We start from the raw sequence: 72,089 nt of genomic DNA on the forward strand, positions 1-72,089 counted from the left end.
ATGCTGTCTTAAGGAATTGTTCTGTTGTGTATATTGTATTGTATTGACCCCCTACTTTTGACACCTACTGCACGCCCAACCTACCTGGAAAGGGGTCTCTCTTTGAACTGCCTTTCCGAGGTTTCTTCCATTTTCCCTACAAGGTTTTATTGGGTGTTTTTCCTTGTCTTCTCAGAGAGTCAAGGCTGGGGGGCTGTCAAAAGGCAGGGCCTGTTAAAGCCCATTGCGGCACTTCCTGTGTGATTTTGGGCTATACAAAAATAAACTGTATTGTATTGTAACTGTATTGTAAGGTTGAAATGTGTGTTATTTTTTGAGTCTCTTCTTTTATTCCCAAATTCAGCAAATGAGTGTTTCAAAGTATAGAAAAAAATGAAATTTCTGACAAAATCTAAACAAATTGCATTTTCACAGCTAAAAAGGAATCATAAAAATACCCTTCTGCTAAATTAGTTTTTGAGCCTAAATTTTTTTTACAGTTTTTTCTTCTTATTCCCCAACTGATGCAGATCAGCGTTCAAAGTCATGAAAAGTGGAACCACTGACAAACTGTAATGTAAGAGAGAAACATATTTCCAAAGTTAAATGGGAATAGTGAAAATATGATCTCTACTCCAAATTAGATTTTAAAGTTTTAAATGGGTTTATTGTTCACAGTTTAATTTGATTGCTGTTTACTTTGTAGATAAATAAATAATTGATAACTGAGTTGTAGGAAAAATGCTGGTAAAGATCACTGCATTTCGTACTTAAAAATGCTTTAAGGTTCAATGGAGTAGGCTTTCATGATACAGTTTTTCAGGCATTGTGCTTCTTTTCAGCTCAATTGCTTCCCCAGGAGACTGCAGCGTAGAATAACACAATAGCTGCTACGGACTGATAGAACATTTCCAGCAGGCTGCTGAATACATCAAAAGACCTGAGTCTCCTTAGGAAGTAAAGTCTGCTCTGGCCCTTCTTGTTGTCCGACCAGTCCAGTTTGTTGTTTATGTAAACCTCCAGGTACTTGTTGCTCTGCACCACTTCCACTTTCTTCCCTGGAAAAGTAACTGACACAGGAAGCTAGTTCAGTGCATTAGTTTTGTTCTTGTTCCTTTCCTCAGCATGTTTTATAGCCTGCTTGTTGCCAGTGATGGTCTTCATCTTGTTCTACACTTCCTTCATGTTGTTTTGTTATAACTTGTGCTCAAGTCTATATCTGTAGTTGCCTTCCCCTCACAGAGCTGCTTCTTCAGTTCTTACTGCACCCACTTGATTTCATCCTTATCTTCAGACTGGAAGGCTCTCTTCTTCATTTTCAGTAGGACTTTCAAGTATTTAGTGATTCATGGCTTGTTGTTGGGAAAAATGCCCTGTCTTTATGGGGACTTGATGTAGTCTGTGATACAGTCTGTCAGTGTCATTGCAATGTGACTCACAAAGCATATCCCAGTCAATGTTCTAAAAGGCATCCTTCAGAGCCACTTCAGCCTCTGATGTCCATTCCTGCATGGTCCTGGTGGTGGCTGATAGCCGCTGGACAATGGATTCATATGCGGATATGAGCTGTAGAGAATTACGGTGCGATCAGCCAAAAGGAGGCAAAGCAATAGGGTATATATTGTTATGTCCCTTCAAATAAACACACACAGGAGCCGCTTATCCAGAGGAGTCTTTCAAATGCCAACTAGCTTTTAATTGAATATGCCGTGATATAAATTCTGACGTACCTGCACATTGTCTGGGTCATGGGGACACCTCCAAAATAACAAAGATAATTCATCTTCGTTCTGTCTCTTTAACTGTTCACTCCCTTCACCACTTGATGCTGTCTTCCTTTCGCTCCAGCAACAACTACCACTTCTGACCACCACCTCCCATTTTTCTTCACGCACTGTTCATTATTTGGACCCCTGTCACTCAACTCTCTCTCTCTCTCTCTCTCTCTCTAGGGAGGTGCTCCAAGCCCTTACAAAAAGTATTCCCCCAAGACTCCACCCCAACACTGTTTCCACTCCCTACAGCCCATGCAATAGCAAGACGCGTCACATTATTGTAAATTAAACAAAGAACAAATATATAAGTTTGGGGCGCCCTCAGGCATACCTCATATATTACAAAATAATAAATGTGATTTAACGTGTAATGTGGGAGACATCTTCACAGTTGTGTGTCTATCCTTTAGCTGAAGAAAGATGGCCGTGGTGCTGGTTAATAAGTTGGTGAGGCGGAAGGGGTGGGTTCATGAGCCCCAGAATCAGAATGGCATGTGATGTCAAAAAGCGGCTTACAATATCTGCAATATGAAGGAGAGAGGAGGCATTACAAGGCTGATTCATATTAAGACTTTGACCAATTCAGAGTTCAAACAGCCTCCTGAAATAAATTAAGTTCTAAGTATGAGGCACCACTGTATATACAGTGGTGTGAAAAACTATTTGCCCCCTTCCTAATTTCTTATTCTTTTGCATGTTTGTCACACAAAATGTTTCTGATCATCAAACACATTTAACCATTAGTCAAATATAACACAAGTAAACACAAAATGCAGTTTTTAAATGATGGTTTTATTATTTAGGGAGAAAAAAATCCAAACCTACATGGCCCTGTGTGAAAAAGTAATTGCCCCCTGAACCTAATAACTGGTTGGGCCACGCTTAGCAGCAATAACTGCAATCAAGCGTTTCCAATAACTTGCAATGAGTCTTTTACAGCACTCTGGAGAAATTTTGGCCCACTCATCTTTGCAGAATTGTTGTAATTCAGCTTTATTTGAGGGTTTTCTAGCATGAACCGCCTTTTTAAGGTCATGCCATAGCATCTCAAATGGATTCAGGTCAGGACTTTGACTAGGCCACTCCAAAGTCTTCATTTTGTTTTTCTTCAGCCTTTCAGAGGTGGATTTGCTGGTGTGTTTTGGGTCATTGTCCTGTTGCAGCACCCAAGATCGCTTCAGCTTGAGTTGACGAACAGATGGCCGGACATTTTCCTTCAGGATTTTTTGGTAGACAGTAGAATTCATGGTTCCATCTATCACAGCAAGTCTTCCAGGTTCTGAAGCAGCAAAACAACCCCAGACCTTCACACTACCACCACCATATTTTACTGTTGGTATGATGTTCTTTTTCTGAAATGCTGTGTTCCTTTTACGCCAGATGTAACGGGACATTTGCCTTCCAAAAAGTTCAACTTTTGTCTCATCAGTCCACAAGGTATTTTCCCAAAAGTCTTGGCAATCATTGAGATGTTTCTTAGCAAAATTGAGACGAGCCCTAATGTTCTTTTTGCTTAACAGTGGTTTGCGTCTTGGAAATCTGCCATGCAGGCCGTTTTTGCCCAGTATCTTTCTTACGGTGGAGTCGTGAACACTGACCTTAATTGAGGCAAGTGAGGCCTGCAGTTCTTTAGACGTTGTCCTGGGGTCTTTTGTGACCTCTCGGATGAGTCGTCTCTGCGCTCTTGGGGTAATTTTGGTCGGTCGGTCGGCCACTCCTGGTAAGGTTCACCACTGTTCCATGTTTTTGCCATTTGTGGATAATGGCTCTCACTGTGGTTCGCTGGAGTCCCAAAGCTTTAGAAATGGCTTTATAACCTTTACTAGACTGATAGATCTCAATTACTTCTGTTCTCATTTGTTCCTGAATTTCTTTGGATCTTGGCATGATGTCTAGCTTTTAAGGTACTTTTGGTCTGTATATACCTGTATATACTAACAAAATACCCGCGCTTCACAGCGGAGAAGTAGTGTGTTAAAGAAGTTATGAAAAAGAAAAGGAAACATTTTAAAATAACATAACATGATTGTCAATGTAATTGTTTTGTGATTGTTATGAGTGTGGCTGTCATCAAGGATTTGATTATCATTATTTCTTTCAATCAGGTTCGTATTTGAAGGATGTGTTGTGTTCAACTTACATTCGGTGTTTGTCAACCTTTGTAAAGATTACAGGTTTCATTCATCGAAGTATTCACTACCCAAATCGGTACTCATGAATCTAAAATAATTAACAGGCATTACCGGTATTAAGTTGTGGATTTGCCTGCGAATATTTAGCGGCAGCGTGTCTATGAACTTAATTTAAACTTAAGCTTTACACCTTGCTTTCCAATTGATATGTCTACAAAGGCTTGTTCAGAGGGTTGTTCCTTTCTTACTACATCAATAAACAGCTCGTCTTCCTCTTTATCTGAGACATCACACACTGCATGCACGGGTTTACCTTTCCCAGTTCTGCAAACTTTAGCGAAGTGGTTCAATTTACCACATTTTTTACAATGTCTTCCTTTCCTTTGCATCCAAGGTGCTTGTGCTATCTCGTGCGATCTTGCGATGTCCGGCTTTAAGTGGTTCAATTTACCACATTTTTTACACTGTCTTCCTTTAGCTGGACATTGACTTTTTCCACCGTGTGCTTTGTTTCCGCAGTACCTGCACTTATGAATATGCTTTTATGCGTCACACGCTTCATATTCTTTTGGTGCCTTCTCAATTGTGTAATGCATTTTTTGTTCAGTGCTCTTTGGAGCTCTTGCTTATTGTCTGCGTACTGCATTAACAGTCAGTTCACGTGAGCCGCTCGGAGTACATGCATCGAAGGTTATCAGCTGTGCTTGTGCTATCTCGTGCGATCTTGCAATGTCCACGGCTTTATTTAATGTTAGCTCAGACCCGGCACTTAAAAGTTTCTCTGCACTTTTGCTGAGTTTGTGCCAAACACTATTCTATCCCTGACCATCTCATCCTCGTTTGCATAAGCACAGTCCTTCACCAGAAATTTTAACTCCGTTACAAAGTGATCAAAAGTCTTGTTTATACCTTGCATCTTCTCACTAAACTTGTATCTCGTAGCGGCAGCGTGTCTATTGGATTGCTGCTGACGGACAGCCTTATATGGGCAGGCACTTGATTACATGGGATGCGTGGGTATGGGGGACACAATATAGGCAGGCAGCCAGCTACGTGGAAGGCGTGGTGATGGGGGACGCAACTCCGCCTCACATGGTGACCGAGCTGCAGGCTATGGCCGTATATATGTACGTAAGTAGGATTCAGTTATGACCGTTACGTGTAGAATTTCTAAATGAAACCTGCTTAACTTTCATAAGTAAGCTGTAAGGAATGAGCCTGCCAAATTTCAGCCTTCTACCTACACGGGAAGTTGGAGAATTAGTGATGAGTGAGTGAGTTAGTATAGATATATATATATATTTACAGTCATATGAAAAAGTTTGGGAACCCCTCTCAGCCTGCATAATAATTTACTCTACTTTCAACAAAAAAGATAATAGTGGTCTTTCATTTCTTAGGAACATCTGAGTACTGGGGTGTTTTCTGAACAAAGATTTTTAGTGAAGCAGTATTTAGTTGTATGAGTGAGGGCTTTGCCTTTTATTAGTATATATATATATATATATATATATATATATATATATATATATATATATATATATATATATATATATGTATATAAATATATATGTGTATATATATATATATATATATATATATATATATATATATATATATAGTAATAAATAGTCTTTCAAAATAGAAAAATATTTGGGGATTGTCCCCATATATTGTCATCCAGACAAAATGAAATAAAGGTTGATTCAAAGTGACTTTCCAGTACAGAATGAATGAATTTCTGCAACAAAATGGCATTTAAATAACAGATTGTATGATGGGAGAGGAAATGGTTGGCAGGAAGTGATGATTGGAAGCGGGACCACGGAACCAACATCATCATGAGTAGACTGAAGTAGTTGAGTGTGGAACCAGAAGTGACGTCATCGGAGTGGAACCGGAAGTGACGTCATCGTGACCATTTTGGAACTGAAAATGGATGGATTTATTTTTCTTGCAGTTTTCTGTAGGTAGAAAGAGATTCAGGTAAGTACCACATGATAAACCCTTGTCTCGCAAGATTTCACTCACCTTTAGGCTCTTTGATTGCCTCCAACTCGCACGTGTGTGACATGACCCCCAACCCAGACCCATCAGGTCGGGCGACCTGCACCGAGAGGTCGTGAACAGGGGAGAGAGCATCTGCGTTGGCCTGCAAGGAACCCCTACGATAAGTAACGCTAAAACGATATAGTTGAAGATCCAAAAACCACCTAGTGACGCGAGGATTCAACTCCCGATGAAGGGACATCCACTGTAAAGCAGCATGGTCCGTCACCAGAGTAAATTCCCGCCCCAATAGGTAGTACCTCAATGATGTGATAGCCCACTTAATCTCCAAGGCCTCTCGCTCCACCGCAGCATACTTCGTCTCACGGTCCAGCAGTTTCCGGCTCAGATTACATAACGGGGTGTTCAGCACCTTTGACACATTGGCTCAACACGGCACCCAGTCCTGTGGCTGATGCATCGGTCTGGAGAATAAAATGAAGAGAAAAGTCAGGGGACTTCAATAAAGGTGCTGACGTAAGGGCCAATTTTAAGTCACGAAATGCTTTATCTACTGTCTCATCCCATACCACTTTTATAGGTACCCGTTTCTTTGTCAAATTAGATAAGGGTGTATTCTTTTATTTCTGAGAAAATGTGGTGCAAAATGACGATAGTAACCAGCTAATCCCAAAAATGCTTGTACTTGCCGCTTATTTATCGGATGGGGCCAATTTATGATGGCATCAATTTTAAGAAATTGTGGTTTCACGACACCCCCACCCACTAGGTAGCCCAAATATTTGGCTTCTCTCAATCCAAAGAAACATTTCTTTGGATTAATACGAAGCCCTGCTGCTGCCAGTGTGGAGAGCACCATTTTCTTCTGCCATACATGATCCTTCCATGTGCTGGAATAGATGACAAAGTCATCTAGGTAGTCAGCACAATAGGAATTGTGGGGCCATAGCAGTGTCTCTACCAGATGTTGGAAAGTAGCTGGGGCCCCGTGCAAACCAAAAGGAAGGACCCCGTATTGCCAATGTTCGCTGGGAGTGCTAAATGCGTTTTTTTCTTTTGCAGAATCCGTTAAGGGAATTTGCCAATACCCTTTCGTCATGTCAAGGGTAGTTAGGAATTGAACGCTTCCTAGTCGATCGAGTAGATCATCCACTCGCGGCATCAGATACGCATCAAATTTGGAGACCTGATTGAGTCGTCGGAAGTCATTACAGAACCTCCATGACCCATCGGGTTTAGAAACTAGAACAACTGGACCAGACCAAGGGCTATAGCTTTTTTCAATAACCCCTAAATCCAGCATTCGCCTAATTTCTAACTCCACTTCCGCTTTCTTTGCCTCCGGGAGTCTGTATGGTCTCTCCCTGACAATCAATCCAGGGTCCGTAATAATATCATGCACAATCAACGCAGTACGTCCAGGTAATTCATCCACAACCTCAGGTACAGACAAGATAGCTATTTCAAGATCTTGTCGCTGTTCTGGTGTCAAATCGGAACCAAAATTAAGTTTAGCACAGGACATAAAAAGTGAACTGGGCTGTCCGGAGGAGGGATCAGGTTCCCTTTCCTTCCACGGTTTCAGCAAGTTGATATAATATACTCTTTTGCTCAGTTGACGATTAGGTTGTTTAACTAAAGAGTCGACGAGACCTTTTCTTTCTTTAATTTCATAAGGTCCTTGCCAATGAGCTAACAATTTAGAATGGGAGGTTGGGACTAATACCATAACACGATCACCCGGGACAAATTCCCGAATGGTGGTGTTTCTATTATAATAACGTGACTGTGCTGCTTGGGCTTTTTCTAAATTCTCTTTTAGGACAGGTCTAATTTTCTCTAGTCTATCGCGTAATTGCGCGATATATTCAAGAATATTTGAAGTAGGGAGTACCTCCTCCTTCCATCCTTCTTTTAACATGTCCAAAAGCAACCTGGGTTGCCTTCCATATAATAATTCAAAAGGAGAAAACCCTGTTGAGGTTTGAGGAACTTCCTGATAGGCAAACAAAACGAGAGGAAGCAACTGATCCCAGTTTCTTCCGTCCTCGTTAACTACCTTGCGTAACATCTGTTTTAATGTCTGATTAAAACGTTCAACCAGCCCATCAGTTTGGGGATGATAAACCGATGTTTTTAGATGTTTTATCCTGAGTTATTTGGCCACTTCCCTGAACGTTTCTGAAGTGAAAGGAGTCCCTTGATCTGTTAAGACCTCCTTGGGGATCCCAACATGCGCGAATATCACTACCAATTCCCGTGCGATATTTTTTGAATTAGCTGAGCACAACGGAACAGCTTTTGGAAAGCGAGTGGCATAATCTACTAGAACTAAAATATATTTAAAACCTTTTAACGAGGGTTCTAATGGACTAACGAGATCGATACCAACTCATTCAAACGGGATGTCAATAAGGGGAAGGGGAACAAGAGGAGCTTTAGACCTTCTGGGTATCTGGCGAAGTTGACACTCCGGGCATGAAGTGCAAAATCGCCTGACCTCCTCATTAACTCCCGGCCAATAAAATCTAAGTTTTATTCTCTCCAAAGTTTTTTCTGAGCCTAAATGGGCTCCTAGAAGGTGGGCATGCGCTAACTCACATACCTTTCGCCGAAAAGTACGTGGGATTAACAACAAAGCCCACACTTCACCCCCGTGTTCTGCCACTCTATATAATAAATCATTTTGAATTACAAAGAACGGCATCGGTGGCATGGGATCTAGGGTTATATAACCCTCGGTAGATACTACTGCAATTCTAGCATTTTTTAAAGAATCATCATTCCATTGTTCTCTTTTGAATGATGATGGAGTTAATAGGAATTGTGCCGTTAAGTTTTGAATAGGATCTCTTTCGAGTTCAATGGGAGGGGCTATTGTCTCTACGTTTTCTGCGTCGACTGTATCAGCTCCCGCAGAGCATGATGAAACATCAAAACTTTCGCATTGGGTACCCGTGTGGATCCGTGCTACTGAGGGACACGGCGTGGAGGCAGTCGGAGCATTATTCTCCATCACTAAGCCCAAATTCTTAGATGCAGTTACGTTACTACCGCTGTTAATTTTATTCCAATCTTTTCCTAATATGACTGGAAAAGGGGGATCGGGTAATACAGCCAGGGCCATACTGGTTATTTTATGATCTACCGAGACCACACATCTGGCTGTGTTGTAATATTTGATGTCCCCATGTATACACTTTAGACTAGTTTTCCCTTTAGTCCACTGTTGCGGTAATACGTAACAAGTAGCAACAAAGCAAATGTTACTCCCGGAGTCAAACATTGCCCTTACCTTTCTGCCATTTATAATAACTGCACCTGTATATGGAAGAGACAGAGGGTTAGTCACGGTGGCACAATACCTTTCTCCCCTTACTATTGAGCAATCCATAGGCTCGTAGGCACAGTTCGGGGACAGATGTCCGATCTCCCCACACTTGTAACAGCGAGGAAGACCGGCTAGTCTGTCCCTTCTACGAATGGCAGGTTCGGGAGTTTGTCGGGGGGGTCAGGGACTGCCCCACGTATCTGTTGGGTTCGGCGAGAGGTCCGTTGCGACCGCCCCGATTTACAGGCTGCCCAATGACGCTCTGCTATTTTAATCAAGGTGTCCATGTCCTCAAAATTATGCTTACGGACTTGCTGGGCGATGTGGTCAGGGATGGCATGTACGAACGTTTCACACACAAGGAGCTCAGCCATTTTGTGGGAGGAGTTGATGTCGGGCTGCAGCCAGCAACACACCTTTCCCCAGGCTTCAAAGCCCTGAGTTCTCAAAGGCCTTTCAGGATCAAATTTCCACTCCCTCCACTCTCTCGCCTGTTGTTCCGGTGAAACGCTGTAGCGCTTGAACACCTCCAATTTAAGAGCATCATAATCGGCTGCGTGCTTCTCAGTTAAATCGTAATAAGCCCTCTGCGCCGTTCCCTTCAAATAGTGTGCCAGTAGGTACGCCCACTCCGACCTTGGCCAAGCGTTCCGCTTAGTGGTACGTTCAAATATCAAAAAGTAAGTCTCGATGTCATCTGTTTCAGTCAAGGTGGTTAACTGAATCGGCTGTGACCGAGCCACCTCCGTCCCTACAACAGCATGGGAACGAGCCTCGGTTTCTGGTAATTGGGTCCTGGTTTCCCCCAACTGGATCTTCAGAATTTGGAGATCGCCCATGATGGTATTCAATACGGTATTGAGGTCCTGTTCTTCTGTCATGATGAACAAAGATCCTGCCGACTACGCCAATTGTAATAAATAAAGAGTCTTTAAAAATAGAAAAATATTTGGGGATTGTCCCCATATATTGTCATCCAGACAAAATGAAATAAAGGTTGATTCAAAGTGACTTTCCAGTACAGAATGAATGAATTATTGCAACAAAATGGCTTTTAAATAACAGATTGTATGATGGAAGAGGAAATAGTTGGCAGGAAGTGACGATTGGAGGTGGGACCACGAAACCAACATCATCTTGAGTAGACTGAAGTAGTTGAGTGTGGAACCGGAAGTGACGTCATCGGAGTGGAACCGGAAGTGACGCCATCGTGGCCATTTTGGAACTGAAAATGGATGGATTTATTTTTCTTCCAGTTTTCTGTAGGTAGAAAGAGATTCAGGTAAGTACCACGTGATAAACCCTTGTCTCGTGAGATTTCACTCACCTTTAGGCTCTTTGCCTCCAACTTGCACGTGTGTCACAATATATATATATATATATATATAGTGCAAACGGAAAGTATTCACAGCGCATCACTTTTTCCACATTTTGTTATGTTACAGAATTATTCCAAAATGAATTAAATTCATTTTTTTCCTCAGAATTCTACACACAACACCCCATAATGACAATTTGAAAAAAGTTTACTTGAGGCTTTTGCAAATTTATTAAAAATAATAAAAAACTGAGAAAACTCATATACATAAGTATTTACAGCCTTTGCTCAATACTTTGTCGATGCACCTTTGGCAACAATTACAGCCTCAAGTCTTTTTGAATATGATGCCACAAGCTTGGTACACCTATCCTTGGCCAGTTTCGCCCATTCCTCTTTGCAGCACCTCTCAAGCGCCATGAACTGTCGCCCCAGTCTGAGGTCAAGAGCGCTCTGGAGCAGATTTTCATCCAGGATGTCTCTGTACAGTGCTGCAGTCATCTTTCCCTTTATCTTGACTAGTCTCCCAGTTCCTGCCGCTGAAAAACATCCCCACAGCATGATGCTGCCACCACCATGCTTCACTGTAGGGATGGTATTGGCCTGGTGATGAGCAGTGCCTGGTTTCCTGCAAATGTGATGCCTGGCATTCACACCAAAGACTTCAATCTTTGTCTCATCAGACCAGAGAATTTTCTTTCTCATGGTCTGAGAGTCCTTCAGGTGCCTTTTGGCACACTCCAGGCGGGCTGCCATGTGCCTTTTTTTAAGGAGTGGCTTCCGTCTGGCCACTCTACCATACAGGCCTGATTGGTAGATTGCTGCAGAGATGGTTGTCCTTCTGGAAGGTTCTCCATTCTCCACAAAGGACCTCTGGAGCTCTGACAGAGTGACCATCGGGTTCTTGGTCACCTCCCTGACTAAGGCCTTTCTTCCCTGATCGCTCAGTTTAGATGGCCGGCCAGCTCTAGGAAGAGTCCTGGTGGTTTCGAACTTCTTCCACTTATGGATGATGGAGGCCACTGTGCTCATTGGGACCTTCAAAGCAGCAGAAATTTTTCTGTGACCTTCCCCAGATTTGTGCCTTAAGACAATCCTGTCTCGGAGGTCTACAGACAATTCCTTTGACTTCATGCTTGGTTTGTGCTCTGACATGAACTGTCAACTGTGGGACCTTATATAGACAGGTGTGTGCCTTTCCAAATCATGTCCAATCAACTGAATTTACCACAGGTGGACTCCAATTAAGCTGCAGAAACATCTCAAGGATGATCAGGGCAAACAGGATGCACCTGAGCTCAATTATGAGCTTCATAGCAAAGGCTGTGAATACTTATGTACATGTGATTTCTCTTGTTCTTTATTTTTAATAAATTTGCAAAAACCTCAAGTAACCTTTTTTCACGTTATCGTTATGGGGTGTTGTATGTAGAATTCTTAGGAAAAAAATGAATTTAATCCATTTTGGAATAAGGCTGTAACATAACAAAATGTGGAAAAAGTGATGCGCTGTGAATACTTTCCGGATGCACTGTATATATATGCACACACACACATATATATATATATTAATATGAGACAAAGATAAAGTTTTGGGGGCACCTGAAGGCTATCCCCATATAATCAAATAAAATCAAATAAAATGAAGGTTTATAAATGTGTTGAAAAAAACAAATAAATGATGTAGACATGAGTCTCAGAAACAGACTGCGTCAAGCTGGTGGAGCTTCCGGAAATATGGACTCCTGTTAGGAAGAGGTGAGTCCAGGCAGGCAGGCAGGCACCAGAAGTGACATCAGAGATGGTAAGGTTGTCAATCTTATGGTCTGCAGAGACAGGTGTAGAGAAGGTACCAGTTAACAGCACCCTCATATACATAATATGTGCGTATAAATAATGCTTTTTTTTCTTGTAATCACCTAAAATGTTCATGTTTTAGATAGAAATTGTCTCTTTTTATTAATGTACCATTAAATAGAATTAAAAATATATCCAAGACATTACTAATGATGAAAATGACTATTTGAAATGAACTCATATGTGATTTATTATTGAAATATGACTGCAAAGTTTAAAACGTCAACAATTGTTATATTGTATATAAATGTGTTGATTACTGAAAGTAAAACAACATTTGTAATTGCATAGTATGGTTAAAACATTAATGAACACTGAGTGCTTCAGTCAAATTGTTAATGGTGCCTGAGTGTGATTTAAAACAAATTATTTGCAATATTATTACAAATTTCAGTTTTTATAAAAATAAAATGCATATTGTGCAGGCCAGTGTTTTGATACCGAGTTGTGGCAGAAAAGTAATGAGACTGATTTTTTATTTACCAAAGTTTTTATTTTTTTCAAACTTCAATGTTATCCCCTTCAAAGTAGTTCCCTTGGGCAGCTACACACCGATGGAGACGTTGTTCCCACTGGTGGTAGCAGCGCTGGAAGTCTTCAACCGGTATGGTCTTCAGCATGTCCGTTACACTCTTTTGGATGTTTTCTAAAGTCCCAAAATGACGTCCTTTGAGGACATTTTTCAGTTTAGGAAAAAGGAAAAAGTCACACGGACTGAGGTCAGGTGAATAAGGGGACTGGGGAACCACAGGAATGCCTTTTGAGGTCAAAAATTCTGTTATAGAGAGGGCAGTGTGACATGGGGTGTTGTCATGATGGAGCATCCATTTGTCTGTAATGTCTGGTCTCACGCGAATGACCCTTTTTCTGAGCCTTTCAAGGACGTCTTTATAAATATTCTTCAAGCTTAACACAAAATTTAATGGCACAACGTTGCTCCAAATTCCGCTGTTCCATTTTGCGTGACGCACACCAAAAACACAACTTCGCTAATAGCAGTCACAAAAATCACGTAGTTAACGGAAGGAGTTGAAACTCGCACTGAGCTATGGGAGGGTACTGATACACGTGCTCTATCAAGGACATCAGCGCAGCGTTGCCAGATTGCTTGCAGTGTTGCCAGTCTCATTACTTTGATGCCACACCTCGTATTACATGAATATTATGTATTAATGTTTACAACAAAGTAAATGTCAGATGCAAATATAAAATGATTTCACAACACATGTTGTTTTCCAAACATTTTACTATATAAACAGATGAGTGTATTTGGAATTTAGTACAGTTGAATGTGTAATTTAATTCTGTGTATTCTGAGTGAAAATATTTTAGAGACTGCTGTACATGTTTGTACTTTAATATTTGTTTGTTAAGTTAAAAAGCAATAATTTAAATTGACGGGTCATATTTAAGTTTGTTTACCGAATGGTAATAAATGCAATATTATTAAATCCACTGTGAATGGGAGATTGAGATATTCAGAGACATGACAAGGCACATAACAAAAATAGTTAATTAAGATTCACTTTTATGTCAGCTTAACTTGTCAATGGGTTCAATTTTAATTTGCTTTCAAAATGAGTGTACATTTCAGGGTTACAAAAGCCACCCTAAAAAACAATGATTTCTCCAACTGATTGGATTCTTACTTTTTATCCCTCATACTCCCCCCACACTGTTTAAGTCTTATAGGTAACTTTGAGTGTTAATGCAGTTTAAAATGTACATTGCACCAACATCTTTACAGAAATAGTGAGTAGTACCCTCTGTTATCTAATTCAGTAATCCAGTGCAATCTGGGAATCTCTTAGATTCTATCTGTATTGGGTTTAAATTACATAATATTTTAACACAAATATTTGGATGTGTAATTATGGTAGTAGTAGCTGCAATAGTAGTCATAGTATGTGTACAGAGTACAGTGGAATTCTTACTTTGATGTGCTAATCAACAATGCAACAATATGGCCTCATCATTAGTAAGCAAAACTACCACACCACAAGACATGTCTTCTTTACCTGAAAAAAAATCTCAGAAAAAATGGAAGAAAGAATCTACTTGGTTTACATAATTACTAATGTAAAAACAGATGTTATTGCAGGCTGTCTTCATTCAGAAAAAAAAAAGAGATTCTTCTGAAGGTCAGTTGTTTTTTTATTTTCACATAAAATTAGATATGAAATATTGAAATAGTCATCTAATTTTAAAACTAATATCTCTGTGTGAATTTGCCTTATTTCAAAAGGATCTATTTGTGACCTAATTCAAAATTATATCCACACTGTAGCATAATATATTTATGTTTATTAATGACTGAATGATGAATGATTCCAAGGTGAACATGCTATCTCAAACAAGGGGTGCAATGTCCTGTGGAACCTTCATAATACATTATTCTAAAAGAGTACATTGCTACTTTATCACTCATCATCCTCATGTTGTTTTTTATTTTCTAGGTAAAGGATTTAGTGCTTTAGAAAATATGGCAAACATTTTTATGAAATAGATTTGATTTTATTTTTCTTCTTATTTTTGAATGTAAAATGCAGTTTTACATTTTATACTCTTCATCCATCCATCCATTATCCAACCCACTATATCCTAACTACAAGGTCATAGGAGTCTGCTGGAGCCAATCCCAGACCACATAGGGCACATTGCAGGAAACAAACCCTGGGCGGGGCGCCAGCCCAACACAGGGCGCACACACACACACACAAACACCCCCAACCCCCCACCACCCACACACACCAAGCACACTCTACGGACAATTTAGGATTGCCAATGCACCTAACCTACATGTCTTTGGACTGTGGGAGGAAACCGGAGCACCTGAAGGAAACCCGTGCAGACACGGGGATATACTCTACATTTTGCATTTAATTTTGCTTTTGCTGTGTAGAGTATACAATGCTTGAGAAGGAGAATATTATGTTTGTAAACTCATAGGACAAAATTCGTAAAATCAGACAGAAGATGACCAGAACAATCATGGATGAGTCAGGTGGGTATACCAAAGAGAATATTGGCATTAAATTTACTATTTAAGCTAATGCTATGCATTATGTGCATTCATTTTTTATTTAATAGTGTTCCTGAATAATTTAGTATAATAATAAAGACTGAAGAGGGTCATGCAGTGATGGTCACAACATGTAGTCCAGGAGTGTGACTTCTGTTGTGTTTTTCCAATTCTGAGAAGCCATAAGTCTTTACTGTATTACAGAGGCTGCTGGGGTATACTCTCACAGTATGATGATAATAAAGAAAGATATTTTGAAATTTTTAGTTACTTTCTGGTTACAAAAATTAAACCATCCTAGGGTGAAGATAACAATTATGAATTTCCCTTGTATAAGTACAAAAGACCGTAGAAGCAAATGCAATGGAAGGCTATCCACATTACATTATTTCTGTATGTTCAGGTGTTTTCCTATTTATCAAATTGAAAAGTAAACAATGTTATGGTTTGTGTCCTTAATCTAATAACACATATGTATCAAAGGGGCATTGTCATCTGTCGCGATTATCAGCAGTCTATCCTTAATGGATACTTTTTCTAATTTATTTTAAGAAAAAAGATGCTGATATACAATAATTGTTAAACTTCATTAGTTTTCATAAGATTAAACCAGAATTCAAAATATTCACAAAGATCTGGACAATTTTCAAAACTGGACCAATACTTGAAAAATGCAGTTTAATTTTGACAAATGGAAAGTACTACACGTAGTCGAAAGGAACATCAGCTACAGAATGAGTTACGCAGTTGAAATGTAAACAGCAACGTCTAATAAAGGATACAGCAATTCATGTTGATTCTACATTCTCCTCATCCAGTCGTTAAGCAGAAGCAATCAAAAAGGCGATTTGTTGTATAGATTATGTTGTAAAAGTTGATAGATACACATCAAGGAATATTATAGTCGTACTTTATAAGGCATTAGTGAGACCATATCCAAATTCCTGTTTTCATTTCTGGTCATTATGCTACAAAATAGACATGGAGAGGGAGGCTAATAAAAGCTGAATACAAATAAACAACCAAGAAGATTAAAACCATAACATGTAAATGAAATTGAACCTCTTTAGTCTTGAGCAAGGAATGCTAAATTGGAACTTAATCCAAGTCTACAAAATTCTGAAAGTTATCGATAAATTTGATCCAGAAGATAAGCAGTGTTTTTAAAAAAAAACCCCAGGAAGCACATTTTAATGCAGAGGGTTACAGAAATCTGTAACAAATGAGTAAGCTACACTTTTGTAGTTGAAACTGTGACAAGTTTTGAAATTTATCTGGATTAATTTTGGGATAACCTGTCTATTAGCTAAACAATGACACTATTTTACTGAATGTTCCCTTCTCATTTGTCAAACTTCTTACATATTCTTGTTTTCAGTATTTCAGGGCTAAATATAGTGTTTATAAAAGTAACAAACTAAATGCTTGTTTTCTAACTTGATGCCAGCTAAGAGCACATTTTATAAAAAATTATTGAGTAAGCAATTGCACAGCTCCATGTTAACTTTAATATCTTAACTAGACATTACTCATGAAACATTAGGAGAAACAGAAATTGAGCTTGTTCCTAGTAGCCAATTTCTCATGAATACATTTATGGCTAATAACCTTTAAAAATGTTTTATAGTTAAACTGTGTGTGATTCACAACACACGTTTAAGAAAGAAAATTGAACCTGTGACAAATATCAGTTAATACCTGTTACGAAATGGTCATCTGTTGCATACTTGTCATGATATGTTTATAGTTTGCTTGAATATAGCAGAAACCTTCAGTGTAACAACTACTTTTTTAACATTATATAAATTATATTGTCTTACTTATTTAAATCAAGGTTGCAGCTATTAGAATTTTATTTCCAAGGCACTGGACAATGAATTTTACAATAAATGTGTTTGAATATCTTTATCTTCTCAGATTGCACATAACGATTGCATAATATGGTTTTGAGTGAATTACCTTGACAAGAAGCAGCAGATACAGGCATCTGGATGTGTTGGCCGGGGTAAGCTGTCGGCCATCTCTCACAACATGTAATTCGTACTAATAATAATTCACCAATGATTACATTTATTTCAGTTCTAAGTAAAATTGCAAGATTTCCCTAGTTTTTTATTGAAATTCTTTTCACTTTTTCCATTTGACAGGGTGCATGTTTTACTTTAAATTTTACATGCACACCAATACACACACACTCACACACACATGCACAATTATCTTCTTTTTTCAGTTGTTCTCATTTAGGGGTTGCCACAGTGGATTGTCTGTCTTCAACTCTCCCTGTCTTTTACATCATTTTATCCCTCACCACATCCATACACCTCCTCTTTGGCCTTCCTCTTTTCCTTTTGCCTGGCAGTTTCATCCTCAACATTCTTTTCCCAATGTGCCCTTCATTTCTCCTCTGCACATCCCCAAACCATCTCAATATAGCCGGTCTCACTTGGTTACCAAGCTGTCATTCCTGTGTTGTCCCCTCTAATATACTCATTCCTAATCCTATCTACCCTCATTACTCTGAATGAAAATCGTAGCATCTTCAACTCTGACACTTCTAGCTCTGCCTCCTGTCTTCCATCAGTTACACCATCTCAAAAACACACAACATTGCTGGTATCACTACGTTTTATAGACCTTCCCTTTCGCTCTTGCAAGTATTATTCTATCACAAATCACTCCTGCCACTCTTCTTCATTTCTCTGCCATACACTCTTTTGCTTTGGACTGTTGAACCCAAGCATTACAGCCACAGCATTTCACCTTACTCCTACTGAATTTCATTCCTCTTTTCTCCAGTGCATACCTCCACCTCCCCTGGTTTGTCTCAACCTCCTGTCTACTCTCACTACATATCACAGTGTCATTCGCAAACATCTCAGTCCACGGAGACTCCTGTTTGACCTTATCTGTCAACCTGCCCATGACCATTGCAAACTGGAAAGGGCTCATAGGCGATCCGTGATGTAATCCCACTCTCACCTTGAACCAGGCTACCTTTTCTACCACACACCTCAACACAATCACACTGTCCTCATACATATCCTGCACCACTCTCACATACTTTTCTTCTACTCCCGACTTCATCATACATACCATAACTATTCTCTTGGCACCCTGTCATATATTTTGTCTAAGTCCACAAATACAAAATGCAATTCCTTGTGGCCCTCTCTGTACTTCTCCATCCACACTTTTAAAGCAACATCACATCTGTATTACTCTTTGCTGGCATGAAACGATATTGCTGCTCACAGGTCTCTCCTCTCCTCTCAGCCTAGCATCCAGGACTCTTTCCCATATCTTCATAGCGTGCCTGATCAACTTTATACTGCTGTAGTTACTGCAGTTATGCACATCTCTCATTTTCTTTAAAACGGGTACTAATATACTTCTTCTCCACTCCTCAGGCATCTTCTCACTTTTAAAGATTTTGTTAATCAATCTAGTTAGAAACTCTACTGACACCTCACCTAAGCATCTCCAATGCTATATTGTCCGGCCCAAATGCTTTTCCACTTTTCATCCTACTCATAGCTTCCCTCATTTCAGCCGTGCTGATCCCTGATATTTGTAATTTACTATCTCCACTTCATCCAGCCTACACTCTCTCTTATTTTTTCCATTCATAAGCTGTTCAAAGTAGTTCTTCCATCTTTTCAACACACTCTCCTCACTTGTCAGCGACTTTCCATTTGCATCCTTTATCACCCAGACTGTGGCACATCCTTCCCCACTCTGTCTCTCTGACTGGCCTGTCGGTACAAGTGCTTTTCTCCTTTTGTGTCCAGGTTCTCATATAGCTTAACATATACATTTTCCTTAGCCTTTGTCACCTCTCTCTTCACCTTGTACTGTATCTCTTTGTACTGTACATCTGTCTGTTTTCGGCATCTCAATGGTTATCCCAATTCTTTTTCACTAACCTCTTCCTGTTTTAGATTTCCTGTACTTTCTCATTCCACTACCAAGTTTCTTTGGCTTCCTTCCTCTGTCCAGATGTCACACTAAGTACCATCCTTGCTCTCTCCCTTACCACTTCAGCTGTGGTGTTCAAATAATCTATTGTGTCTTCACCTGCACCCTGTGCCTGCCTCACTTTTTCTCTGAATTTCTTACAATAGTCTTCCTCTTTCAGTTTGCACCACCTTATCTTTGGTTCAATTCTCACTCTCCTCCTCTTTCTCACCTTGAAATTCATCCTGCATACCACAAATCAATTCTCTCTAGCGACACTCTCCCCTGCCACCACCTTACAGTCTCTAATCTCTTTCATGTTACATTTCCTACATAGGATTTTATCCACCTGTGTGCACCCTCCTCTGCTCTTATATGTCACCTTGTGTTCCTCCTTCTTTTTAAAATATGTATTCACCACTGCCATTCCATCTTGTTTGCAAAGACAACCACCATCTGCCCTTCAGCATTTCTCTCCTTAACACCATACTTGCCCATCACCTCCTCATCACCACTGTTCCTTACGTCAACATGTCCACTACGATCACCACTGTTTTGTCTTTGGGTATATTCTCCACCATTTCACCTAATTCATTCCAGAAATCTTCTTTCTCCACCATATCACATCCCACTTGCACATTATCCCTTCAATTTCCAACTTTATCACATTGTCAGACATTCTCTGCACTTTCAAAACTCTTCTAACCATACTCTTCCCTTCACAATTACTACCACCCTGTTTCTCTTCCCATCCACTCCATGGTAGAAAAGTGCACCCACCTCTGATGCTTCTGGTCTTGCTGTCTTTCCACTAGGTCTACTGTACACATAGTACATCTACCTTTCTCTGCTCTATCATATCTGCCAGCTCTTTCCTTTTACCAGCATTCAAAGCTCTGACGCTGAATTTCACACTCTTTCCCTTCCTCCTTTCTCATTGTTGTTGACCTGCTTTCCCCCTCTTGTTCTTCTTTGCCCCAGCAGTAATATAGATTCCGCCAATACTCTGATGGACTGAACCAACGGTGGTGGTCGATTTTATCCTGGGCCTCGACTGATGCAGTATGGACATTCTGTTTTTCATCCACATGTTTGATTTGGCATAGGTTTAATGTCGGATGTCCTTCCTGTCATAACCCTCCCCAATTTATCTGGGCTTCTGACAGACATTAGGACAGCACTGCCTTTTCCGACCCCGGTGTCTGGGCTACACATACACTACTATTATATATTGTAATAGGAGGGTGTCTCAATGGCAGCCTTAAAAACTCATAGTACCACCTCTTGGCAAAAGGTACAAAAATAAAGTCCTTTATTAAGGGAGAATATTCAAAGGAAGGGTGTATCAAAAGTAGAGCACAATAATTAAAGATTAAAACAAAACCCTGAGTCTAACTGGAGTAGTGTGCAACCACACTACCACATAAAACCACAAAACTCCAGGCACCTATAGCTCTTCCTCCAGCCAGATGACTGTTCACTTTACTCTTCTCTTGACACTTCGTACAGATAATCTCTGACGAAATATTAAGCTGTAAACCCTATCCTAACTATACTTCCTCTTACAGTGGCCTGAATGACATTCTATTTGCCTCAAAGACAGCAGGTGAGACCTCTGTGTAGCAACTTAGATATTGCCTCGAGCCGCCTGCTGAGCTTAGACAGTGACATCTTCAGACAGGTCCCCAGCTGCCTGCACCCTGGTGGACAGGGTAGTCTCACATATTCCCATTTGACATTCCTTGCTTGGCATCTCTCTTACTCTCTCACTCTCTTTTGCACCTGCTGGACAGCATGACCTATTTCCCAGCGTGGCCCCTGCATTTCCACACTGCCACACACAGTACCTCCACTTTCTGCCAATATGGCTATCTTTTTACCCTGGAGGCTGTTCATAGGAATAAGCCAATGTGATGTCCTTGTTCCTAGCAACTTCTAATTAACTAGGCACCAGCTGAATTTAAATTATACATGATTATAGATGTTTTGGAATAAACTTAAATCTGAAAGGATGATTCATACTAAGCTATGAAAATAAACTTGTTTAAAACTTTAAAAAGCTGCTGATTCTGCTTTACAAATTACTATTCAACTGTGAAAATTGGACTTTTCCTTACATTTGCCAACATTTTCATTCTTTGTGCTTGTAAATAGTCGTCTGTTTTATCTGGCGGGTAAGAAACAGAGAAAATCAGAAGAAACAGAAATTCTGATTTGGAGATGATTGTATTTTTACGACAAAAAACAAAAAACTTTTTTTTAATATAAAAATGTGTAAACTGTGCAACCCTCAATAGTTGTGATATTAGGATTCCTCTTTATATTCTGTCAGAAGTTTACATTTTTATGCTCATAAACACTTGCACTGGTTTAGTTCATTAAAGTAAGTCAAATAAACTGTGAAAATAAATGTATTTAAAGTTTAAAAACATTTTATAAATTTTTATGTTTCTACGTTATCTGTTTTATTTGGGTGGATGATGGAAATAGAGACTGAAAAACAAACCCATTTAATTTTTTTTAAATCTGACTGGGGGATTGTTTTAACAGGATACACCTGCAGTCAAGACATTTCCATTCCCTTTAACATTTTTTTTCAGTAATTCCAGTTTTTATTGCTTGAAAATGGTGACCTTCCTCTTTGGAGGACAAATTAAACAATTTTAAAAATGAAAAGTATGGTTGAGTAGACATATTATTTAGTTTGAGATTTCAGGTTGCACTAATCTATGTCATCTACTTGTGCCCATTAGCTAATCATTTTCTTAATTCTTACAGGTTCCTGTTGGATAAATTGCTGAATGATACACTTGGGATAACAACATATCAGGATAACAGTGTGATCTACAAAAGAGAAGCGTTTACAGTTCAGCTTCAAGACTACAGACTATGGGATCAGCAACAACCCCAAATGAAGATAAAGAAGATCTGATCATTCAGCTGTGCTGTGCTGTGTTTATTATATCTTCAGCATTTTATTTCACTACCGAAACTGTCATTTTCTTTAAAGTGTAATGGCATTCTTATAGTTTAATGCTTTCAGGAATAGTATTGAATATGATCAGAATCAGAGCAACACTGCAAACTTTTATCCGAAAACTGGACAGTACTGAAATGAATGCAGTTTGGACAGCTGAATTTGCCGCGGTTGAAGATTTTTTTCTCACTCTAACACATCCAGAACGCATTAATACTTTTGAAACACGTTCTTACAATGTTCAAGAGAATCTCATTTTCGGAGTGAGTGTGCTATTAATTATATAATTAGCGACATATTTGCATCTACTGTCCCGCTCCTATCCATCTACTTAATTCGCAGATCTTATGCGAGCCAGTTATATTTACAGGAAGATGCCAAAAGGCATACACCGATAACTGTCATCGACATCGATCAATGATTCAAAAAAACAAATTAATTAAATTCATTGGCACACTGATTTTTAGAGTGTTGTCCAAAGGGGAATATTTTTCGGTTCCCAAAAGAATCATATACATGATGGATCTAGAAATAACCTTTATTTATTTAGATCTGTAACACGTTCTATGCATAACCATGAATAGATAACAACAAATTTGTTAAATATCACTCCCGATTTTAAAAGGGCCCTTGCTACATACATAACCTAATAACCCATGCTAAGTTCAGGTTTTCTTGATCTGCTCTTTTGGTAGACAACATCAAATATTTCTGTTTTGTCACCTTTTCAGAGTTAAACGGTTCTTCAACAAGCATCTATGAGAACCCCCACAGTATTAATGCCATTTAACAAAGTTATTTTTAATAGTGTGGGACTAACTATGCTGACAGATTTGTTTCTTCAACTATACAACTGTCATCTGCCCATCCATACGTAGTTACACTAGTCAAATTTAATGGAAAACCTGGAGATCTCACAAAGTTTGGACTTTTTCACCTCTCCAGAGCTAATTCCTATGGGACCTTGAACTTAATGTGATGAAGTTGATGGTGAAACGAAGCTTAAGTTTTCCCATTGTGCGAATTCTAAGGTTACTTAACGGAACTCCGTTTAAAAAATGCGGCTTGATTGACAATATATGTCCACCACAAAAAAAGAGTGCTTAAGTGGCGGAGTTTGCCAGAGAACATTGTATTTCTCAAATCAGCACTTCACGTTTTCGATCCAATATGTAAAGATTACCTTTTAATATTTGGCAAATGGTCACATGTGTAAAAGTAAAACAGACAGAAAGAATGTTTGAGAATGTATTGTCAATGTATAAACGAATACGCAGGGAGATTCATTCAAACTTCACACTGAGAGTAGATAAACGTTTTTACCAAGCGACGTTGCTTGGAGACCGCTGTCAACACACGTGACGCGTAGTGTCAGGATTCTGCGCTTTAACTCATCACTACAAAGGAGGGACGCACTGAGCACAACTTGATCATTTAATTCAGTGTTAGAAATTTTATTTAACATGGGAACCGGTGCTAGCAGCCGAGTACAAGAGATTCGTCTACAACAGGAAGTCCGTCCACAAGTACCAGATGATTCACCTCTGAGGAGGGCCAGGTGGGTTTTGCTGTCTGGGTGATTTGTAGTTGGTATACGTAGGGTGCTTTGGGGGTAAAGCCTAAATGTTTACGCCTTTCATAATAAGTACAATTAATTATAAATACTGTACCAAACATAGCAGCATTTCTGTATAGGAGTTTTTAGTTATGCGCTTGATAATTTTTTTAAAATATTGTTTTCTAAATGCTTAATATATAATAGTTTAATGTTTTTCTTTGTATCCATATGTTTGTGTCGCGCTTTACATTATAGGCGACAGAATGCAAAACTGTCAACCTGTAAACACCAACGCTTTTCAATAAATCGACATATTGCAACATTGTGTACACCGTTTGGCTTTATGCGTTCTTTATCTGCACTTCTGGGATACGAAAAATCAAGCGACAAGTGTCAAACTACTATTGAACAACATGGTCAACTTTACCTAAAGTATAAACTGTATATCATCTTAAAGGCAAAACGTTTGGGAATTTGAAAACTAGTGGGACGCAAATACATTTTGAAAGTCCACACTACCAAAAATGATTACATGTTGCCAAATGAATGAAAGAAAGAAAGAAAGAAAGACTTTCTTATATCGATTTCAGCCCAACATTACACGATGAAACAAAATTAGCGACCATATGGATGCTTAGAAACAAAGCCGCACTGCGGAGGAGAGAAACCTTCGGGAATTACAAAGTAATAAAGCTTGTTCAATGCGTTATAAATCATACAGTACTAGTAAACGACAGATTGTGTGTATAAATAAACAAAAGACTGCATGCAAAACAAATACTGGGGACACTATATAATGAAAAAAGACTCAAGACAATATTGTGCCTAAAGCATCTTATAGAAATAATATGTCATATAAATCGATTTTTTGGGGGGAAAAATACAAGGAATTGTTTACTGAAATCCTGCAAGAAGAGCTGATTTTATTTGGTGAATGGATTTAACCACAATTACAAATATCCTTATAAATTTGACCCACAGTGCTGCCAAGACTTTTTTTTAAACATAATTCCTTATTTCACTAAATTATAAGATCTTATTAAAAATGGAAAAAAGGTCTTGTGTGACATGGTTTGACATGATTTTAGCCTTCATGTGTATCTACAAAAGTTCAAATTTTAGTAAAGGTGCATACAGTTTTTATATCCACAGTGCTTCTAAAAATCATTTAATTTACAGTAAGCATATACATAATTAACATAATGATAGTCTAGATCAGTCATTCTCAAACTATGTTGGACTGATGACCTCTTTGTTGTAGTCAAATAGTGGATCACCTATGGTCAACAGCCACTCATTACCATAAATTCCATGTTACAATTATCACATTGGTTTTTCTTCACGTACACATGTGAACAATACTGTAATGACCTGAGGTGAAAAGAAGAAGAGTTGGCACAAAGACTTAACACTGTGTTAGCTGGCAGTTTTTGTTTTTGAGAGAATCTCTTTTCAGTTAAGCGCTTATACTGCTCCACGGTTATGCCTGCCTTTGGAAGATGCCCAAAGGAAGACAACAAAATCCAGAACAAAAAGATCTTTGCCAAACTTGTACTGCTTTTCAGTCTCTTCAGAGTTGTAAGATAATTCTCATACTTATGCTCAATGAGCTATCCTGCTGACCTCTTTTTGTTGGTTTTACCCATTGGGCTCTTCTTACCTGATCATTTCTGTCACTGTCCTTTTTTTAATCTCTTGCCTAACAGGTTCACAGTCTTGCAACCCTGGAAGGTGATTCTGTATTACAAGACTAATATTGAAACCTTGCTGGGTTTACATTTCAGAGTTGCTAGATTTTAACCAATAAACCATGGTAAACACTTAAAGGTGGAATTAAGGAACTGCTGTTTGCCAGTAGTTAGCTCTTGAGGTGGACGTCACAGGAAGATTAAAAAAAAAATGTGTCCCGTGAAGGAGTTAGGTTGGGATAGGAAAGAGAGAGAGAGAGTTAGAAGGAAACTGTAAGTTTGAAAACATGTTGAAAGAGAAATAGAGAAGGAGTAAGCCATACAGGATCAGAACAGGAACAAGTGGTGTAGAAGTAAAAGACATTATTGTCTGCAAGAAAGTCTGGCAGGGCACTCTGTTGTAAGAGTCTTAGAGACCAATGTTCCATGGACCACATGTTGAGAACCACTGCTCTAGATGATGATACTATGTCTGAAAAAAATATACAGCACATAAAATATCAACAAATCCAAATAGTGTTTTTATTAAATATATTGTCTCTTAAAAATTGTATAAAGTTAGGGTGGATAAGAGTTTGTCAAATGAGTTACAATTTTTCATTATATAAATATCACATGGTGGTGCAATGGTAGTGCTGCTTCCTCGCAGTAAGGAGACCTAGGTTCGCTTCCTGGGTCCTCCCTGCATGGAGTTTGCATGTTCTCCACCTGTCTCCATGGGTTTCCTCCGGGTGCTCTGGTTTCCTCCCACAGTACAAAGACATACAGGTTAGGTGTATTTGCGATCCTAAATCGTGTACTTGGTGTGTGTGTGTGTGTGCCCTGCGGTGGGCTGGCACCCTGCCCGGGGTTTGTTTGCGCCCTGTGCTGGCTGGGATTGTATAGCAGGTTGGATGATGGATGGATGGATGGATGGATGAATAAATATCACAGTATAGTCTTATTCTGTAATGTATTGGTTAACATCACAATTGGAAGTTACCAATAAAAGCGTAGACAGAGCTAAACAGGTCAAGTGCCAGAGATTTTGGGGGTTTTACAGAGGGAAAGACAAATGTACCCAAAGTCAAAATGGAGATCAAGGGAGATCAGTACATGCAAAGTTGCAAACAACGCCAAAGTCATCACCAGAGCTGTATTTCAAGAGAAGTACCATTTTTCCATGCCATTCCTTTATTTCCAACAAAGTTCAGGCAAGTTTTAAATACTGTGGCTATATTTTAAAACTCAGCCTCTATGATAATTGCATGTCATATAATACATGCACCATACACTTAGCAACATATAGCATCACAACAACTAAATTATCCAAAATAACAGTTTTGAAGAAGAGCAAATGTACATAATGGTGATGATCATGATGCCATCAAAGGAATAGTAAACGTTTAAAAAATTAAAACAGAGCAATTTTTTGCAAAATCTGGACAACTTGCATATAATATATCCTCATCGTGTAAAGGTGGTTATTCCTAAAATCATCATCCAAGCTATCTAAGAGGGGATAACTTTCTCTGAAACAACATCTAAATCTTTAGATGAAAAATAAAGTGACACAAATAACTGTATGATTGAATAACTGTATAACTGTGAACTTTCTTTATTTGTTTAATTAGGTTATTTTCATCATGAAATGTTTATGACATAATATCTGTAAGCCATAATCCGTTTACACACTTCAGACTTTCCATTGAAAAGTAAAGTAGGAACCTCCACTAAACAGCCATCATCAAAACTTTTTTTTTCTTATTTTTTTAAAAATGAGGTTTTGGTACTCATTTTGGGTCAAGCAGGTAGTGTAGTTAGTAACCTTATTTTAAAAACTATGTAAATACAAAGGGCACTTACGCAACAAAAAATACTTTGAATGGTCTTATTATGTGAAGATGTAAGTGCATGTTGTAGAGCTGAAGTGTTCAGTCATTTCTAAACTTACCAGTAGTAGCTGAAAGTAAGAAAAATAGGTGTGTCTAATTTTACAACCAAAAAAATCAATACTTATTTTTCTGTTGGTACCATTCTTAATATAAATATAAATAAGAAATTTAAATAGCAGCAGGCATTACTCATACCTTCTTCATAGGACAGCTTGAAAGGATATGTTTTTAACAGGGTGAGTTATAGATAAATATCTGAAATATTTTTTGTGTGTCCTGGGTCATTGTGTTGCAGAGTACTCATCTGAGTTTCTTCTGGGCCCTGAAATGGCTCCCTGACATGGTCACTTAAACCTTGAAAAATTCAAAAATTGTCAATAAGGCCTTGACTTCTGAATTAGTTTCAAACATGTTCAAGCTGTATTTGTCAAGGCCTTTAGAAATAACTAACTTTTACTTCTTTCCTTTTTCTCTTTTTTAAAAGTGATATAAATGGATTTGGAATAAAACATCCATCTTTTCCTTTATATGTCACAAGCACCTAATTCATCTACTGTATGTTCTGAACCTGAATAATCTACCGTTAGTATAACTGGAGTAACAATCTGTCACTGACAGACCTATGGTCATTGCAAAAAGCACACCTGCTCAAATTAAATTAAAATAAAGGTGTTCAGGTTTGGGACTTTTCTTGTTACTGACTTTAACTTTTACTTTGTTCTGTTTAGTTTGCCTGATAGTTTTTATTCCTTCCTGTTTAACACGTCTGTCTTCTACTGTTGCAATTGCAAACATTTGCCAATTGATTTAGTCATATATATAAAAAAAATAATTTATTTTTAAAAAAATGTATTTCCTGTTTATTTTAGACAGCTGTCATCTTTCAAAGTTATCGTGGCAGTAAAATACACAATTTAAGAGTAGTCTTCTTGCTTTCAATTATACTTTCCATAATGCCTGCCACTGATACAGCAGGAAAACCACAAAATAAATGCAAATATGTAGAGTGAAAGTCCTTCAAATATACAGGCACTCAATTTCAAAGCTGTAATTACCAAAGTCTCACATATGTATAATTAAACAAATGCAGTAAGTAGAAGGATATGTTTATGGTATAGATGGATGACAGTGCCACTACAAAGACTCATATTAAGTAAAGGGACAGCAGTTTAATAGTTGACACCAGTATAAATTATACCACTAATTAATCACTTAAATAATTTAGTATTACAACTTGCCTGCTGAAGGAGCCTGAGCTACCAAGAAAGCTTTCATACTGTAATCTGTTCAGTTAGCCAATAAAAAGTGTAATTTTGCTTGACTTCACATTACATTCTTAATGGCTAACACAGTACAACATCCTACTATCACTAATTAAAAAAATAGCATCTATTCAATTTTACATTTATTTAGATACCTGGTGGTTGTGAAGTAAAGACAAAATATATTACATTTTATACAGATTTATATATGTTCATAGGGTCATTTTTTCCCCATGTACAATGAAATTCTTACATGTGCTCATCAACATGCAATATGTTGTCACTCTTGGGTGCCACCTTACCCTCAGAATATGACTTTCTTATTTGATAAATTGTTATCCTTTAGGTATATAACTTTTTTTTTAATGCCAATTCAACTATTTATGGATACATTTCTGGGCTTCTTTTACTGCTTTTAAAACTCACCAATTTCTTATTGTGTAACACTGAGAAATAGCTTTATTATAGTATCGGTACAGTATGTCTCCTACATATTGGCTCTAAAAATTATTACTGTTCATTTAAAAAACTCGATATTTTAATTTTCTTTTGAATTAATTCAATTTATGTTTTTTTTTTCTTTGTATATTCAGTATTGCTTCTGATAGCTACATATTGGAAACACCAAGAAGAATAAAAGATATGGTAAGATTACTTGTACATTAACCATGGGCAAAAGCATCGCTTCTTGACATTAATAGTGATATTGTGATCTGTGTGTGAGTGTGTGTGTTTTTTATTTATTTTTGAAATAATATATACAATATTTATTTTAACTTTTACGTAACAAAAATATATTACTGAATGCAAATATTATAAATATAAAACCTGATTTAAAAGTCTGCATATCATTTATCAAAATAAAATTTGCCATACTGATGTAGATAATTGACTTGGGGGGAAAAAAGTAACTTTTTTTTGTAAGATATGTATTTATTTTGTTCATGTTTAATATGTTAATATGATATTTAAAATAAACAGATATGGTAATATCTGGGGGCACCCTCATAATGTATCTTCATTACAAATCAAGCACTTAGTGAGGGATACACGAAAGTGGAGCACAAAGTACAAATAAAGAGAGCTTAAACAAAACTGTTGAGCCACTGTCCAGACAGCCGAGAATTTCATTCACCTGTCTATGTCTCATGTGAAGCAAAATCATCCCCCTCTTTAACATCCTATCTCTTCCCATTTAGCAACCATAGACAGTTGTTCTCACTAACGCTTTCCACTGTATCTAACCACCAAAATGTAGACTAACTACATTCTTTGTAATTCAAAATTGCATTAAATCCTCCCCTGGAATTACTTTCATTTATTTCTTGAAACCATTGTTGGGTTCACTATTTTTGCCAATATATACTGTACCACAGTCCAGAAGTACCACTAGCATCTCCAGGAGTCCATGCACCTCTTAGCCTCCAGTGGCCCTAAAATACACAGGTTTCCCAGTAAGCATGTCAACCTAAATTTTCCTTATAGTGGCATACATTTGCTACTTGATGGTGAGTGCCAGCGTCCTGTCCTGTTTCACCCTTGAATGAGCAAGCTTGTGAACATGTGCTGGCATCTGCCAGCAAGGATATCTTGCGGTCACTTCCCAGGTCACCATGATCTCACTTGTCGCTTTCTCTTTCTCCCTCTGTCTATAGAGGGTCAGACATTCTTTACAACAACTGATTTGCCAGACCTCTAGCAGCTCGAGAAAACAGTACATTATTTTCCCCAGAATGTAACTCTCTCTCTCTCTCTCACTGTCTCTCACTCTTTCTGTCTTTTGTTCTGGTGAATCTAATGGACATACTATACATTTCCATATATATTCAATTTAGACTTATTTTCTTGCTATATTACTTGAGCATCAGATGAACATATTTGTCACAGATGACAGTATTTTGTAAATGTTTCCATTTTCAGTCCTCACATATGCCTTTGGTAGCTATATTTTGCTTCATGGTGTGGTTTGTTCATCTTGGCTAGATTATTGGAGCTGTTGCAGTATAGTTGGGTTATAAGCCAAATATCCTTTGATATCTTAAACCTGGATTTAGTGAATTTGGGGTCAGCTAAGGCAAATAAGGGTGCTCATTTATGAAAATAATGAATTCATAACCATACATTTATGTGAGGGAGCTTTGCATCAGGAAACTGTGGTTATGTATGTACTGCTTACAAGTTTCCACACCTTCTGGGTAGCTAACTGTACTTTAATTATTCTTTAAATAAAAATGAAATATTACTAGATATATTACAAAGAAATCTGGTTTACTTCCATATTTTCATCCATCCATCCATTATCTAACCCACTATATCCTAACTACAGGGTCACAAGGGTCTGCTGGAGCCAATCCCAGCCAACACAGAGCACAAGCCAGGAAACAAACCTTGGGCAGGGCACCAGCCCACCATAGGGCACACACACACACACCAAGCACACACTAGGGACAACTTAGAATCGCCAATGCACCTAACCTGCATGTCTTTGGACTGTGGGAGGAAACCGGAGTACTCGGAGGAAACCCACACAGACACGGGGAGTACATGCAAACTTCACGCAGGGAGGCCCCGGGAAGCGAACTCGATTCTCCTTACTGCGAGGCAGCAGCGCTACCCACTGCACCAGCATGCCGCCCCCGTATTTTCATGATGCCTGTAATTTTTTAGTCCCAGCTTTATGACAGCAGTATTGAGCAGTATCAGTTGAATCTTGATTAAGCATTTTCTATCTAAAAGCTGATACATTCTTATTTTGTTTTAGAAGTGAAAACTGTGATAATTTTCTCTTTTACAGTAACTACCAGAGCATGGAAGGTACTGGTAGTTTAATTAAAGTGGATGCTTGAGTATACAACCCACACCTGTTTGTATGTGTTACTTTGATTTTTAATAATAATAATAATAATAATAATTTATTGTTCAAAATGGTAATTTTGGAAGTGACAGAATAGAAAAGGTGCTAAATATGTACTGATTTACTCTTATAATAGCACTACACAGAAGGTTGATATTATGTTTAAAACATGTAAAATTAAAAAAAAATGTTACATTTCAATGATTTTAAAAACCAGAAACACTTTTTGCCAGATCAGCTCATTTTGTGGTCCTTTTTCCAACACATACTTTTTGTAATATATTTTACAAGATCTTACTTCTACATATATATCTGTTTGATGAATAGGTTACTCAGAAAAGAAAGATTATGCTTTAACTAAAATTAGAATTTACACTTGATGTACCTTTACAAGAGTCAAATGTTTTCTGAATCTGCACATTACATTTCGGAGTCATATAGAGTTTTTCCATTATTCTTAGTAAAAACTTTTTGGCATGCATATTAGCAAGTATTGAACGATAATAAAATCTAGTTATTCCAGAAAATGTACATTTTAGGTTAAGTGGCCTGTTATGAGTGAATGTGGCAGTATAAGAGCCCTACACTGGACAGACACACCATCCAAGTTCATTCCTGCTTTCTACTCAGCACTGTCTGAATAGGCTGGGCTTCACTGCTATTCTTTAGTAGAAAAACTCAGTTCTGAAAAGTAATGGATTAACATAACCAAAGGACTAGATTAGCAAACAGTTTAGTGAATGCTTAGAAACTTCAGCTTTGTTTTCAGTTACGAGATGAGCTTCTAAAATGCCAGATTGCTTTATTAAATTTTTCTATTTATTTTTAAACATTCAAAAGAATATTCTGATTTGCAGGTGAATCATGCAGAGCACAAACAGAGGACTTATATTAAAGAAATAGAAGATCTAAAACACAAGTTGAGAGAATCAGAAGACTGCAGAAAACTGCTGGAGCAGCAGGTAAAGGCTTGTCTTTTCAAACATTCATATTCTTGTTTTTTTTTATAATTATATGTTTATTTTTCATATTAGCATTCTTCAATAAACATGAGTAAACAGATACTTTGATATTTACTCCTAAAAGGCTGACCTAGAAAGAAATAACAACTGATTCACTAATTATTTGTAATTTCCATGTGCTGTGTAGTAAACAAGAAGCTTCACAGTGTTCTTTACTACTTGCATAAAGCATTAACCTGCCAAATGGCGTGAGAGGAAATTGTTAATATGTATTAAGTAATAATGCAAACTACAAAAAAACAGGAAGAGAAAATGTTTAGATTTAAGCACAGTTTTTAAATATCATGGTTTGTTTTTCGCACTTCAACATGAAATTAAAACAATAAAATACTGAAAAGCAGGCATAACTACAATGGTGACAACCGAATTTTCATCCCTTCATCAATCTGTTTTTGATTCCACTTAATTCAGATGAATGCTACACAGGAACCAACCACAAAAGGTAAATTCATGTAAACATTCACCCTCTTTTTCACTAAATCAATTTAGATCTGACAATCAAGTTGTTGTGTTATGTTGGATTATGCACAAAAACTGGCACAAATGAAGAAAAAATACCCAAATCAGAAAACAAAATGTCCTCTAAGCATTGGAAGAGAGGATTTAATATGTTACAAAGAAGAAATGCAATAAATATAGCATTCATTGTTTGGGACAACTTGCTATCTGATGTCATTTTAGATGACAATAGTGAAAGATTCCATCCTCTTAAAGATTTTAAAAAGGGTTTAAAAAACTGGGGTGCATATTTCAGGAATGAATGCCGGAGAGGAGTCAGATACAGTATTGGTATCAAAATAGGCATTTTATTTCTATGTGGAAAATTTGGGATATAGCTTGTATGTACTCTGCTTCACCCACAGTAGCTTCAAAATGTTTCATTTAATGATTTATTTATTAACTCATTTATTTTTGCTGCAAACAATGCTTTGTACATATTCTGATTTTGTAGGTCATTACCAGTAACACCCTCATTATATTATGGGGATATACTGACAAAACTTACAAAACCTTGGATTTGAAGACTCCAGATCTTCATTTGTTATTGGAGGAAGACTACAGTAGATTGTCTTCAAGGTTCCCTGTGGCTCATCTCCTCTGAAGGGTAATAGTAGATATAAATATGTTTGGAAAGAGTGCCTCCATTGGGTAGATAAAGGAGAGAGGAAAACACATTTATTAATGCAGAGGGAACAGAGGCACAGGCAAGGCTGATCAAGACCCTTGGAGAACCCAAGCCAGCATTTTCATGCGGTAGCTCTTAACTCCCTAGCACCCTAGAAGAGGAAGGGAAAGTTACCTTCTTCTACTACTTTTATATCCAACACAGAATCCCCTGAGCAGCTAATCACAGGTCATCGACAACATCATCTTTGACATAAGCAAAAAGGCCAGATAATTGTCAGCTCTTAATTTTCAATTGCATCTCCTTAACAAACTCCTGAATTAATATCTCCAATCTGGTGGGAACTGACATGGAAAGCATTTATTTGCATGCAAGAGTTGCCCCATATCACCTCAAATCTGACCATGGGTCCTCTCTTTGATGTATCTCAGCTAAACATCCTTATAATAGATTTATTTATTGCATACAGTAAAAAAGAGTTGAGAAAAGTGAATAGGCTAAAGAGATTTATTTAACAGAAAGACTGTTCTCCCTTAACCCATCTCTATTTGACAAGCACAGTTTACAAAACACATTAACATAAAAGGGTCTTGCTCCCCAATTCTAATAACTGGTTACATCTGAAGATTTTTGAGTGATTTGTTGTCTTTACTCTTCAAAGAGAAATAATACATTTTTTCATCCCAGTAATCCCAATATCATTACTTATCTCTGGTGTTCCTATGACTTTTGTGTCTGGCTACCTGACTTAGTGTAGTTTAAAATAGGGAGATAGGTTTTCAATGCACACACCTTCAGAGTTTGAGGAAAGTGATACAAAGCCTTAGAACTAGCAGACTGGGGTGGTGGCACCCATTTTTAATAGAAAAGAATATTGTATAGCTAGAAAGTGTCAAGTATTTAGGTCATCCACTACTGAAATAGCAGAGGTATAATGTGGACTACTGTGTATGGAAAGAAGTAGAAATGAATAATAATATGATGATGATTGCAGGGCAGAGATGAAAGGGATAAACCAAGTGTGGATCACAAAGCTATGCAGAACGACCAGAACTACATAAAGAGAGTACACAGCAAACAGGAATCAGACAATATAAACTGTCCTTATAAAAAAGAGAGATTGTAAAAAGAATGTACAAGAGACAAAACAACAGTTTGAAGAAGAAGGAGATAGTGATTTATACATAAGAAAGAAGAGAGAAATATTGAAACTAAGATCCATATGTAAAAGAAAAAGACTAGGGAGCTTTTCACTTACAGTGATTAGACAATGGAGAGGTGTGTAAGGTATTTTCATGGACTCTTTAAAAGCAAGATTATGAACATTGAAGAAGATGAATTAGAAGAGACTCCTGCCAAGGCAGAAATGGAGGAGGAGTAATGTACAATATTATCAAGCATATAGGAAAGACAGTTGAGTAAATATTATTGTGGGAATTTTAGCATTGCATGTAATATAAGCTATTTACAATGGTTTTTTGCAAGAATATTGAAGGTTCACTCAAAACTACTGCTAGGAGACTGCCATTTTTCCTTTCATTGAAGAAGGTATTTCATAGACTGGATATTCCCTGAAAGGATTATCATGGAAAAGTACTATGAGTAAAGCACTGATAGCCTAATCATCAGCTACTGTATGTATCAGATACTAGCAGGGCTATAACAGGGCTTTTATAAAAATGCTGATTGCAATGATGGAAGCTGAATAAGCTGACTGTAATGAATCTGCCTCATTCACAATTTGCTTCCAAATTAAGACTAGCTTATGACTAAAAGACTTACTCTTAATAACCTTTTTGTACCTATTCCTTGAAAAGGTTGTCCACAATGCCAGGGGACACAGAAAAGTATATATTTACAACAATGGCTAGCCTACATCAATGATGTAGATTTGATATGCACATTTCAGAGATAGTTAGAAGAGGTGTGCGTAAATTGAATGTTGTTTCAGAACGGATAGGATAGGATAAAATTCATGAAATTACAACCAAATACATGGGGATTATTTGAAGTAATGCAGAATGAGGACAAGGTCAGGACTTATAGCTCAGCAGGTACAAATTTGGAAGGTGAATAATTTGAAATGCCTTAGAACCACAATAACTTATACAAATTAAAATCACTGCAGGTAACTGATTCTAGTTTGGCTTAAAAAGCCGACATTCATGAGAACTATCCAAGAAATTTAAAATGTAATTCATAAGACTCTCATTAAACCAGTAGTAATGTGCATGTTGGAGACTTGAACCTAACAAAGCTGCTGAAAAGATATTGATGGCCTGTAAGAAAAATATATTTAACAATATTTTTATGCTGCTGAGAGAGGAAGAGATGTAGAGTGAGCACCAACAGAGTAAGGGATATCATGATGGATATAAAGAAAGTAAGAATCAGATGGCTAGAGCACTTGGAATGCAGGCAGGTTAACAGGGCAGTAAAGAAATGTTATTGGTAATTCCCTAGTAGGAAGAGACAACAAAATACATCCAAGGAAAAGATGAGTTGATGATATGCAAAACTATCTGAGAAAAATGGGAGTCAGTAATTACAAGCATAGATAGTGTGATGGACAGCCACAGCCACTATCTGGCTGGGATGAAAGCAGGGTGGAAGGACCAGGGGAAAGGGCTTTAATGAGGCAATACCTCCCCTGGCACACTAGAGGGCAGCCCTCCCGGGCAGTTGTGGCACCACGGATTTCTGCAGGGCATGTCGGGAATTGGAGTTTGGTGAAGCCCTGTTGGGTTATGTGGGGGCCGCAGAGCCCTGTAGAGGACCGTCAGCGCACCTGGGAGTGATTCCAGGTAATAGTGATGAGCCACCTGGAACACTCCCAGGACCTGAATAAGAGGAGCAGCCTCACTCCATTGACGGGCCAGAGTCAGGAAAAAGGAGACAAAGCCTGAGGAGGAGTGGAGGTGGATGGACTGGCGGCAAGGAAGGGAATGGACTGTATATTGTGGTGTTGGTAATGTGCATAAACTGTAAATAAACTTGGGTGTTGAGTGAACCTGTGTCCTGCCTGTCTGTGTCTGGGAGTTAGGGTAGCAGTACGCCCCTTAGTGGCTTACGATAGATAGATAGATAGATAGATAGATAGATAGATAGATAGATAGATAGATAGATAGATAGATAGATAGATAGATAGATAGATAGATAATGATGATTCAAGTTCTTCAATCCTTCCTTTTTTTCTTTTAGCTCATATCCCGCAGACCTGCAAATAGTCTGGTCTATGTAGTAGTATGCTTGGGTAGCAGCAGCCTTATTACAACTCATTGCACACAACTTAATAAATAGATAAGCAAGGTTTATTAGGGATTCAGTCCAGACTTTCCAGAGTACGTAGGACAAGCATGATGATTAGTCTCTTTGCTGGACTCTCTCCAGGACTGTCATATGTTAACACAAAAAATATATGAATATTGGTTACTTCAAAGCAGTGATGTAAGTTAGAGGTGCAAATACAGTAAACAAGTAATCTAAGAGACCCGCCTCCTACAACAGAGAAAGGTTAGGTAAATAAAGTAGGAGCCTTACCTAATTATTTATAATAAATTACTGGCATTGCCAAAGTTATTTAGCAATCTCTTCCAATTCCCGCAATGCAAACAAACAAGATGGTGTTTATATGATTCTATACATACACAGTGAACAATAAATGTGAATTCAGAAAAGACGTCATGACGAGTGATAAAACTGATGAAGCAACAAATGATCTCTTCTATCACATTTAGTTTATTCTGCATTGCAGGATTGTATTGTTTGTCAGACTGCTAGAAGCACATTTATTGCAGTGACGATGAGCAGCATACATTAAGGATCATTTGAAGTCTTTTTGAACAATTTCTGCATATACAATAGTTGTTTTACAAATCAATCAGTGACTCAGTGTACACTATTGCTTAAATCTGGCATTAATCTTTATCTTGAGTTAACACACAAATTAGACTAAATGATTGAATACCCTAGAAAACAAATACATAAATGTTTGTAAAATATAGCAATTAATCTAAGATATTCAGGTTCATTTGTTAAAAGCAATCTTGGTTGAAAAATATTAACAGTAGTCAGCCACAAACTTTTTGTATAAATTTGAGAAAGTATTTGCTTAAACCAAGAAATATACATAAGTGAAATGAGTTTCCTAGTGTTACATACCTGAGTACCTTCACATATCAACTTGAAATCATAGGCATATTAAGCAAGCCACAATCAATGAGCTACGTAAGTCTGAATGAATTTGTGAAAACCTTTCTTATAATCTTAATTAAGAAATTAAAGCAAAAAACACCTCAGTATAGAAAGACTTCTGTGACTACAGTACATTTAAATATCCAGTAATATTCATGATATGTTTCATTAATTAATTTGTTTATTCATTCATTTTTAACTGTACATAATCCAATTAAATATGTAATATTTTCTTTTATATTTTTTTATTGTGTAGTTAGCAGAAGCTGAAATCGCAGCTATGGACATTTCAGATCAGAAAACATTGTTGGAGGACCAAATTAATATTTTCAAAATGAAAAATCCACCAGTTATTTCTTTTGAAGAGACCATTAATGCCAAAGATTTGGTATGTACTAACTTGGTTTTGATGGTTCTTTGTTTCATTGGAAATTTAATTGAATATTTTTTCTGACAGTCTGAAACTCTGCTTTGTTAATTTTCATTACATGCTAACTTCTCTTGGTAACTAAACATACTATGATCTTTAGAACCTCAATATAATGAGTTTATTAATGTTCACATAACCTTGTATTTATGGAGTCACGACTACCAATCTTTTGTTAACACTGCGGACTTGTGTGACCACCATGGTGTTCTTAAAATTACAGATGTTGTGATTTTTCTTCCTTGTCTCTGAATTATTGCCGAAGCAGACATGTAGTACAAGGAAAACAAAAACAGCTGCTTGAAACTGTCTGCTGGTTAATCTAAGCATGACATGACTTCATTTGTACCAGAACATTTTAGATTAAAAAATGAGATCATATATAACATTTAAGTTTGTGCTTTGTTCTGTGAGTTTACTTTGAGTCTTATTTTTTATACCTAGGACTTTTAACAAATTTAACTAGTTTGGGACTTTACAAAATACTTAATTTAAAGGTGTGTTTCTGGAGTATGTTATTTATCAAAATCTGATTGGCAAAAATTTAAATATATTGAAATTAGCTATGTAAATTAACCCAAGTGATAAAACAAAGCTTTCTGTTAGATTTATTTTGTCTGCTATTATGCTTTGAAGAAGGTATATGAGGGCTCCACCTATTGGTGCAAATAAAAAATGGCCATGTTTCTAATTTCATATATAATTAAAACTCAAGACTCTTCTTCATTTAGCATTTTCTGCAACAGTCCCTACATGCATTTTTAATCCACAAATTTGTGCTTGTAATATAGAATATTATACAATAATTGATTCAAATGACAGTTATAAGGTTACAAAGATATCATTATGATTGATAAGTATGATTCTTTCAGGTTAATTATGAAATACATTTGTAGACACAGGTGGAAACTATAGCGGTATTCAAAAGTGATAACAGGATGTATTTCACACTCAGAGCAGTTAGAATATGAATTGAGACAATTTACCCAGTAGCTAACCACTTATACTGTTACCTCACATCTGCAGAATATCTGTTGATCTGCTGCTCATATCCAAAGTGGTTCTAACATTCTGCTGTTGATAATATTAAACTACTATTGCTGGTCAGATGTGGGGTTATTTACAGCATGAAAACATAATCCATAGCAAATCTTAAAAGCCTAAACTTAGTTAATTGATTTATATCCAGTTTATTTGTCTATTGTTTAATTAAAGTCATTTGTCATTGTTGTGTCAGCTATTTCTAGTCCTTTCATCTAAATGAAGCTAGAGTGAGGGAAATTTGACTTTTCCATAGTCACTACATGTGCTTAATAAATTGTATACATTTCAGCTATGTTTTCTATAATAAAATGTTGAAATGATTAATATTTTCTCATAAATAAAGCTTATTTATAGGTTAGAGGAGGACGTTAAGGAACTTCAAAAACATATTTCTACCTTGGTAAGTAATTTATAATATGGGTACGTAGATTTTAAAACAAATAACTATTAAAGAAATATTAAAGAAATACTAATATTAGATTTAACATTTACAAAGAATGCATAGCTATTGGATAGCAGCTGTCTCATGGATACATTATCCTAGGTTCTAATCATACACCCAGCCTTTATCAGTGTGAGGTATGCATGTTCTACATGTGTCTTCATGGTTTTTCCTTTCCATTCCCAAGATGTGTCTATGACGAAAACTGATTGCACGTGGGTGCATTTGTGTGCATGTGAGTGTGCCTGTGTGTGAGTGGGCCCTGAAATTTATTGCCCTACTTTGCACCTGATGCTGCTGGTGTAGACTCCAGCTTCCTGTGACCCTGAACGGGATTATACTGATTAGAGATTGTTATGTTATGAATAGCTATTGATATCTGAAAAGAGAAATGGTACTCTATTATAATAGAAATGTAATGTAATATTTGTTTTTAGTCCTGTACCCATCATTCTGTTTTGTTTTATTTTCATTATTACAGTATTTAAATTTAAGACCTATAAAATAATGTCAATGTCAATTTATTTATATAGCACATTTAAAACAACATAGGAAAACTGTGGCCAAAGTGCTTTACAATAATAGAATAAAAGAAAACAAACAAATAGCATAAATAACATAAATAGAAATAAAATATATGAACATAAATAAAATAAATAATAAATAGAAGTAATGTTATATAATCACAATGAGAAAACCATTATTATTACTGAAGGTCACGGAATGCAAGTGAATAGAAATGAGTCTTTAATCTCGTTTTGAACAGTTCAATTGTAGACGACTCCTTTATATGATGAGGTAAAGAGTTCCACAGGTGAGGAGCAGCAGCTGCAAAAGCCCTGTCCCCCTTGGTTTTACACTTGGTACGAGGGACAACAAGAGACAACTAACCAGAAGATCTAAGCACTCTGGATGGCTGGTGTAAAACACACAATTCGGATAAATAGGTAGGAGCAAGCCCATGTAATAATTTAAAAACTAGCAACAAGATTTTAAAAGCATTTCGAAAACTGACAGGCAGCCAGGGTAAAGAAGCTAATATTGGAGAAACAGAGTCATACTTTCCTGCCCCAACCAGAAAGCGAGCGGCAACACTCTGGACCAACTGTAACCTGTGTATCAGGGATTTGCTAATCCCAGAATACAGTGAGTTGCAGTAATCATGGCAAGAAAAAATAAAAGCATGAGTAACTTTCTCAAGAAACCTAGAAAATAAAAAAGGCTTGATCTTACCTAATAGATGAAGCTGGAAAAAGTAACTCTTGACTACAGAATTTACTTGTTTCTCAAAAGAGAGGTTACTGTCAAAGATATCACCTAGATTGTGGATTTAAGGTTTACAGAAGACAGAGAACCATCTGAGAAGTTCAAGACCAATTTGGGCTTTAGTTGATGCACCCACTTTAAGCACCTTCATTTTATTTTGATTCAGATCAAGAAAATTATTAGCCATCCAGGATCTTAGTTCAGAAAGACAGTTGTGGAGTTGATTTATTGCAGACAGGAATATAAACCTGAGTATCATCAGCATAGCAGTGAAAAGAAATGTTAAATTTCCTAAAAATAGTTCCAATAGGATGAAGGTATATAGAGAATAAAATAGGACCCAAAATGGATCCTTGAGGAACATCATATTTAAGAGGAGCAGTAGACAAAAAAGAGGAATTTAAAGTCACTGAAAAGTGTCTACCAATTAAGAGCAGCCCCTTTAAGCCCAAAAAGAGGTTTAAACCGCATCAGCAATATCTCGTGGTCAATAGTGTCAAAGGTAGCAGACAGGTCAAGGAGGAGAAGGACTGCCGTGTCACCTGAGTCAGTAATAATAGAGATGTCATTGAATACTTTCAGCACCATGGAAATGCCTAAAGCCAGATTGGTAGATCTCAAATAAATTATCGGAGTTAAGGTGATCGACCAATTGATTATAAATAATTCTTTCTAGAATTTTAGCCAGAAATGGCAGTTGGGAAATTGGGCAAAAACTGGCCTTTTTTAGACAGGGACAGACCATAGCATGTTTAAAAAATGAGGGCACAACCCCCGCACTTATAGAATCATTGATAATGGCTAGTAAAGAACGGCTTCCACTAAGAGGTGTGCTGGTACTATATCGAAAGGGCTAGGAGCTGGTTTAAGGGTGTCAATAATTATTTTTAACTGTGAAAGTGAGACAAGATCAAAGAATTCTAAGACAATGCCCTGTTTAACAGTAGGAAGCTCATAGCCAGTTTGAACAATGCCACAGTGGATAGTATCAATTTTGCTGACAAAGAATGATAGTAACTGCTCACATGAATGAACAGTGCTATTTAATTCCATCACAGAATGAGAGTGAATGGCCGCATTAATTGAATTAAATAAGTCCCTAGGAATCTTAGAATGATGGGACACTAAATCAGCAAAGAAATCTTGTTTTGTTTTCTTAACTGCAGCCTGGAAGTTGAATAGAGAAGTCCTAAAAATCTATTTAGAAACAATCAGTCCATCTTTTTTCCAATGCCGTTCAGCAGCTCGACAGGCACGGCACAGCGATCGCGTGGTTTCGTTTAGCCAGGGAGCAGATATTCCCTTATTACTGCGTATCTTGGGTGGAGAAATTGCGTCTAAAACCGTTTTACAAGAAGAATTAAACTTTAAGACAGAATCATTGATACCATTATTTTGGGCATGCACATCAGGAACAGAGAATATGGTTTTAAAATCGGATATAATAGAAGAATTTAAAAAGCGAACACAGCGTAGGGGAAAGCTAGTAATATTCATATCCATCATTATAGAAAGGTGATTAGTGAAAAAAACTTTGCATAAATCAATATTATTAACTGAAATATCACAAGTAAGAATGAGATCAAGGGTGTGACCGAGAGAGTGAGTTGGCGTATTAATATGCTGGATAAAATCAAATGAGTCCAATAGTGATAAAAAGTCATTAACTAAAGGTTTCGATTGACAACAAACGTGAATGTTAAAATCACCAACAATAAATACTTTGTCATGGGAGAGGGTAATATCAGCCAGGAGATCAAAGAATTCAGAAATGAAAGTATCATTAATTACAGGAGGTTTATAGACCATGACAAACAACAAAGAAGGGGAGCTGCACACTTTGAAAAGTTGCAGTTCGAAGCTGCTAAACGGACCCTTTGTAAGGCTGTAAGAAGAAATGTAAGAACATACATTTAAAAACATTGGCAATGCCCCCAACACGACGAGTCAGCCGCGGAGAGTTTAAAAATGAATAACCTGATGGTGCCAAGTCAGTAAAACATGAAGAGTCACCATTTAAAATCCAGGTCTTAGTTATGAAAAAGAAATCCAGATTATTTGAGTTAATAAAGTCTTGCAGAATAAAAGTTTTATTAGACATTGATCTCACGTTCAAGAGAGCAGCCTTGATAGAGGTAGAAGACCTCACTGCGGGACGAGCACGGGTGAGCGTGCGGAGATTAGCAGCATTTACTGCACAAGAGCTCGCTCAGGAGTACTAATGCCGCATTGAAATGGAGAACTTAAATCAGGTGTACAGTGCCCATGAACCAGGGATGGAGTTCTGTGTAGGAGAAGATGGGTCATAGACGACTCGCAGCCATCGGGAATCCAAGCTCTGGGACTGGAGTCGGCATTGTTTAACAGAAATTCTGGCTCTTTTTCCACAATGGCAGCGGGTGCATTTGCGTCTCCGAGGGGCATTCAACTCATTGATACAGGTGAACACCGGTGTCCAGGGGCCTCATGTATAAACGGTGCGTACGCACAGAAATGTTGCATAAGAACTTTTCCACGTTCAAATCGCGATGTATAAAACCTACACTTGGCGTAAAGCCACACACTTTTCCACGGTACCTCATACCTTGTCGTACGCAAGTTCTCCGCTCGGTTTTGCAGACTGGCGGCACCCAGCGTCGAAGCAATGCTACTGTTCCTGTGTGGTTACTCCTTATTTTCCTGACGCTGCTTTATAAATACACTAAAACTAACCGCATATTATTTATTAGTGTAATGCATCTGATTGTAATTAACTTGTAACAATATAATGGTCCAGGGAATAGCCATAGTATTCCAAATACCATAACTGCTTTAGCGTTGTTACTCTAACTGCACCTTCTTCTTCTTTCAGCTGCTCCCGTTTGCCACAGCGGATCATCTTTTTCCATATTACTCTCACTGCACCACTCTGAGTATTTATATCACTGTATCTGAGTGTGAATCACAGCAGCAGCTGATCGGAAAGAGAATTATCGGTATACAGCTTCAAGCACACGTTACCTCAGCCATGGCAAAACGTTTCAAAGCCTTTCCTGTACGGACCTCGCGGTCCAGAAACCGTTTCATCCCAAGTACTATAAGCGCACTCAATCAAGTGCACCTTGTAGATCTGTTTGTACTTATAAGTACAATCACCTCACTGTAAACTTGCACTACAGTTATAATATTGCACAACCTGAGCCACTTTATAAAGTGCGTATTTACATATGATGATGATATAATTTTTAAGATGAAATGCAGCAAAATATGTTTATTATATTATACAGATAAAACTTTAACTTCATTTAAATAATCTATATTCTTCACTGGGACTGGCATGAAGGATAGAATAATTAAACATTGTGACAGTTTAGGGTTTCCTCGCACCCTTGTACCCTCAGACACCACGTCAGACACCAGATAAAAATTCCAAATAATTATTTATTATAATAATAAAGTGCACAAAGCACGCTCTTCTCCACAGTTCTCAATAAACAAATACACAATAACCAATCCTCCAAAATCCCAGACGCTTAGCCACCCTGCCTCCCAACTCAGCTCGTCCGTCTGGGATTTCCCACAGTCCTTTATAGTCCTTGACCCGGAAGTGTTTGTCCCTCAATCCATGTGACTTTCTATCACTTCCGGGTCAGGTAAAAACTTCTCTTTTTCTTCAACCTGGAAGTACGACATTCCTCCTGTTCACGTGACCAGGACGCACTTCCAGGTTATAGGGCACATATGAGTCTACGAGCCTCACTACAGCGACTCCTTGTGGTCCCCAAGGTATCCAGCAGGGCTGTGTATAAAAACTACAAAGTCCATGAGGCCCTGCTGGAACTCGGGGCACGTCCATGCTGTTGGGAGAGCTCCTCCTGGTGGCCTGGGGGTGAGGGCCAGCAACTCTTGCCGGACATCCATCACAATTCCCCCCCTTAGCGAAGCCAACTGGGGCGGAGCGTCCACCCCCGCGAGTGACGTCCTCCTCTAGGAGGACACGTCAGTCAGACCTTGCCTATGTTGTCAATGACCCCCAGAGAACCTTGGGGGAACGGTGTATCTTCTGTCCTACCGATCTCCTGTCCTCTGAGGACAGTTTCGCCACACATGGCCCCGCCAACGACAATTGTAGCACTGACATTGCCCTCCTGGTAGTCCTCCTCCGCGAGACTGAAAACAACGCTTGAACTCCGTCAGCTCCACCCTTTTTTCCGCCACGGGAGGTTTACTTGCCACCTCTCTGCTCTCTGCCCTTTTTTCCACCTTGTCAGGAGACCCACGGTGTATTTCGGGGATCTCCTGCTTACTCTGGGGCCGGCGCACAGCTTGAGTCTCTCTATTGGGAAAAGAGAGCCTCTTTGCTGTTTGCACGCCCGTTGACTTTAAAGTAACCAGAGGCGACGTCTTCAGCACAGCATCACTCCGAGAGACAGCACTTTTCAGCTGCTCTGGTACAATCGGCACTTCCACCGCCCCTTCTGTCATCACACCACATTCACTTTTAGGGCTCGTAGTGACTAGGCACCCGCTACTAATTTACCACGGGCCCGTGTCACTCCGTGTCCCCTTATTCTGTACGGTACCGATAAAACTCACCTGTACAGCCAAATCAATCATGATGGGAGATTCCCGACCAAATCGCCGTAAAAATTCATCCACCTTTCTTAAAGGCGCTTCAGCCGCTGCTCCCAGCTCCCCAACGATCTTCTTTATTGTTGTCACAACCTGTAAGAAATTGTGCACGGGCTGAAGCAACTTCTCCAGCTCGCGCACATCCAAATAGTTACTTAATTCAGCCAGAAGCAGGTTCGAGTCATCACTAGCCTTACCCTCCAGCTGGGAGCCAATAAGCACGCCTGCTCCTGGCACGTGCTCATACAGGTCCCGTGAGGGACCCTGAGATTTGGAGTTCTTTTTGGAGGTCCGTGGTGCTGCTTTTGGCTGACTGCGATCCGTCTGTATCAATTTATTGACGGACCGATCAGTCATTTCCCGGACCTCCTTACCTTTTTTTAGGGAGAGCAGTGCTTCGCTCGCCTCCCTTTTCCCCTTCGGAATAACCAAGTCCATCTTTTCTTGGGCGAAGCCACAAACAGCTGGACACAGAACGTCACCTTTCTGGAATCCCTCGTGGTAGGTCACGTGTCCTTCACCGGCACCCGACATGCGGAAGTCCTTCAGGTTTATCTTCTGCCTCCCACAGAGCCTTTGGATCGACATCTGGGAGGTATGTACACGGGACGACATGTGTCAATTTAAAAAGATTCTCAAGCACATTCCTGGCACATACCTCGTCGGAGACATCCTCCTCCGGAAATCTCTCCCGAAACGCGTAGCCGCTCCATGGTTGCTGGCGCTCTGCTTTGTCTTCTTTTTTCCCATGATGTCCTTGGTAAAGGTGAGGTTAGGCGATTTTTCTCTGCCTGTCGTGACGCTGCCTTCTCAGGGTTCTGTCCACAGTAAATTTATAAATACAGGTCCTCTGCCAAACCGACGGCCAGAGAATCCTGCCGGCTACGCCAACTGTGACAGTTTAGGGTTTCCTTGCACCCTTGTACCCTCAGACACCACGTCAGACACCAGATAAAAAGTCCAAATAATTATTTATTATAATAATAAAGTGCACAAAGCACGCTCTTTTCCACAATTCTCAATAAACAAATACACAATAACCAATCCTCCAAACTCCCAGACGCTTAGCCACCCTGCCTCCCAACTCAGCTTGTCCTTCTGGGATTTCCCACAGTCCTTTATAGTCCTTGACCCGGAAGTGTTTGTCCCTCAGTCCATGTGACTTTCTATCACTTCCAGGTCAGGTAAAAACTTCTCTTTTTCTTCAACCTGAAAGTACGTCATTCCTCCCGTTCGCATGACCAGGACGCACTTCCAGGTTATAGGCCACATATGAGTCTACGAGCCTCGCTACAGTGACTCCTTGTGGTCCCCAAGATATCCAGCAGGGCTGTGTATAAAAACTACAACGTCCATGAGGCCCTGCTGGAACTCGGGGCACATCCATGCTGTTGGGAGAGCTCCTCCTAGAGGCCTGGGGGTGAGGGCCGGCAACTCTTGCCGGACATCCATCACAACATGTACTACGAAGATATTTCAATGTTCCTTAAACGTTTTGAAGAATTGGCGCTCTAAGCTTACAGATGGCTTAACGTCTATTACAGAGCTGATTGTATGGCGATCGGTTACTTGGAGAAAGAAAAGCAAGGACTGCAGGGGCGGACATGCCAATATATATTGAATATAAAACAGAAAGAAAATAACGACACAGCTAAAAATGCAGCGGCAAATTCTGACAAAAGTTAAACGCTTGTGTAATGAGCACAAGGCGGCTATGCAGTGTCCGCAACGGAAGTGGCCATCCACCATGCATAAGATAAAATATTGACATTGGCGGGCGAAGGAGACACCGATTCTTTCTCTACCTAGAGCCGCCCATGAGTACTGCTGCAATAAATAATTTCATCGAAGGTCGCACACAATCACTGCGCCGTGTTCCCATGTTTAATAACATGCTTTAACTCCTATCATCATGAAAATGATATCACATATACTGCTCAGTATTTTAGTTATTCAGAGAGCTGTAATATCACGAATGTAATGGATTCTGTGCCCTATCGGAGGAAGAGAGCCGGTTTAAGAAGCAAGTAGTGATTCACACATAGAGCACAAAGAAGATCAAATACAAAACAAAGCATTTAACGTGCTATACTTTAATTACGATGTGATTTGAGAAACTGGTTAATTAAAGGATATTAAGATGAAGTTTATGATGTTCTACTTTAATGACAAATAAACTACATGATTAAAGTGGTCATTTCGAGATTGAAGCTGACATTTCGTGCTTTTTCCCCACTGTGTGCCTTTTTTTCTCTGTACCCTAATAAGCTTTCATATGACACTCAGACAGTGGGCTACAACTCGCCTTTTCACGGCGACTTTGATATGTGATTTCTTTTTTATTTCGGACACTGTGCGACTTTGTGAACGTGAGCTTTCAAGTTTTCTCAAAACGTTATGTCACTCGATCAACTACCTTTTGTTGATTATACCACGGTTTAATTAAACAAATAGTATGTTTTTCCTTTGCCTCCACTTTGTATTCGCTGAAATTCTTATATTTTCCCCGTGCTTTTCCCATTGTCTTTTTACAGAAGGCTGAGCTTAAGGGCGATTTATATTGATTTGCATATTCAAAGAGGCGTAATTCTGGGAGGAATTGGGGTGTTACATGAAGCACATGCACGAGCGTTACTTTTCACGCTGACTGGGATTTATGTAGCGGAAGAACGTGGAAGTTGGAGTACGCGCAGATTCCTGCATCTGGATTTTTCTGTGCGTAAGCACATTTCGGCTTTTGTGCTTACGCCATGTTATAGTGCGAGTTCTACGCACGGCATTATACATGAGGCCTCAGGTGAAGAAGTCAGGAGATGAATAAAACAAAGGTGGAGGTTCACATAACATCCCATCAGGAGATGAAAATAGAGAGGAATGTAAGCCAGATAATATGTTAAGTAAAGAATCACGATTGTAGGACAGTGGCCGTTGGGATAAACTAAAACATAAAAACAAAGTTAAAACATAAATTAGCGAGACGAGCAGACGGCCAGCCACAACAGTCAGCGCCATCTTAACTTACTGAAAATATATTCCAGATTTTAAATAATCAATTTAGCATAACATTTAAAACAAAGTAAAACTCTCCCGTTGTACAGTCTCTTTTAGATTTATTTAGATAGGTATAATTTACTCACTACTTTGCAGACACTGAATTTACTGTAGGTTTTGTAGAAAAATGCATAGGAAACTAATTTGACTGGTTTAGTACTATCTATGCTTAGATAAAATTTCTATGGTTTAGTGTATTTGCATTTATATTTATGAGTGAGGTAAAGTAAATCTAGCAGCATTGCTGAAATTCATATATTGGTTTACAGTTGCTAAAATACTGCTTTTAAATACTGAGGTAACACTGAATAACAGTGACATTCCTTTGATTGTACTAAGTGCAGACCTGAAAAAATGAACAGATAAATACATGTACCTTGCTAAATAAAATGTTATTAAGTTATATCTGAGTCTTATGCATATATTTGTTTTGTATTTTAAGAAACAACGACATAAACGAAAAACAAAAAAGCTACAAGCAGAAGTCGTTGTTGCACAGCAAGAGGCAGCAATTGCAGTCCTTGAAATAAAGGCAAAGATGCAAAGCATGCAAGAAGAGAGGTTCGGCACAGGAGGTCACTGTTGTCGTACTTATTTTTTTACTGTTATTTGGTTGTTTGGAGTTGGTTTGATTTATTCATTGCCCCGTCTGTTGTTCAAGCTGGTGTAATGATTAGCTGAGACTACATAATTATGAGTTGGATAATCTGCACTTTGAAAGTATTAGTTTTTCATTGTGATTTAATTTTTTTCTCTAGATATTAATACAGTAAATTGGTTTAGATTAACCTACAGTATGTTGACCAGTATAGGCTATTTTAATTTAATTTTTGTATTAAGAAGCATGCCCTAGATTTCATTATTATATTTGTAAACATTTAAAGTGAACCTCTTTCCACATTTCCAAAGACTTGCATGTTAGGTGTAACAGCAGTTCTACTTTGACCCTGTGTAACTGTTGGTGTGTATGAAAAAGGACCCTGCAATGGACTGGTGGCCTCTTCAGGGCAGTTTCTTGCTTTGTGCCCAATACTGCCAGGACGGCCTCTAGTTACCCACTTCCACAAACTGGATTAAGTGGTTCTGAGAATGTAGAATTGTAGTTTTAATATACTGTATTTTTAGTTTCAGTTTATATTTCATTTTACATTTAGTTTTTCACCATTTTCTAGTTTTTGGTTATTTTTTTAATCTGTTCTTTTTAGTTATTATTTAGTTTTAGGGTTTCAGTATTTAATTTTCTTTTTTTTTTTTGTTTTAGTACTAGTTTATTTTTACACACCAAAAGTTAAACTTAACAAAAATAATCTGATCTGAAAGATTCTACACAAACATTGTTTTGCAAATTAAAAAAAAATTCTTTGTAGCTGTATGTATCATACATACTGGTAAACTTAATGCATGCATTCATCCATTTTAAACTAATGCATTTATCCTTTGATAGAGTTCTTAGATTAATAGGGTCATTATTGTCACATTTACAGAGTACAGTGAAATTCTTACTTGCACATGCTGTTCTACATGTAACTGATCAGTGCTCTACAGTGCCATGATTTCCTCAGAATTTCTGTCCTCCTTACCTTGAAACTTCTGTTTTCATCATCTGATATAATAACTTTACCATGAAGTTAGAATTACTACAGATTCAGCTTTTTGGTAGTCCTGCACCTGTAACTGATACGTAAGGAACCATAAATCCAAGGCACAAGCTGAATTACAGAAGAATGATAAATGACTTTCCAACTCTATAAAAACAGGATATTCATTTTATTCCTTGAAAAAAGCCTGTTTTCTCCATGCTATTGATACAGACTTTGTCTCTAGAATGAAGCAGTGGCAAACCACAGGATCACAGTAAGGGGTGTAAGGCAAGATTCAATGCTCGATGAGGTGTTATTTTATCACTGGACATACACAGACACATCTACTGATAATTTGTCACATTTACATTCACTAATTAACCTAATATGCACTTTTTTTGGGTTGTGAAGGAGGACCCAGAGGAAACTCCAAACAGACCCAGAAATCATTGTCATTGGTATTACAACTGTAATGTGTGTGATACACACTACAGAGATCATCATCAGGACTTTTTCCCTTCCGTCATGGACAGGTTTACAAAGCACTTCACCTATAAGGCTTCCAGCTTTGTGAGTGATCCCTCCCACCCATCCTACAATCTGTTTTCCCTGCTTCCATCAGGCAGAAGGTGTTGGAGTCTATAGACCAGCACTGCCAGACTGATCAGTATCATCTCCCCACAGGCAGTCAGGCTCCTGAACACAATGTTACCCCTTGTCCCTTATTATTGTCTCATATCTAATGATTGTTCTTTTCAAATTTCCTTTGCCTTCCTTGTCCATCGTACGTCTCATGTCATCACGGATTGCAGTTGGTCAATATGATTTCGATTTGTACAGATGTGATTCCTTGTTCTACATTCCCTTATGTAAAATTACAGACCCCTCAGTACTGTTATATTGCAATGGGGCCCTGGGAAATGAAGTTTCATACCACTGTATAATGTACCAAAGTATGCGTAGAAATGATATGACAAAAAAGTACCCTTGACTCGGCTCGAAGAGCATCCAAACTGCACACAGTTTGTCAGCTTTAGACTTGATTAATTTCCTATTCACATTTCCTGCTGAGAACTTAACTGTACTCTATACATTTGACAGTTTTGACCCTATGACCAGTGACTTTAAAAGAAAAAAATGCACATACACATACAGGATTTTTCTCATAGCTCTCTACACCATCTTCTGGATAGAAAAGATATTACAAGACAAGCTGAGTGAAGGAAAAAGGGATGTGAAAGCTGTCTTCAGCAAATTTTCAAGTTCCAGATGCTAAACATTCCAATGTTCGTGTTTGAACAAAAAGTAAAATAGAAATTCTTATGCATATGTTTTTAATAACTGACAACAAAAAATAAAGATATCTACTGACATGCTAATGACATTTGCAACAGAATGCTACCTTAAAGCCTAAAGTGAAATTCTTCTTTATTTTGGGTGACCTATTCTCAAATTTGCATTCTGATATAGTGCCTCACAGACTGGTAGGTTAATTTATTTAAATAATGGCCCAGAATGAGTGTATAAGGGATTTTGTGAATGTGTGTAGGGTAGGGTCTGGTTCTGTGTGACCCTGAACTAGAATAAGTAGGATCAGAGAATAGATAGATCCTACTTATCCTACTAGGTCTGTACCTTTGTGAGTTGTAATGTTGCATCACAGTGACCAGAGGATTCAACCATCCAATGAGGTGACCAGTTCAATACCCAACTCTAACTCAGTATGTGACTGAACATGTCACGTGACCTGCCTGTAGTTCAGCTGTAAGTTTCCCAGGCATCTGAACATAAGATTCTATATTCTATTATGTGCATTGTGCATGTTCATTTTAAGTTGACAGCAGGACAGGTAACACAACTTGAACAACTTTCAAACCATCATTACATAATTAAACAATATATTAATGTATTTGTGGTTTTTAATCTTTCTTTAAAATAAAGGGTGTTAACAGACAATAACATAATGCTATACTTAGCACACATTTGTCATTATATTTTGCAAGATCTCATTCCATTTTCAAGAATAAATTGTTCATTAAAAAATAAAAACTTGAAATATAATGCCTTCAGCTAATTTACTATAATATGTAGGTATCTCTATTGTTTGCTTATTAAAAAAAGAGATTTATTCATGTTGTTATTGTCCTTTTCTGCAGGCAATATAAGCTTGTCTCATGCACAGAATGAAGGCAGCTCAGATGAAAGTCGAAATTCCCTCATTGTGGAATTGTCCAAGCAGGTGTCTCATCAGGAAGAGAAAATCAGTCACTTAGAAGAGGCAATACGGCAAAAGGACATGAAGATGATGTTGCTGCAGAATGAATATGATCATGTTGTATCTGAGCTGAATTATAAAACCAATGCAATGGTGTCCTCTCGAGCGGGTGACAGTAGGCTTCAAACATCAAATACTGGCACAAAAACTGTGAAGGAGAATAACTACACAAAGATGAACAATAATGAGGTAGCGGGACAAGATGATCGTTGGTCAAGGCGAGAGCTCATTGATAATCCAACTTGGGAGAACATTGGTGTCTTGGATGTATCACAAAATAATGGTCAAAGAGCAAAGTCAGCTAGTTCTGTTGAAAGTGGGGTATCCATGGAACTGCATGAGGAAGACTGTTAACAATTTTGAGCTAAGGGATATATTTTAAGTATTAAAGACAAACCATACATATCTACAAAACCTGGGAAATGTTTCTAGTATGCTATACTATACCTGGTATTCTAATAAAAACAGATTTTATTTCTTCGAACTGAAATGTTATTATAATGTGTGCATTGTTCTTGTCTGCCCAGCTTTACTTTGTAACAGTTTTGCAGTTTAACAGTTTGAAAGTACTTATGGACTTATTATTTATAATTTTCTATTTTCCAGTAGTATGGGTTTCCCTTTTGGGCAAAAACTTAACCAAGCAAGAAAAATTGGAATAAGATGGCAAGAAAGTCCAGCAAGCCTTTAAGAAAGTATGAAAAATATGAACTGGCAGTGTATAAGTAACCTGCTGTGTTGGATACAACTAAAGGTCTAAGTGCTGTTTATTGGGCCTTGGAAGGGCAACAGGTGGGGGCATCATGGTGACCATTAAAATATGAGTACAGGGAGGACCAGTATTTTTCTGCCCATCCACTAGATAGCAGTTTTGGAGTTGTCCTTGCATAAGAATGGATGATGAGGTAGCCCAAGAAACTAGATTCTTACATAATAACTGAATTCTCATAGTTGCACAAACACGTGAAGCCACACATGGAAAATTTAGTCTTGTGTCCATTTAACAAGAGCTGGGTAGCTCTTGACCACAGAAGTTATCCTGAGGCTTGGCCAGAAATTACATTTGCCAGAGTTTTAAAGTTTCCGCACTGCAAATGGCCCAATTGAGTCTAATATCAGGAGAAGAGTTAAGGCAAGGACTCACTGGTGGCAGGAAGAAACACCAGGAACAAGTGGGGGTATTTAAGTAAAATGAAACGTGACATTATTTAAATGCTTTTTATATCACTAGAGCAGTGGGCAAGTTACTCCACTGGTAGAAAAAGATTCATGACCCATATAATGAATGGCCAGAAAGGGATTCGGGTTTTGTCTTTCTTTAATGTTTCTTTTTACTTTCTGTTCTGCCTTGTGTACCTCATTGGATGTTTTTCCAATAAAAATACTTTGATACATTCATTAATGCTCATTTCTTCTGTTTGCAGAGCGCTATAATGAGTGCTCAATCCTTTGACACTGTCTTTAAAATTAATCATAGTAATACAGTTTGGGTGCCGCCAGGGTGGGGTGCAACTATTCCTGAGCCCATGTGGGTGGTTCTTCTGGCCACAGCCAGAAGTGCTGCCGGAAGTAGATCAATGAGCACCTGGAGCACTTTCAGGTGACCTATATAAGGGAACAGCAGACACTATTTTGAGAGCCAGAATTGGTGGTATTGGATGAACCTTGCTGGAGAGAAGTGGTGGAGATAGAAAGAAAAGGAGTAAGTGGTGTGTTTTGTGCTTTGGGGATTGTGTTGCGTGCTCGTGGAAAAGGTAAAGATGTTTTAAATGAGCGAAGGATAAATAAAAAGCATTTGTGTTTTATAAGTGTGCCTCCTCCATCTGTCTGTGTTGGGTTAAGCGCTGGTATAGCGCCATCTGCTGTCACAAAACTTTATTGGGCGTCATTTCATTTTAAATGGATAAATTTGCCATTTTTGTCCATCAATCTACTCTCTATAACAACTAATGACTAAGTGAAATTATATTTTCAGAAAGGTTTGCAAATTTATTCAAAATCAGTCTGAATTTTCTCATTCATGTAAGCAAGCAGACTCTTGATTCAGCAGTTTGCATAGGTCCCTTTGGCAGCAAATACAGTTTTGGGTCTTCTTGGCTAAGCCTCTACAAGTTTTGCACAATTGTATTTGGATATTGTATATCCCATTCTCCCTGGCAGATCCTCTTAAGCCCTGTTAGGTTGTATGGGAAGAGTCTGTAAACTGACATATTTCCTAAGGGATTTAGGTCTGGTAGACTCAATAACAGTCAGAGATTTGCCCTGAAGGTAATCCAATATTGTCATGGCTGTATGCTTCAGGTCAATGTTGTGCTGATGAGTGAACTGTCCATCCAATTTGAAATTGCATGCACTCTGGAGCAGGTGGCGCAGTGGTAGTGCTGCTGCTTTGCAGTAAGGAGATTAAGGGTTCGTTTCCTGGGTCCTCCCTGTGTGAAGAGTGCTTTGAGTAGTGAGAAAAGTGCTATATAAATGTAAAGAATTATTATTAAATACCTATTTGTATTTGACTGCTTTCATCCTGTCCTCAGCTCTGACCAGTATCCTTATCACTGCTGCTGAGAAGCAGTCCCATGGCATGATGCTGCCCCCCCATGCTTTATGAAAAGGATGGTATTAGGCAAAGAGTGAGCAGTGCCTGTTCTTCACAACAACAACAACATTTATTTATATAGCACATTTTCATACAAAAAGTAGCTCAAAGTGCTTTACATAATGAAGAAAAGAAAAATAAAAGACAAAATAAGAAATTAAAATAAGACAACATTAGTTAACATAGAAAAGGAGTAAGGTCCGATGGCCAGGGTGGACAGAAAAAACAAAAAGAACTCCTGACGGCTGGAGAAAAAAATAAAATCTGCAGGGGTTCCAGGCCACGGGACCGCCCAGTCCCCTCTGGGCATTCTACCTAACATAAACAGTTCTGCCTAAAAACTTTGTGTCTCATCAGACCAGATCAAATGTGTTTTCAGAAAGGTTTTATAAAAAATCAAAACCTGAAATCTCCCATTTATATAAGTATTCAGACCCTTTGCTATAGTACTGATGCAAATTGAATTGATTGGCCTTAGAAGCACACATATCTGTGTATATAAAATCCCACAAATTTACACTATAGTCAGAACAAAAAATAAAAGCCATAAAATCCAAGAACCTCTCTGGAGAAATCCTAAATAAAATTATGATGAGGCATAGATCAGGCCAAGGATATAAAACCATTTCTAAAGCTTTGAGTTTTTTCAGGAGCAACGTGGTCTGAATAATTGTGAAATGGAAGAAGTTTGGAACCACCAGGACTCTTCATAGAGGTTGTTGTCAGGCTAAACTGTGTAACCGGGCAAAAAGTGTCTTGGCCAGGAAGGTGACCAAGAACCCAATGGTTACTCTAACAGAGGTTCAGAATTCCTCTGAAGAAATGAAAGAACCAGTTGGAAGAACAAGCATCTCAGCAGCACTTCATCAATCAGGTGTTTAGATAGAGTGGCTAAATGGAAGTCACTTTTGCCAAATGGCATTTAAAGGATGGCAAGGACAGAGGAAAAATATTCCTTGGTCTGATGAGACAAAAATTGAACTCTTTGGGCAAAACTCCAGTCATAATGACTGGGGAAGAAAAGGCACTGCGCATCACCTGCCTATGGTGAAGGTGGAGGGGAGGGAGTGTAGTGGCTTTGGGACAAATCTCTGACTGTCCTTGAGTGGCCCAGCCAAAGCCCATATGTAAACCCAATAGAACATCTGAGGAGAGATCTAAAGATGGCAGTGCACATACACTTTCCATCCAGTCTAATGAAACTTGAAAGGATCTGCCAGGAAGAATTTAATAAGGTGCTCTAAATCCAGGTTTCCAAAGCTTGGTGAGACTTATCCTGGACTACAGATGAAATACATCATCAGGAATACATTTCTGCAGGAATACTCTGGGAAACCCAGGAAGCTTTCTTAAGAGGACAGATTATCTCATATCTTTCCCACAGAAGTAAACTGGAAACCAAGAAGGTATCGAAGCTAATCAATTAAATTACTAGAATAGATCAAGAACATGCCAGGTGTCCAAGTGAAGCATTTTATAGGAAAAGGCAGGCTCTACATTCAGAACTCAGCCTCTTCACAACTAAAGAAACAGAACAACTCATTTTTTAAATCAAGACATCATTACTATGAACATGGAGAAAAAGCTAATAAGATTTTAGCTCAACTAATCCGCAAGCAGGAAGTTTGCAATGCAATACCAGCAATCACCAACACAGATCACAAAAACATTGACCAAAAAAATATAATGCACATATTTAGAGATGACTATAAGTCCATATATTCTACTGAGGTTTAAAGAAGACAAGACACAACCTAATGAATTTCTGGATGCATTACAGATACCACAAATAGATACTCTTAGTGCAGAGGAATTGGATAAACCTTTGGTGCTATCAGAATTACTAGATGCTATAAAGTCACTTCAGAGTGGGAAAGCAGCAGGCCCTGATGGCTGCCCTGCCGAATTTTATAAAATAAAAACTCAAATAAGCTAGCTCCCCTTTTATTAGCAACATTTACAGAAGATAGAGACAATGAATTTCTACATCAAACCTCTCTCCAAACATTAATTACCGACTTTCCTAAGCAAAATAAGGACTTATTACAATGTGCATCATACAGACTAATTTCATATCTGAATAATGATGTTAAGATACTCTCCTACCTAGAAGGATTGAGAAAGTGTTTCCTTCAATAATATCACAAGATCAAACCGAATTTATTAAAGGCAGACACTTAGCTTCCAATCTTCAACACCTGTTTAATGTAATATATTCACCCACAAAGTGTAACATCCTGGAGATATTATCATTGGATACAGAAAAAGAATTTGATATGATTGAATGGAACTACCTTTTCACTACATTGGAGAAATTTATCTTTGGCCCAAACATTTGCACATGGATCAAACTACTGTATACCAGCTCAGAAGCTTCAGTTTGTATTAACAACATTACTTCAGACTACTTTAAACTAGAACGTGCCACTAGACAAGGATGCCTCTTGTCACCACTGCTTTTTGCAATCACCATTGAGCCACTGGCAGTTCACTGTCAAAATGATTATGAGATAAAAGGGATTATCAGAAAAGGACTTGAACAGAAAATTTCTCTATATGCAGATGATATGGTACTGTATATATCAGATCCACAAAATACTGTGCTTGCAGTCCTAACAACACTAATAGAATTTCAAAAGATTTCTGGTCTCTGAATTAATTTGAATAAAAGTGTGCTCTTTCCAGTGAATTTTTAAGCACACAATATTAGACTGGACACCTTCCTTTTTATCATCGTAGATCAGTTTAAATACTAAGGGGTAAACATCACAAGTAAACGTAAAGCTCTTTATCAACAAAATTTTGCTGTCTGTATGGGGAAAATTAAGCAAGACTTGCATAGATGGTCTACCCTTCATCTCACTTTAGCTGGAAGAATTAACATTGTCAAGATCAATATCCTTCCTAAGCTTCTTTTTCTATTTCAAAACATTCCAATATACATCATTTTAAAGAAATTAGATTCAAGCATAACCTCATTTGTTTGGAAATCAAAACATCCACGTATCCAAAGGGGAAACCCTAGACAGAAAGTGGCATGGCTCTACCTAACTTTCAATTTTATTAATGGGTGGCAAATATACAAGCAATAAAAACCTGGACATGGACAAAAATAGATGAACATACACATGCTTGGTCTGCAATAGAAAAAAAATCCTGCAGTACTTATTGATATTCCTTGCTTTGTACCCCAATAAGTACAAGTCAATGCCAATATACTAACAACTAAATTGTGCTTCACTCAGATCAGAATATGGAACCAATGTAGAAAGAATTTTAAGATAAAGAATCTTTTATCTGTGGCATCTCTCCACGAGAACCACCTTTTTCCACCCTCTCAAATGTACGCAGTTTTTAATGTCTGGAAAACATTCAGGATTAAATCACTTTGAGATCTGTACATAGACAACGTTTTTGCATGCTACGATCAATCACACTCTAAATTTAACTTTCCAGCAACATATTTCTTTCACTACCTTCAAATTAGAAACTGTGTTAAATGAAACCTGTCCAATTTTCTTCACTTCCCACCTACCTGTATGCCGGAAAAAAATATTGATCAGTTTCAAGGACTCAGACAGCATCTCTGTAATATATAAAAACATTTTACAGTCCCTACCATTCAAAGATCCAAGAATACAGTGGGAAAACGATCTCACACTCAACATCTCAGAAAAGGAGTGGAAGGTAGCAATGCACAGAATTCACTCAATCTCCCTACATGCAAAGCATATAATTATTCAACTTAAAATTATTTATCGAGCACATCTGTCTCATTTAAAATAGTCCAAAATATTTTCAGGGCAAAATCCAACCTGCAAACGTTGCAATCAAGTTCCAGCTTCACTGGGTCATATGTTTTGGGCCTGCAGCAAATTAACATCATTCTCAACCAAATTCTTTAAATGCCGATATAGACTTATCTTGCTCAACTGTAAGAATCCTAACTCAACTATTTTAAGTCAGTGGGTAACTGATGTTACATATTATCTGAATTTGGAAAAAATCAAAATCTCATTTAGAGGATCTGTACAAAACATTTTTCAAAAACTGGCAGGATCGAATCAATAACATTTTAGAATAAGCATTTAAATTGGGCAAGCTGATTCTCTTCCCTCTTTGTTATTCATTTATTTTTATTCATTTATTAATTATTCTATTTACTTATTTTTACTAGTTTAAGTTTACAAGTTTTCTTTCTCATGGTCGGGGGTTGATGTGTTTCAAATCTAGTTTTGTTATACTTGACTTGCTTGTATGGGATGTTTTTTGATTTTAATAGAATTAATAATATGTATTCGCCATGTAGTGTAGTGGACTTAGATGCAACAATGAATCAGAGAGCTCAGGGAACTTCTAGCCTTAAATGAGATGACTGGCAAGCCTTGATAAAATTTTGAAATCACACATAGAGAAAACAGAGGTGAAAATGCCACTGATATGGCCCCATCCTCCCTTGTCCTCCCCTTGTCTTAACCCAAAAACATACTTAATTAACAAAATTACAAAAAATATACACAAAAAAAGTCCAAAGACAGCATGGAAACTCTGGAGATGAGCATTGGAAGAAAGATGGCCAAGTCCCAAATAATGAAAACGATAGACAACTCGAATTCAAACAATGCTGTTTCGAAGTATGAAACGACACAATATCATTGATGACTCCCATTTAGCAGTCCAACAGCAGAGGGAATTGGATGATGAAAAAGTCCTAAGTACATTACTGCTATGTGTAACCGGATAAGCAGTGATGATATGTGGATACCTAAAGAGTAGCAGTGCTTGATGTGGTAGATCACAGTCATCTTATGTTACTTTTCTTCCTTCTCCTTCTTCCTCTTTTGAAAATGCGCGGTCTTAGCTTATAATGTACACAACAGGAAACTCCACCTCCTAAAGGGTCAAGTGCAGTACTCGGTGACATCCTTGCTAAAGAAGCAAGGAAACACTTTTTCACTTTTTTTTATATATACATTTTATACTCAAAAAAGGTTATAAAACACAACACTTACAAACATTAAACAAACACAATTGACATTTTATGAAGCCCTTCTACGCTATATAATGAAAATAATCTTACATATAAAGCTCAATGTGGGTATGCATGTGTGTGTGTTTGTTTATTATATAATTCCACATCTTCAGTCCAATCTCAATAAAACTTTGCACACTTATCTCATATCCTACCCATATCCCACTTTTGCACAAATTTTGCATACATATCAGGAAGCAACACTAGATTGCTTTGAAACCCCAAAATTACGACCCGGTTCTTTTTCACTGCAGTGAGTTTTAAGGAACGTTCCTTCTTCTGGATTTTGAGCCATTAAATACTTTAAAATAGCTTAATTTGCCTTTGGGAGGGTACACTTTATTAAAACCTTTTATAGAATTTAGATAGTTCTGCCTTAAAATTGTTTACCTAGGCAATGCTAGGTGCTGCTGCTAATACAAAATAAATGTCACTGTTTCAAAAGGTTAGTCTTGTATCTAAATTTATTTTAAAGTTTTCACAAGAAATATATAACATGTATTGAAAATCAACAAAATGGTAAGGTAATTTATAAAAATGTCTAGTTTGTTTTTTTGGAAAAAGACCTGCCACATCGAGGAGGCTTGCTATGCCCCCAGATTGTCAGTAAGCTGATCTGTTAGTGAACAAAGTAAGAAATAACTGAAAAACCCACAACCAGAACATTTTACAGCCCTTAATTTAGGACATCCATAAAAATAATCTCTATCTGTCTTACTGCTTCACAAAACATAAAAAGTGAAAGCTGGAATTATCAGAAGGAGGATGTATAATAATTTTGACTACAATATGAAGGCAGTTAAATTGCTCAGGAGTCACTGATAGGTACTTGTTAGAATGACGTGCAAATATTTGTCAATCTTCATTTAATATGATACAAACTTATTTTTTTTGTGTTGAAAGTAGAGAGGAACAAAGAGATTTTGGCAGATCCCGGGGTGGGGAAGGGAGGATAGACATTTGTGAGAGGATACCCTAAAACTGACACCACACAATGGGGCAAAAATGAGGAGACATTTCGAACAAAGTCAAAAGAAAACAAAGAAAAGACAAAACTGAGGGGGTATTTCAAACATTGATTCCTGCCTGTTTTTAAAGAGCCTTCTTAAATAGAAGCACAATTCAGGATGAAGAAGCCTCAGGTGACAACAAGGCAGGAGGCCCAATATCTAATGAACAGCAAGCAGAAGGTGTGGCCAAGGACACAAGCAAGGTCGAGTTGTGACAGATTCATTGCCCTCCTCTCGTAAGGGTATCGAGCTCCTCTTAAAATACATGCCTTGCACTAAAGTGGAATATTATCTCAGTCAGTCATTAAGTGTTATGGGAGTACATGCATTTCTCTAGCAAAAAAATTGTCACAAATATCATCATAGGCTTTACACTGGTCAGCTGATTTAGTGCCCTTATTTTCATTTTCAATTCAAAAAGCATCTTCCTAAATTGTAAGTATCCAAGCAGTTTGTGTTTTAAAGCTGTTTCAATTCCAACAATTCTTTAACTTCAAAAAAATCTATGCTCATTTAATACAGTATATAAACTGTTCATTGTAAGAGACTTTGAACCTGGGTCATTCTTTCTTCTGGCTGAGACTGATAAAAGAAAACTCACCATTGAATATCAAGTTTCAGTATGTAACCTGGAATCTGAATGCAATCTTTCATCATGTTGTCTGTTCACTGACCATTTCTAACAGGATTTGATACCAACCTCTACCAATATGCAAGACATACCTCCATTGCTAAATGGATATGACTGTATAAGAAATTCTAGAGGAGAGGTTGTCTTTCACATTTTTGTAAGGTTAAAAACAGCAGTGGCCCCAGGATAGATGCTCGAGGGAAACCACTTCAAACATCATCTATTGCTAAAAGGGTTCCTCTCACCATAACCCTTTGTTCTTGGTAGTTAAGTCAATTTTGTACTCCTCTCTAAACTGCACCCTGATATCCCACTTCTCATAGTCTGATCTTTATCTTCTCATGTTAGATCATATGAAAAGCTTACTGAAAATATATACACTGTGTGCAGAATTATTAGGCAAGTGAGTATTTTGACCATATCATCATTTTTAATGCGTATATTCCAACTCCAAGCTGTATTAACTTGAATGCTTATTGGATTTAAGCACGTCAGGTGATGTGTATTTGTGTAATGAGGGAGGGTGTGGCCTAAGGAGATCAACACCCTATATCAAGGTGTGCAGAATTATTAGGCAGCTAGTTTTCCTCAGGCAAAATGGGCCAAAAAAGAGATTTAACTGACTCTGAAAAGTCAAAAATTGTAAAAAGTCTTTCAGAGGAATGCAGCACTTTTGGAATTGCTAAGATATTGGTGTGTGATCACAGAACCATCAAACATTTTGTTGCAAATAGTCAACAGGGTCGCAAGAAACGTGTTGAGAACAAAAGACGCAAATTAGCTGCCAAAGATTTGAGAAAAATCAAACGTGAAGCTACCAGGAACCCATTATCCTCCAGTACTTTCATATTCCAGAGCTGCAACCTACCTGGAGTGCCCAGAAGTACAAGGTGTTCAGTGCTCAAAGACCTGGCCAAGGTAAGGAGGGCTGAAACCCAACCACCACTGAACAAGAAACATAAGTTGAAACGTCAAAACTGGGCCAAGAAATATCTGAAGACAGATTTTTTCAAAGGTTTTATGGACCGATGAGATGAGAGTGACTCTTGATGGACCAGATGGATGGACCTGTGGATCAGTAATGGGCACAGAGCTCCACTCCAACGTGGAGGTGGGGTACTGGTATGAGCTGGTATTTTAAAGATGAGCTAGTTGGACCTTTTGCATTGAAGATGAACTCAAAATCAACTCCCAAACCTACTGCCAGTTTTTCGAAGACACTTTCTTCAAACAGTGATACAGGAAAAAGACCATGATTTTTATGCAGGCCAATGCTCCATCACTTGCATCGAAGTTCTCCACTGCGTGGCCAGCCAGTAAAGGCCTTAAAGATGAAGGAATAATGACATGGCCCCCCTTCCTCATCTGACCTAAACCCTATCGAGAACTTGTGGGCACTTCTTAAACGCTAGATTTACGGGGCAGAAAAACAATACACCTCTCTGAAGAGTGTCTGGGAGGCTGTAGTCACTGCTCCACAAAAAGCTGATCGTCAACAGATCAAGAAACTGACAGACTCCATGAATGGAAAGGCTTATGACTGTTATTGGAAAGAAGGGTGGCTATATTGGTCATTGATTGATTGATTTATTTTTTTTGAAATGTCAGAGATGTTTATTTGTAAATTTTGAGGTTTTCATTTTTCCTTTAGTTGCATAATAAATCTGCACACTAATAGTTGCCTAATAATTGTGCGCACATATGTATTCCCCTGATGATGTTCACACTCACATTTCCGTTGTGAAACATTCAGGTTTCAGGTTTATTAACATTTTGGATTGACTGATAGCACTGTGTTTGTTCCATATTAAAATTAATCCTCAAAAATACAACTTGCCTAATAATTCTGCACACAGTGTATACTTTCTCTGAGTGTATGCTTTTGTTGCTTCCCCACAGAATTCCAACATTTTAGTGAAACACAATGTTCCAGTCTAAACTCAAACTGACTGTTTAATAATACACTCTTTGATTATTATGCTCATTTTTTTTCCTTAGCAATTGCTTTTATTAATTGACCCTGATACATACAAATATTCTACCCAAAAAATATTTTTATGTGTTACTAGTCGAAATGGCTTGTGTTGCCTGGGTGTATTTGTAGAATAAGTTAAAAAAAGAAAGCAAAAATATATGTGTTTTTAAAATTGTTATTGCTAGCTGTCCCATCCATCATCCACACTGCCCCTCTACCATGTCTTGGCTATGTTAGGCTGAGATTTGTTCTTTTTGGATCCAATTGGAATCCAGAATTATGGTTTCTAGGTTGTAACAATGAACACTGCCAAGTCTGATTTGTCCATGTAGTTCAAGGTGGACAGTTGGTAGTGCTTAAATTATGAATAAAACCCGACAACCCTTTGATTCTGCGTTGTGTTGTGCTGCACTTTCACTCCCAATCAAGCCTCATCCAACACCCCACCTACAACAGCAGAAGATACTCCATTTCATATTGCAGTAGATAGCAGCAGTACATAAAGGGAAAAAAAAAACATTGGGACTCCCAAGGGTTAAATTTTGAGTTCCAAAGTAATTTATCTTGTTAGTATGGCCCTAGAGAGCAACTATGCCAAATTTGGTGGGTGTAGGATTGTATAGGGAACAGACAGAGCAGTAGACATTCTATTTTATATATAGAGGTTTACCCTATGTGGTTTGTAGTAATGGCTGAGAAAAAAAAAATCACATATTTTATTGAAAAATAATTAATTGAGTTAACATATAAACTTCTCATCCAGTTAGCTTCAATATGAACAGTGGGATCCAATGCTGAAGTACAGCAAACAATATTGAAACATTCATGAAAAATATATCTAATCCAAACTTTTGAATTGAACATCTGCTTTCCCCTTGTCAAGAGTCATGGCTCCAATTTGAAAGCTTGATCCTGTTTAAACATGCTTCACTATCATGCTCAACTCTGATTATCTGAACTTATTTAACATTAGCTAACTTCCAGTCCTTACAGATTTCCCCAGTGTCTAATGATCTTTGGAAAATACACATTCAGAGTATATATATTATCAGTTACATGCAAGTGGGGGGGGGGTTGTTCAAACTGACTCCTTCTACCTTTTTACCTGTAGACATGACTAAGAACTATCATAAGAGCATTGAAGTCACTTCTTGCTCAAGCCTGAAAGCTTTGCCTCTTATCCCTCCAATGATATCTAAAGGCGAAATAATCTGGAAGTCAGCATTTGGGTGCAATATTACTCACCAACAGATAGATTGATAGATAAAACTTTATTTGTCCAAGGGAAAATTAGGCTTTTCACAAAAGCACATTAAATAAATCTTCTTCTTCTTCTTCTTTCAGCTGCTCCTGTTAGTGGTTGCCAAAGCAGATCATCTTTTTCTATATCTTCCTGTCCTCTGCATCTTGCTGTATCACACCTACCACCTTCATGTTCTCTCTCACCACTTCCATAAACATCATCTTAGGCCCTCCTCTTTTCCTTTTACCTGGCAGCTCTATCCTTAACATCCCTCCCCAATATACTCAGCATCTCTCCTCTGCACATGTCCAAACCAATGCAATCTCACCTCTCTGACTTTGTCTCTCAAACGTCCAACTTGAACTGAACCTCTAATGTACTCGTTCCTAATCCTATCCATCCTCATCACACCCAATGCAAATCTTAGCATCTTTAACTCTGCTACCTCCAGCTCTGTCTTCTGCTTTCTGGTCAGTGCCACCATCTCCAACGATATAACAAAACTGGTGTCATTACCGTCCTGTTGACCTTCCTTTTCACTCTTGCTGATACCCGTCTGTCATAAATCACTACTGACACTCTTCTCCACCCATTCCACCCTGCCTGCACTCTCTTCTTCACCTCTCTTCCACACTATCTGCTTCTCTGTACTGTTGATCCCAAGTATTTAAACTCATCCACCTTCGCCAGCTCTACTCCCTGTATCCTCATTTCTCTGACCTTGCTCTCATTCACATACATGTATTCTATATTGTTCCTACTGACCTCTCCTCTCTAGAGCATATTTCCACCCCTCCAGGGTCTCCTCAACCTATTCCCTACTCTTGCTACAGATCACAACTTCATCCGCAAACATCATAGTCCAATTTCATTGGCAACAGTTTTTTTAAGCACAGAAAATACACAGCCATCAGTTAGTGTACTGTTGTGGTGGATCGCTAGAGCCCTTACCCGGCTGGGACACCCTGCGTATGTAAGGACTGGGGGAGAGAGTATTTTCAAGACCGTCTCTCCTCCAGACCAACAGAGAGCAGCCCCCTCTGCTTCCAGTGGGGTCACAGGTTATAAATATGGAAGCTCAACCCTGAAGGGGCCTGTGGCCACTGCCATGGGGCACCAAGCTGTTAGCAGGGCCACATTTGACAGCCTTTCTGCCATACCCAGAAGTGCTGCTGAAAGAAGCTTGTTGGGCACCTGGACTTCTTCTGGATGCACTATAAAAGGGGCCAGTCACCACCACTCAATGGCCTGAGTCAGGAGGAAGTGGACAAAGTTCTTGAGGAAGAGTGGAGGCAGAAGGACTTATGGCAAAGGGACTATGTTGTGCTTTGCCCTGTGAGCATTGTGTGCTGGACTGTAAGTAAACCGAGTGCTGTATCGCAAAATTGTGTCCTGCCTGTCTCTGTCAGGGGTTAGGGCAGTTGTACACACCCGGGCTTCACACCGTAACCTGTTTTTCTGTAACAGTCTAAACCTCTGAGTCTCCTGAGGTAAGGAAAAACACAATAGTGTGACAGGAGGGTTAGGTTGTTTATTCATTACATTACATTATTCATTATATCCATTTTCTCTTTCACATAAGACAGCAACAGTAACAACTCAAGCCACCTCCCGTCTTCAATTGTTTCTTTTTACACCTTCCTTCACCAAAAAGATCTTGTGCAGAAACAACTCCAGAATAGAATATTATGTTATTTAAGGTAAGTAATACAAGGTTACACATGTATCACTGTTCCATAAGTAGAGGTAGTAGGGTATTAAAGATGCAGTGGTAGTAAATGCCAAGGTTAACGGTGGTTACTCCATCTGCTAACTATAGTAAACTCCATTGAGATTATTTCTTGCCTCAGTGTCAGCCATCATGGTGACAGGCTTCTGTCCGCACCTGATCAAAACCACCATGGTGGTATTTCTGAGGTCAAGATTTACATAAAGATTCCTTTTTAATTATATTTCTTGATACCTTGCACTTCAATCAATAAAATATCTTTTTAATTGTAATATGCATGGTCACAAAGGATGCACCATGTTTGCTTATTATCCTGTTTTAGCTGCTCCTAGGGTTTTTTTGGCTGCATCCTCACTTTTCATTATGTCTTACAGAAAATGTACAATATGTATTCTTTATAAGGTTCAACTTTTGTATTGTGTTTGCTGATTGATTATGCAGTAATTATTTGCCATGTTATTTGCTCCACTCACTAAATGTTTTGCATTTTCATAAAGTGTCTTCTTACGACTTTTCTTGCTTATAGACCATTGAAAGACAGATGAATTGCTGCAATAGTATTCATTTTAATTTCCAAATGTACATTGCCACAGTACATCATCAGAATCATTGGTTGCATTGTTTTTAAGTAATCCATTGATAATCCATCCATGAATAGTTTTAAGTTCTGATAACAGCCCATTTAGCTCAATACAGCACATCAGTTCCTATCATTCAAAGTTTTTATTGGGTGAGATTTAAATGTTAAAATTCGAATGTCCGCTGTGTGCTTTGTTCAGCTACACTACTTGGTAATTTGTTCCACATAGTTTAAGGTTCTCTGTATAAAAAATATATACTGACATTTACTTAACATTTTCCTTTAATGAGCTTCTCTCCATGCTTCTATGTCCTTGTTATAGAATGTACTTTAAAGTTACAGTTTGCATCCACTTACTTACACCCTTCGAAATATTTAACACTTTAATCATATCAACTCATAGTTTCTTTTTATTTGAAATGAGAAGATAAAACATCTTGCTTATAGTTTACAGTATACCCCACAGTTTATTATCTCATCCTAAGGCCTTCACTTGTGCTGTTGTACCATTCTTGAATTATGGTACCCAAAATTTAACAAAATATTCAAGATGTGACAAAGGAAGAACATTTTACTTCTTCAGCATAACCATTTTCAAGTTGTGCTCTACTGATCTTATTATATGACCAACCATCTTATTAGTCTTTATCATTTGTGTACACTGTGAGTACAAAGTGTTATTTTTTTCTGCACGGTTGCTAACTGCTGTTGTGCACATATATTCTAAAATCCATGAGACATCAGGTCTAATTAAAAGGGAGATTTTTGTGAGAAAAAGGTCTAATGTTCATTATGGTCTAATGGTCTAATGGTCAAATGTTCAAATTCAGTTTTGTTGTTTAAACAATAGACTAACAGTAATGGTTTGGGAAGTTCAAGGATAAGTTTGGTATTTTTGAAGTTTAGGACTGACTCAGAATGTGAAACTTATAGTGAGGGAGATGGAGCATAAATCATAACTGTTTGGTAAGAGTTACTGTGCTTGGACTCTGAGCCTTTAAGCCCTCCACTACAGGAATGCTGTAAGCTGATTAAACAAAGCAACTGGGAGATGTGTTGTACCTGAGTGCGTCCATTGCTAACTAGACTGGAAGGGACATGTAAATTAATTCTATTGGTCTAAAGTATGACTGTGTATGACTGGGTTTGAATTGCAGGCCATTCAGTATTATGATGCCCATTTGGTTTGTGCTTTGTGGTAAGAAAGGTATAAAGTTGGTAACCTTGCCTTTACCTCGCTCTAACTATCTGGCAGCCATATTGAGATAGGCATGTTGTCTGTTTCAATACTCCATTCAAAGGCTATGTGGTTACAAAACAAGCTAGACTAAATATAAGAACAGAGCTGCCTATGGACGTGAGATGCACTGTTAATTAGGCTGTATTGGTATGGTTTGCCAATATTCACATAGTATTCTGCTTCCATAAGATGTTTGGGCATTTTATCAATAATACATACTCTGTCTAATTGCTTGATGTTACAGATGTAGAAGGGAAGGGGGAAAGGAGTTCTAATGTACCTGATCACAGAGTGGTAAGTGTATGGGATTTTAGACATTTTATTTATATTTTATGTAATTTGTAAAATATATTTTACTTTAAGGTCTACACAATAAAGAGTGTCACCATAGGACCCTGCACAGTAAAACACTGGCTAAAGATGTCAGTGAAGAGAGGAGTGAGCTGGCTTATACAGGGTTTGGTTGTTGCAGGTGAGACTGAATCAGGACTGACATACATTTTGCAGTTCAGTCTTGGAAACAGATAGAGAAGAAGAGGAGTGACACTTTTGCAAAAGAGTGATTGGTGTCAGAACCACTTCAAGATGGGCGGAGCAAAGAGATTGTTGATACTCGTCTTGAGATCTTCTGTAAAAGATATTAAGTTTGTCAGGGAGAGGTGAATTAGAGTGAACACTGGGAGGTATCTTTTTTATAATTTTTAATAAACATAGTCAGCTATGTTGTGATCCAACAGAATGTTCCATGGAATGTTGTCCAGCTTTAAATTATTGGAGTGAAGGTGTCTAACTACTAAACAAAAAAAAAGCTGTATCGGAGACATAAACAATGGTATGGATGGGGAATCCATCTTCATTACTGCTTTTCCTTTACTTCATTCCTGCCAGATAATATCAATCCATTGCTGCCTAAAGCAGCTGTGTGTGGCTTTAACCTGTCTCAACCATCCTTTTTGGCTTGAAATAGAGAAAGGGACATTAATTTTGTAAAGGTTATCATGCTTATTATTTGATTTTTGTTTGCTTAAGCAGAAAGAGAAATTTGACTGAATTTAGTCTGAGTTTTTTGGATTTGTATATAAGGTTTTGAGGGAAAATAATATATAACTTCTGAAACAATTACATGAAAACTTAATCAAAATGCAACTTAAAGGCAAATATAATATTACAAAGAACTTAGATTATTACCTAAAATCTGCTCTTAAAAAGAATGAGCTTGTTTCTTGCTCTCTCAGAGTTTTCAGAAGCTCTCAGACTTGTCTACTTGAATGAACAATCTATTCTATGTGAAGATAAGTCTCAGTCTTCCATCCGCCATCCATTTTTGTAACCCATTCATCCATCTGTTTGCGAAAGCTTGGATGAGAGGATCCGCTGCCAATTCCAGCAGCATCGGGTTCAAGGCATCAGCAACGCTGGGCAGAACTGCAGGTCATTACAATTAGCAGACCCCGGCCGCACAAAGTTAAACTGGTGTCAATTAACTAGGCAGGCACATCTGTGCAAGGCAAAATTGAAGACCCGGTGAAAACCCTACCTACACATGGAGAAAACTTGGTCACTACACAAGGAAATATTAATTTTCAGGCAAGTACTAGATCTCCTAGAGCTGCAAGGCATCTTTAACTTTGAAATGGTATTTATGATTGTTTCAGTTCACTTGATCTTGCTTTGCTTACTTTGTTTTCGTAACAAATGCATCATCTATTTATGGTCTGTATTACTCAAGTTTTACTTCCAAAAATGCATCATTTTTTATGGGATGCATTATTCCCATCATATTTTAAGAAAAGCTATTTACCAAGGATTCAGGTCAAGCAAGAAGCCATAAAGGAAACGTTGCCCAACTGCAGAAAAGACTCTGTCAGGTGAATTGAGAATCGAGTGCAAATTTGAACATCATCATCGTCATCATTGGTTATTGGAGATTATATCTGCTTAAATGTCTTAAAACTCACACATCAAAAGAAGCCCACAGTTGATTAGCATCATAAGGAATGTATCTATAGACGGACATGTGCCGTATCTTCGGGAAAGAAAACGACCCTTAGCATCAGTTAAGGGCGCTATTGTGGTTTAAATTTTAATTATAAAATACTGAGATCCCCATGATGTTGAATTACTTGCAAATACAGCCACACATTAAAACAAACCAAAGGGTTATTGTAGTCCTGCCTCGAATGATGGGTATCAGCATTCCCCTTCTACAAGCATATTGCTACTTTTCAAAACAAATTACAAATTAGAAGGTTGCCAGTACTGTGGAGAAAAGAACCTTTCTAAAACTCGAAAAAAGTACATTTCAAATACTAGGAATTCTCAATTTGACTCCATGAGGACATAAATAATTACAAAACTGATTTAATAATTTCAGTATTGGTCTGTTTTTATTAGATGGAAAGCTAAGAGATTTCCACTGTGGCATTTGTTCTGAATTCGTATGCACCATTGACTCAAATTAATTTTCGAAGGTAACAAGTTTAATACTGGCTTTGAAGAAATCCTGTCTAAACTGGTTCATATATTTAAGACGGTGGTGGCTGGGGGGTGTTTATGCGCAACTGCCTTACAGACCCATTGAACCTGATGTAATCCCCAAACCAGTTGAGGATGTTACGTATTTTCAGTTTAGCCCTTATTGACATGTGTACTGTACTGGTCAGTCGCAGTATGGTTAGCATTAAATGATTGGACAAATCAAAATCCATAGGACTTTATTAATTGTATAATATCATGTTTATTTACTTTGGAGCAGCACTTAAAAAGATTGCAATGATTCCATCCCTCAGAAGCAGGGGAAATTGATAATCGATAAACCTTTATAAGCCGCAGCAGTATTTGTAGCAGAATCTTTGTATTCTTGTGGCATCCTTCTCAATTTCCATGCCGCTCTTTCTGGCAGAGTCATGAAAAACCGGAGCTAAACTCACCTGCATCAGACTCAGGTCTATGTATATATTTATAGCAATAGGAATACATAATTCATAGGCAAGAGATCATCAAGGTTCAATGGTTGGTGCTAGCAGGTTAGACTTTCGTGACTATCGGATTCTGAAGTTTACATGACCCCGTTTTTATCATATTAAGTTAATGGGATGGTTCAAAGTGACCAAACTCCGATGATAAACCCAAGGTTTGTTTCTATCTTTCACCAAAAATTACAGAGTGCGCTTCAGATTTCAGATATTCTGTACTACAATAAGCAGAAAAAGAATGAGTAAAATTGGTCCATGAGGATGAGTATTATGTGTGCTCAGCTATGGGATGCATTTCAGTCCAGATTGGACAACAGCAACCGGGACGCTGACATCACATGACCTTTAAAGGTAAAATAAAAGTGTTTTCGGGAAAAAAACAACAAAAGATACCATAACATTCTCAAGTCCGCTTAACCCAATCCAATGTATACATGGATGAAAAGATAAAT

The 72,089-nt window shown here is 38.0% G+C and overlaps 1 protein-coding gene across 1 annotated transcript; it reads left to right on the forward strand.

The window, feature by feature from the left end:
* Positions 1-23,452: 23,452 nt before the first annotated feature.
* On the forward strand, positions 23,453-54,027 carry LOC120532728 (uncharacterized protein At4g38062-like). Its single transcript, XM_039759042.1, has 7 exons — positions 23,453-23,913; positions 29,331-29,382; positions 32,449-32,553; positions 38,190-38,321; positions 39,748-39,804; positions 49,217-49,349; positions 52,511-54,027. The coding sequence occupies exons 1-7, from the start codon at positions 23,819-23,821 to the stop codon at positions 52,981-52,983; spliced, it is 1,047 nt and encodes a 348-aa protein (XP_039614976.1). The 5' UTR covers positions 23,453-23,818; the 3' UTR covers positions 52,984-54,027.
* Positions 54,028-72,089: the final 18,062 nt, after the last annotated feature.

Source organism: Polypterus senegalus, chromosome 7 (assembly GCF_016835505.1).
Source record: "Polypterus senegalus isolate Bchr_013 chromosome 7, ASM1683550v1, whole genome shotgun sequence".
Taxonomy (NCBI): Eukaryota; Metazoa; Chordata; class Cladistia; order Polypteriformes; family Polypteridae; genus Polypterus; species Polypterus senegalus.

What these genes read in the sequence shown, in the direction of transcription:
- LOC120532728 (XM_039759042.1), top strand. Translation starts at nt 23,819, where the DNA reads ATGGGAACCGGTGCTAGCAGCCGAGTACAAGAGATTCGTCTACAACAG. An exon ending in TCACCTCTGAGGAGGGCCAG is followed by an intron (nt 23,914 to 29,330) that starts GTGGGTTTTGCT and finishes TTGTATATTCAG; the next exon opens with TATTGCTTCTGATAGCTACA. An exon ending in GAAAACTGCTGGAGCAGCAG is followed by an intron (nt 32,554 to 38,189) that starts GTAAAGGCTTGT and finishes TTTATTGTGTAG; the next exon opens with TTAGCAGAAGCTGAAATCGC.